Source organism: Lepeophtheirus salmonis, chromosome Z (genome assembly GCF_016086655.4).
Source record: "Lepeophtheirus salmonis chromosome Z, UVic_Lsal_1.4, whole genome shotgun sequence".
Lineage (NCBI taxonomy): Eukaryota > Metazoa > Arthropoda > Copepoda > Siphonostomatoida > Caligidae > Lepeophtheirus > Lepeophtheirus salmonis.
In genome coordinates this window covers 20,233,234-20,305,322 of record NC_092584.1, presented here as the reverse complement: position 1 = coordinate 20,305,322, position 72,089 = coordinate 20,233,234, and the positions used below count along the sequence as shown (strand labels likewise).

At 31.0% G+C, this 72,089-nt stretch overlaps 5 protein-coding genes and 1 long non-coding RNA gene across 10 annotated transcripts; 5 read left to right on the top strand and 1 right to left on the bottom strand.

Annotated features, from left to right (window-relative positions):
- Window positions 1-528: 528 nt before the first annotated feature.
- On the bottom strand, window positions 529-3,204 carry LOC121130183 (ADP-ribosylation factor-like protein 8B-A). 4 transcript variants are annotated; one of them, XM_040725942.2, is made up of 4 exons: window positions 2,666-3,204; window positions 2,490-2,604; window positions 1,972-2,433; window positions 529-1,387 (listed from the first exon to the last, which is right to left on the bottom strand). In XM_040725942.2, exons 3-4 carry the CDS (start codon window positions 2,272-2,274, stop codon window positions 1,124-1,126), a joined length of 567 nt encoding a protein of 188 aa, XP_040581876.1. In that variant the 5' UTR covers window positions 2,275-2,433; window positions 2,490-2,604; window positions 2,666-3,204; the 3' UTR covers window positions 529-1,123. The 4 variants fall into 4 exon arrangements, with proteins under 4 accessions (XP_040581876.1, XP_071749789.1, XP_040581875.1 ...); XM_071893688.1 differs by having other exon boundaries at window positions 2,811-3,105; XM_040725941.2 differs by having other exon boundaries at window positions 2,490-2,714.
- A 17-nt stretch (window positions 3,205-3,221) lies between these two features.
- LOC121130184 (uncharacterized) lies at window positions 3,222-4,709 on the top strand. The gene is made up of 3 exons (XR_005868617.2): window positions 3,222-3,660; window positions 4,185-4,278; window positions 4,344-4,709. It is a non-coding gene; the product is annotated as an uncharacterized lncRNA (long non-coding RNA).
- A 4,677-nt stretch (window positions 4,710-9,386) lies between these two features.
- LOC121130084 (protein N-lysine methyltransferase METTL21D) lies at window positions 9,387-13,441 on the top strand. Of its 2 annotated transcripts, none has more exons than XM_040725792.2 (2): window positions 9,387-9,981; window positions 11,172-13,441. In XM_040725792.2, the coding sequence occupies exons 1-2, from the start codon at window positions 9,755-9,757 to the stop codon at window positions 11,593-11,595; spliced, it is 651 nt and encodes a 216-aa protein (XP_040581726.1). In that variant the 5' UTR covers window positions 9,387-9,754; the 3' UTR covers window positions 11,596-13,441. The 2 variants fall into 2 exon arrangements, with proteins under 2 accessions (XP_040581726.1, XP_071749858.1); XM_071893757.1 differs by having other exon boundaries at window positions 9,605-9,703.
- Window positions 13,442-15,297: 1,856 nt separating this feature from the next.
- eIF2beta (eukaryotic translation initiation factor 2 subunit beta) lies at window positions 15,298-19,930 on the top strand. Its single transcript, XM_040725862.2, has 6 exons — window positions 15,298-15,357; window positions 15,484-15,786; window positions 15,845-16,216; window positions 16,281-16,365; window positions 19,233-19,431; window positions 19,496-19,930. The coding sequence occupies exons 2-6, from the start codon at window positions 15,769-15,771 to the stop codon at window positions 19,809-19,811; spliced, it is 990 nt and encodes a 329-aa protein (XP_040581796.1). The 5' UTR covers window positions 15,298-15,357; window positions 15,484-15,768; the 3' UTR covers window positions 19,812-19,930.
- Window positions 19,931-31,213: 11,283 nt separating this feature from the next.
- LOC121130294 (dynein regulatory complex subunit 2) lies at window positions 31,214-53,596 on the top strand. Its single transcript, XM_040726056.2, has 5 exons — window positions 31,214-31,535; window positions 31,594-31,890; window positions 36,841-37,038; window positions 49,635-49,832; window positions 53,157-53,596. Exons 1-5 carry the CDS (start codon window positions 31,323-31,325, stop codon window positions 53,472-53,474), a joined length of 1,224 nt encoding a protein of 407 aa, XP_040581990.1. The 5' UTR covers window positions 31,214-31,322; the 3' UTR covers window positions 53,475-53,596.
- Window positions 53,597-63,396: 9,800 nt separating this feature from the next.
- Window positions 63,397-71,747, top strand: LOC121130249 (stromelysin-3-like). Its single transcript, XM_040726010.2, is given in 3 exon segments — window positions 63,397-63,730; window positions 70,026-70,049; window positions 70,051-71,747. Coding segments are annotated over 3 exon segments (1,659 nt in total). The 5' UTR covers window positions 63,397-63,538; the 3' UTR covers window positions 71,494-71,747.
- Window positions 71,748-72,089: the final 342 nt, after the last annotated feature.

Genomic DNA, 72,089 nt, shown 5'->3' with positions numbered 1-72,089 from the left:
AGAGGTCAACAAGGTCATTAAGAAGTGTATTCTCTAAGAAAACTCATAAAGCTACGCAATTATGAAAAGATTGAGAATCACTGATCTGATCTAAGAACAGTCAATTATTACATTATCAAGTACTTTAAATTCGTCTCATTTTTCGATTGTAGCTTGACCACGAATTATTATACTCAAAACAAGAAGATTATTTCTCAAGACATATTTTTCCAATAAAAAAAAGCAACATCCAACCAAATATTTTTCTATCTTTATATATAAAAAATTAAGCAAGGCAATCATTATTAATTAATTACAGAAATGTATATAAAATTGATGATTTAACTCTTTTTTTTAAAAGATATATAGACGTATATATATATATTTAAAATCAATGTTAAAACAAGCAAAAAAAAGTAATATAATTTTAAGTAAAGTTTGAGATAAATATTGGAAAAAAAGAATGAGGACCACCAGACAAAATGAATTTTGTTGAATTAAAGCCTCGGGCATTCACAGAGACGAGGCAAATTTTTGACTGAATCACAATTGTAATGATATATCTATATTTTTTTTAAAGAGAACAGAAATCAATTATGATAATAATTCAAAAAATAAATGAACAATTAAACTAAAAAGAAATTACAATAATATAAATATATATATATTAAGAGACATCATAATCCATTCATAATTCCCAAACATTAATAAACAATTAGTCTTTTAACAATTTTATTATTTTTCTATCACGAGACTATGAATGAATCCGAAATTAGGAAGAAATAGAAAGAGAGAAGGGAGGGTAGAGACATAATTCCTTTCGATATAATCCTACTTCCTTTGAGAGATGATATTCTTCTTAGGCAGAGTTTGCAAGGCCATGCCAGCAGTGTTCAAAATCAATCTATATATGCAATCATATTTTTTTCCTTTTTTTTAGAAATGCAGAAATACAAAAAAAGAAAATCAAGAACTAAGATAGATAGAAAAAATATAAAGAGGGGCGCATACCCCCACCCACCCACGAACCCACGAAGTAAGTAAGTAAATGAGAGAGCGCAATTAGTGTTGACAAAATTTGTAAATGCTTTTTTTTTTTTTTTTCACTTTCCCTATTTAAAAACAATTACGTACTTTCTCACTACTACTGTTTGGATCTCCCAGAGCCAGAATGGGAAATAAGCCATTGGAGAGTCAGATCTATATTGTCTTTTTCCTTGCATGAAACGGAGTAGCAGCAGATTTCTCGATCTTGCACCGCATTTAGGTTCATTTTTTCGATAAGACCATTCTCATCCAGGGCGTTAGGTAAATCTCTTTTGTTGCCGAGAACGAGGATGGGTATGCCAGCAAGTTGGGGTTTATCCAGAAGGTTGTGTAGCTCATTTCTTGAGGCTTCAATTTTATCCTGTAAAGAATTAAATAAGGAACATGTTAGTTATAGGAGTACTCTTTTTAAAAGTAATCAGATAGAAAAATAAAGTTAGTCATATCAGTATGTGGGTTTATAAATATAATTACAGCCAACATCATTCGTTATTGCGACTTAAACTGCTACAAATATAGCAGCTCGTTATTGTAATCAATAAGGGATGATCACTGTGTGTTTCTTAAACTCTTTGTTGTTTTAACACATGACGCATTAATGAAATAATCAAAAGCCTGGGTAGCATAGTCTAACAAAGTTGCAGCAACTCGACTTAAATGTAAACCAGTAGCGTATCATCAATAAATTTTAGCAGATTTAAACTTAGGCTCGACTTAAATTTAAGTCAAGTTGGGGGGAAACTTGATTTAGTCTAGCCATTTTTGTATATAAAAGAAACAACGTCGAGTGGATGATATTTGCGCCATGATGCACAGCTTGAGAAACACACGGATTGAAGGGCCTTAAAATCAATTTTAGAAAATTTGAAGTTGCTTTAAATGAGAGGAAGAGGGGAGGGGAGTAAATAATGTCCTTAAAGAAATGTATTCAAATATCTACGCGACCTGATCTGCAGCATCAACCATGTACACGATGGCATTCACACCCCGACAGTATCTTTCCCACATGGATCTGAACCTGGGTTGTCCCCCAATGTCCCAAAGTTTGATGGTCACATTCCCCTTCGTGATTTTACGCATATTGAAGCCCACAGTGGGGATCATGTCCTCATTAAAGGATCCTGAAGCAATTACATTCACAAACGTCGTTTTCCCAGCGTGTTGAAGTCCAACGAGAGTTAATTCCATTTCTTCTTTCCAGAACAAGGACTTGAACCAATCCAAGAGGCGATTGATCATCGACAACATGATGGATCAGTAAGGAGTAGGAGGATGAACTCTTGAATATGACAAAAATAGACGAAACTTAATATTAACGAAGTCAACGATCTCCTCTACTTTTTGGAATCCCACGACTCTGTTTGAGTGTTTGACAGCTTCCTTCCCAAGTAACACGAATCCTGAAAGCTGCAGAATAACTCGACTACTACTAGCGCTAATATATAACGAAATAAGATACGTACATAAACACACATAGATAAAAAGACAGACAGGGAGAGAGAGCATACAGAAAGCGGGAGAGAGAAATGGAGCTAGAGAGAGATAGCTTCACTCCCTTGTGAAACTGATGGAAGCAAGCTGAAGAAGAAAGAAAGAGAGGATCAGCAGCTAGCTATAAGAGTACAAATTCCATACGTACTCTCAATTATGTCAGAGTACCACCTTATCGATCTGCAAATACCTACGCTACTACATTCATTGATAAGAGAGACATTTGACAAAAAATTATGTCATGGATCCTTCGTTTCCATGATGCAATTTGTATTATATAACTAAAGGTATACCTGTTTCTTCGAGGGCCTTGGTATTCCTAAAACATATGAGTCATATTATCTGGACCGTTCACTTATACAGATTTAATATTTTTGAAGCTTTCTCATCATAACATTATGTAGATTCGCTTGATAATATCACATGATATTTTCATAAGTAATTTTTGCTGTTAAATAATAAATATGTATTCATAGATACATTATATATTGAGTCACTTTGCTATGTAATTTGAAGTAAAGTTGAAGAGACTTTATGTTAAATGGACGACAATGAACTCCGAAGGGATGCGTGATTGATAAAAGTTCACTTCCTGTCTCTTATCATAAACTAACTAAGATGATCGTTATACACGTACACCTACTCACACAAATAATGTGTGAATTGTTTTCTTGTCAATTCTTGTGGACTATGCAGTCGAAACAGAATGTTTTTTCTAAATTAAACACAAAATCAAATGTCAGAGGAAGAATTATTAATTATTAGAATTGATAACATGATAAGTGAGTTTGGAAAACAGCAATATCCCGTTTAGTCTGAATTCAATTAGACTGATTTGTTAAAGCACGATTTTTCATTCTATGGTCCAGTTGTTCCCCACTGGGGCTCCGCCGTGCATCAACATCATCAACAAATGTTATAAGTTTAAGAAAAACAATCCTAGAACCAAATATTGCCCTCCCCTACTCCCCACAAAAAATATAGATTGGATCTCCAAAGTGATGAAAAGGTTGAGAATCCCTGCAATGGTTCTTTAAGTTTAATAAAATATATCATTTAAAATTTAAATACACGTAAATACAATTAATAATTATTAGTTAGTATAAATAGACGAACACACGATCGAACCTCAACTGTTAAAAGGTAAAGGCTTTTGTATTTTTCCATTTTTTAAATTATTAGGAAAAACAAAATCCAAAAAGCCATTGCTATTCCCAAAAAATTTCTAAAATTTAATATCGAATTTTGTAGGAAATTAAAATTTCCTGAAAAAAATGTCAAATATTACATTTTTCCGACAAAAATTTCAAAAATTTAATTAAACTTCAAATATTATATTTTCTAGATGGAATAAACAATTCCTAGTTTTTTTGGGGGTCCGCAGGGAAAGGTCTGGAGGGGCTGTAGCCCTCCCCCAAAAAAAAAAAAAAAACTAGGAATTGTTTATTCCATGTAGAAAATATAATATTTGAAGTTTAATTAAATTTTTGAAATTTTTGTCGGAAAAATGTAATATTTGACATTTTTTTCAGGAAATTTTAATTTCCAAAAAATTCGATATTAAATTTTAGAAATTTTTTGGGAATAGCAATGGCTTTTTGGATTTTGTTTTTGCTAATAATTTAAAAATTTGCAAAAAAAAATGAAAGACCTTTATCCTAATCTAGAGAAAAATGCATGTGACTTCGGATTTTATGAAGAAACGTCTAGCCCTTGGATTGAATTGGTCTCTAAGGGATGATTGACTTACGATCCCCTCGCGTGAGTTTTAAAATTTTGTAATTATTTGGAAAAACATTTCAAAGTGTTTCATTGCAACCTTGAAGACGGAATTGACGCAACCCCAAACGTATTTGAAAGGTTGCATATTCATCTAATTGAATTATATCCTAACTGGTCTAAAGAAGTCATCATATCCTTTGTGGAACAAGTACAAGAATTAGAGTAAATAAATAAATAGGAGTAAAAAGCTCAAACTGAAGAACGCAAGTACTACTCTGAGAAAACTCGGACACAGATTGGTCAATTTACAAATTAATATTTATTATTCATGACTGCATGTAAAAAAATATGTATGCTATAATTTATACTTATTTTTACAAATTTACAAAATTATTTTACTCACCCCTCTTATATTATGTAATAAAATGGCAAATTAGATAATATACATAAAGTATACTAATATAAACTTACATACCGATAGTTCATTATTATTAATAAAGAAATTAATGTTAGACTTCTTAAATAATTAGTTCTGAAATTGATTTTATTATTCTTTAAAGTATCAAGAAGGATATCGTCAAGTTTCATAGCAATCGAAAAAAGTATTGGAAAGGATTTACTTTTATAGATATTAATATCAATATAAGTATTTTTATACTTTTTGGCATAGTCCTAAGTTTACCGTTTTAACTATAAATTAATTTTAATTATATTTATTTACTTAATTGTGTTGCCTTACACCTTGAATTATGTCTGGATTTCAAAATTATTACTTTACAACTATATAGGATATGTGCCCATAGAGGAAGAAATTTATTTATCTATGTATGTGCCTCAACAGTGACGTCATGAAATGTTCCTTCTTCTCTTAATAATGGAAAAAACAGGAGAGTAGAATTTCCTTCCTGCCTCACTTTTATATATAGTCACCTTGTGCGAAACGCGACCGTTAGCCTGAAGAGATGCAATGGTGCAGCATTTTAACATTTTTTCGCAAGATGTCGCTTTTCATATGACGTCACTTTGTTATTTTTCTTAATTATGTAGGCTGGTATAAATATAACGAAGGGAATGACAATCGATGGATGAAGCACGCCTCGCACTCTACAATTGCTGAAGGGAAAACATAAATTATTTTATTCTTTGATTTTTCTTTTTTTGAATTTCCCACCAAAGGGAAGAGGCCGGAGTTTTCAAATATACATCTATGATTCATTGATTATTATTGTAATAATAAATGCATAATTTAAGATACAATGGTCAATTATTGTCGGAGGTGGGAACTTGGACTACATAGTTTAATTATAAAATATATACTTTTACAATAATGTGTTATGAAAAAAATAACGCAGAATAAAACATCTTAGAACTCGAATAAAAAAAATTAGTGGGTTAACAAAACTCCATACAATATCAATCTTCTCTAGCTAAGCTAAGTCCGTCTTCCAAACCTCGAATGAGCATCTTCTAAAGAGTAGAATATATAAGATAACCTGATAACTCCTAATTATATCTCCAAGTAATAATTAACCAATACTTATAGAGGAAAAAAAATTCTGGTCCTCGTTTTGCTACTTGGTTTAAAGCTTTAAGTAAGCTTAATAATTTGAAGAAGGTTTTCCTTTTGGAGGAGAAAAAGAATAATGCTCATGACGGTTCAATAGATCAGCTACAATCAACTGTGACAAGAGAAAAAGGAAAAAAGGATATAACCATTTGCTATGATGGCTCTGATGTCGATCCCCAATTCTACTTTGAGTACAACAAGGATGACTTAAAATTATAACTCTGCAAAAAATCTTCAGGGTTATGCTCCGTCTTTAATGAGCACACACGAACGTCCAAACAGGTTTTGAATATAATTGAATCATTTTAGGAAAGGATGTTCCCAACTCAGGAATTGAATAATAATGACAACTGCTAAAAAAAATGAAATTCATTCTTTATACTACTATCAATTACAAATTAACGGGCCAGGCGGAAAAAAAAAAACAACCAGATTTACTATATGTCTATCCCCAATATATTATTTATTAAGAAAAAGAAAAGTGTCTATGTAGAAGAAATGGCTAGATCCGTTTAAACTGATATCTCAAGGAAAAAATGGCAGCATAAAAAAATTGGAAGAGAAAAAAAAAGAAAAAGAGTCTAGGTGGAAAAATGGCTAGATTCGTTCAAACTGATATCAGAAGGGAAAAATGGCAGCGGAAAAAATATCAGGAGAAAAAAAAAGAAAAAGAGTCTAGGTGGAAAAATAGCTAGATTCGTTCAAACTGATATCAGAAGGGGAAATGGGAGCTGAAAAAATGGCAGGAGAAAAAAAAGGAAAAGTGTCTAGGTGGAAACAATGGCTAGATTCGTTTGAACTGATATCTGAAGGAAAATTGGCAGCGGAAAAAGTGGCAGGAGAAAAAAAAGAAAAAAGGACTAGGTAGAAAAAGTGGCTAGATTCGTTTGAACTGATATCTGAAGGAAAAATGGAAGCGGAAAAAGTGGCAGGAGAAAAAAAAGAAAAAATGACTAGGTAGAAAAAGTGGCTAGATTCGTTTGAACTGATATCTGAAGGAAAAAATGGCAGCGGAAAAAGTGGCAGGAGAAAAAAAAGAAAAAATGACTAGGTAGAAAAAGTGGCTCGATAGGAAAATTGGCAGCCGAAAAAGTGGGAGGAGAAAATAAAAGGAAAAGTGACTAGGTGGAAACAATGGCTGGATTCGTTTGAACTGATAAGAGAAGCAAAAACTGGCAACGGAAAAAGTGGGAGGAGAAAAAAAAGAAAAAATGACGAGGTAGAAAAAGTGGCTAGATAGGAAAATTGGCAGCGGAAAAAGTGGGAGGAGAAAAAAAAGGGAAAAGTGACTAGGTGGAAAAAACAATGGCCAAGATTCGTTTGAAATGATTTCTGAAGGAAAAAGTGGGAGGAGAAAAAAAGGGAAAAGTGACTAGGTGGAAAAAACAATGGCCAAGAATAAAAAAGTGGCAGGATAAAGAAAAGAAAAAATGACTAGGTAGAAAAAGTGGCAGGATAAAGAAAAGAAAAAATGACTAGGTAGAAAAAGTGGCTAGATTTGTTTAAACAAATATTTGAAGGAAAATTGCCAGCGGAAAAAGGGGGAGGGAAAAAAAAAAGGAAAAGAGTCTAGGAAAAAAACAATGGCTAGATTCGTTTATACTGATATCTGAAGGAAAAAATAGCAGCGGAAATAATGCCAGGAGGAAACAAAGGAAAAATGTCTATGTGGAACAAATGGCTAGATTCGTTTAAACTTATATCTCAAGGGAAAAATGGCAGCAGAAATAATGGCAGGAGAAAAAAAAGAGAAAAGGGTCGAGGTGGAAAAAATCGCTAGATTAGTTTCAACTGATATAATACCTATCACTCAGTTGGCGATCACGAATATAATATATTCTAAGATAAAAGAATAATTAGGCAACACGAAAGCAGTTCCAATGGAAGAAGAGCTAATCACTTGATTCTCCCGTTACTCATAGATCGACAAACAAGCATAATATATTGAAAAATACAAGGCATCTAATATTTTCGAGGGTTGGAATCTCCGTCCCAAGGAAGGAGTCCATTCTACTGCCTTATATCTTCCTTAGATTCTGTCATAGTTTTAACCCTTGAATATAATCATTTTTATATAGGGATGAATATATTCCTAGCCTAGGAAGGAAACCACTCTACGTATGTTCGCTTCTTAGGGTAAATTTTCATCCCATCATCGTCCCCATATATATCAGAAATAGAGTATCTCTTTTTGAGGATAAAGTATCTCAAATCTCTTCTTTGATCCTAATTTTCTGAGAACATAAAAGTATATCTGTCTTTCATGAATGAAGATCAATTTGAGCATATAAATTAAAAATCTTTGATATGTTTCAACATAAAGATAATAACTAATACTCTTGTTTTGATAATCCTATGTAAACATATTTTACTTTATTTTATTTACATATACGACATTAAGTCTTTTTTTTATTCCATTATAATTGTAGTGTTTGACAAAAGGAGTATGACTAGACATTGACCAATTCAACGTATATATTTTTATCACAAATTGATAGATGTAACTTTTATTATGATACATATCCTCTTTAGCAGTTTATTTGATTCTTTCCATGGATTTGCAGAAGTGGAATGGGGGGGATATATTTGACATAAATTAGTTGAAAATTATGCATTTTTTAAATATACATAAGCAGAAAATAACGATCGAAATCACTAGCTTGATGATATATATTGTATTCATAAAACGAAGTTTTAAGGTCCTTTGATGTGTATTTAATATCACCAGAAATGGACTAGTGCCCAACACGATCATAAGAAATGAAAAAAGATTGTATTTTTCTTTAATGGAATAGTACACCTAGATTTAAATAAACAAAACAGTTTCACAAATGCCAAACTTTTAAAATACAATAAGATGCAGTTACGAGTAATATAAGGGACTTAAAATCTTGAAGGTCTGAAACTGTACGTACGGGAATTAACCAAATGAGATAATTACATGAGACTCGTTATTAATTATGTACTTAAGTTTATTCAATAAATAAATTAATTAATTGAATTTAACATTGACAAAGGAATTTATATTAATAATTGTTTTTACAATTTAATGAAATTTGATCTGGATTCTCATTCTAAATTGAAATGAATGCATAAATAGAGTTATAATATTCAATAAATTTAATAAATATCACTGAAGACCATTATTATCTATTACAAATTCAAATGTCATTGTATCATACTAGCAAAATATACATAGAAATTCGTTGAAAGAGCCTTTAAGTCACATGTAATGGTTCTCATAACTTGGCTTGATACATTGGAAGTATGAATTCAGAGACCTCGATACACAACTTCGAGGATTCCAGTCCTTTAGGTACGTAATGTAGCCCGTTCCCTTCTCTTTGGGCAAGAAAGAAGGTTTATTAAGGTATTTGAAAGATTTGGATTTTTATATCAATTTATTTCAATCAAGGACCTTTGTTTAGTATTCGTATCATTTCATACTCAGTCATTGATACGCTTATCAACTCAATTTATAGAATAATAACTATTCTGTAAATAATAATTCAGCAAGTTGGCAACAAGATTAATACAGAAGGCTAGCTACCATATGTTTTTTTTTTTTTTTAATTCTTCCTTTCCCTTTTATCAGTCGAGATTGTGCAGAGTGGATAAAAAAGCTAGGAATGATCTAGCTTATTCTAAGCAATATTATGCAAGTTGTATAAATAGCTTGATATTATCGATCACAGAGTTCTAGCTGTGATTATTATATAGCTTTTGAACTAGCGATTATAGCTAAACCCTCTGTTCTTTTTCTTTCCTTTTTGATTCTTTCTTTCTTTTTCCCTTTTTTCTTCGTATTTTAATTCAATCCCCAATTCAATTCAAAATCTGGGAGTTGTGAAGGAGAGAAAAAGAAAGAAAGAGAAAGAAAGGAAGAGGCCGATCTAGGTTTGAGCAGCTAAGTTCTAAAAACTAAAAGGAAACAATTTCATTCATTGAATGGTTTTTGTTCGTCTCTACGAAGCAACGACAAACTCCTCCTCGAAAAAGACGACGCTTAGCATCGGCCAAGAATTTTCCGGGGAGGAAGGAGTCGTTATTTGGGACGCTGCTCTCGTATTAGCCAAGTATCTTGAAACTTTCATAGACGGTCATCCTTGGAAAAGGGCATTAGAATTAGGAGCAGGCACTGGATTTATTGGGCTCCTTGCTGGAGTTACATTGGGGTAATTGCTAATGTTCTTCCTCTCTCTTTCCACTTCCTGTCCATCCTCTCGTAGCGACATCCTTTCAGTTATATCTCAGTCCAATGCAATACTCCTGCCTGTCATTTACTTTCTTTTTGACATCTTATGGCTTTTATACTCTTTGTTTGTTGTGATCATTGTAGCATTTAAACACTAACTTTTAATCATACTTAATAAAATAAAATTAATGTGCAACTCTCTGTTACTTTTTTGGGGTTATTCAACACAAAATACTTATAGATACTCATTTTTAAAAGGATTTCTCCTTACAATTTTGTTTGATTGAACACTTAAAGCATTATATCACTTTTTTTTTTTAGATAAAAATGATTTTTTAGATTGTAATACCTAGAAAATATGATATAAAAATACTTGGGTTATATATCTTTAATAAGTAAATATTATTTGAAGTAGACTCTTGAATACTATTTCGATATAGATTTTGAATCCATGAAAAAATAGTGAATTAGAAATGTATGTAACTACAAACGTTCTTTTAGAAAACCTGGGTTTCTAAAGACTCCCAATAAAGTAACTGAGGGCTAAATTCAGCATTTAATGTTAGGATATGTACTTAAATTCCAATCAGCATCGTATTTCAAACACTTAAATTTAAAAAGGGGAATTATTTGACATTAAAGGCTGTTCAGAATTCAAGTATTTACCCTTATCAGTCAATTTTTTTTTAATGTATAATAGAGAGTTGTGCATTTTGGAAATCGGTCTCTTATTATTGTAATACTTATATGATTAATGTAATATGTTGTTTCAAATGTATAAGAACGAGCTAAAATTTCCATTTGAACACCATTGTAATTGGAACACTGCACTTCAAAACCAATTAATGCAATATTTACAATATACATAAACAAGGCACAGTTAAATTATGTATAGTGAAATACTACAAATAATCAATGTTGAAGTGAAGGGTTCTAAATATAATCCTGTTTGGAATTCAGATATTTAGCCAACAAAAATATCCCTGTAAATCGTTAATAGTGTGTTAGCTTTCTGAAAATAACTGACAACTCTCCTTTAGAGTATAAATTTATCGCTTAAAAGTTCCATAAATGAATGTTAAAAGAGAGTAAATTATTTTTAAATGCCATTTAGATCTATATTCAATATTTGTATTGTTTGTATATTGATTTTTTTCTTTTAACTCATAGGATCGATTGTTTAATAACTGATGTATCGTCTATCCGTCCATTAATTGAGAAAAATGTGAAGCGAAACGCTTCTGCTGTTAAAGACGGAGTTCAATTGATTCCATTCACTCTTGATTGGAATCAACCTCCATCTCTTGGAAGTCTTCCCTTTCAATGCTTCGATTTAATTCTCCTCTCGGATGGGATATACTATGAAGCAGGAATAGAGCCACTTGTATCTGTCCTTCACTCTTATTCAACTAAAGATACCGACATTTTAATCGCTTACGAAGTACGCCCCGATAAGGATTATATCCTGGAAAAGTTTTTAAAGCTTGTGGAGCCTATATTTAATGTAAAGAAAGTTGTAGATGGCCTAGATCCAGTATATTCTTGTGACGATATCTTTCTCTTTCATCTAAATAAAAAGAATGAGGGTATATGAAGTCTCTGCTGGCCCTCCGTCCCGGAGTCGTTTATACATACTTTCTATGGAAGCCGTAGCTACCTACACAATGAAATTCATCCGTAAATATGTTAAACGCCAAGGTGAAGAATCAATTCGAATACTTAGATCTTATCTGGGTTCCGAGCTGCCTGCATCAATATTGAGGGACGTCCTTAATCATTGTATTCTAAAGGATATGTATCAGTGCAATCATAATCCTACAGAGTGCTCTGGTCTCGAATTATGGAGAACCTTTTACCACCCCAAATTTACGGATGTGAGTGTGGTCCATCATGAATTTGCTTTTCCCAAGACCACTAATTATCCGGATATTATAAGAAATCTGGATCAATTAATTAGCCTCGTCCTTCAATCTGACCCGCTTCCTAAAATTTCGTCTTTCAAACTAGAACTGGAGCAATGTGAGAGTCGATTTTCTATACAAGATCAAGTCTTACGCGCCCTTAAGGTTCTGGCCGATGGAGTTCGGGTGCTCGAAATACCTGGACTTTGCACTAATGAGCTCTTAAATGTGATAGCACTTAATTGTACAAACCTTGAAGTTTTGAACATAAAGGGATCTCGTGAGCAGGTGAATGATCGTGGTTTCGTGGATTTTCTATGCTCAAAATCTAAGAAAAAGAATAAAAGTGGAGTCCAAGAAACCTTGAAAAGACTTGATATATCTCGCTGCACCTTATCTCATCAAGTTTTGTTTTATTTGGCTAATTTAGCTTCTTTATCAGATCTTATCATTTCAACTACTCTTTTGGATGAAATTCATTATTCATGTGAAGGTCATGCTGTTCTACAATCAGACTCTGGGGAAACCCTAGGATTAGAGAAGGTGGGACTCTCCTCAGTCACTCAAATCAGTGTAGAGCATGAGACTATCCTACAGGTTTCAATTAACAAGGTTATGGCGTATCTAAGAAACATGTTTCCCAACGCAAAGAATATACAATTAAAAAACTGTATTGCATGTGAGCTCCATGTCACTCTGATTCAGCATCCAACACAGATTGCGTTTATGAGGGAGAATATCCAATCATTAGAACTCATTTCTGCTGATTATTTTGAGTTTCCTCGACTTGTATATCCTTGTCCTAATTTAGAGACATTGTCTATTGAGAAGCCAACTAATGATATATTTAATACCGATCTGCAAAACGTCCCTCTTTTATATGGAAACCCGATCCCTTTTGTTAATTTAAAAAACTTATCACTCTCAAGAATAAGTCTGACCAATTTAACTCATTTTCTCTCTAAATCTAATAATTTAAGAAAATTTAAAGTTTTCAATATTGGACGTCGAGAAAGGCCTAGATGGACTGATGATCGTGTTAAGGAAATACTTTCTCCTACTAGCGTGCCTCATTTGGAAGAATTCCACGTTTCTTGTTTACCTAATGAAGGATTTTCTACTTCTGAAATGAATAGATATCTACACCTCACTAAGGAAACAGTTAATTATTTGACTCATAATTTTAAGAATCTAAAACGAATTACAGGAATCGAATGTTGGAACCCACGAGAAAGTAATATCCAAACAATTTCTTCAGTACTCAATTCTGAATTTGCGTCAGGGAAATTCTCAATCACGTCACTCTAAGAAGAGTTATTGAATTTGGTTTTTGTTGATATGATTTGTATATTTTAAATGTTTTTAAGTAATATTTCTTTTATTTTGTCATATGAAAAATATATTCATTTAAATTAAGAAGAAAACAGATTTTCTATTTAATCCTCTATTTTAGCAATTTGACAGTTTTTTGTGTCAAAAACTTGATGAATGTAATTAAAACTAATATGTCAATGGATCAATAAACAGGAAAACATGCAATTTTTTTACTTACGACCTTCCAGTCTTGCAAACGTATTGTTTCATTAAAAAAATAGGATGAAAAAATGATTGTTCTTTAACTCATTCCAAATCTAACTTAGGTGGTGTTTTATGGAGAAAATAATTCATTTTTTATATTAACACTTCTTACTAAAAACTAGATTAAGTTGAATTCTGGAAATATAGATCTAGGGCTGTCGGAATATATAGATCAGATAATGCTAATATCTATTATAAAGGTTCCCATTAGTATTGGAGAATCCTTTGATATGAATGTTGTATACCTTACTTGAGCTGTAAGTAATAGTTTTATAAATGGGACATTCCCCTCGCCGGTCTTCAGTGCTGCGGCTAAAAATTTGGGATGTTGATGTGAATTTATAAAATAACCTAATTTTAGACAACTTTTTTATTTTTATAATAAAATTATTAGCAACTTACATAGTATTGAAGTAATGTATGTGTGCGTGATGTACGTTCTGCTTAGAAAAAACAATGATAAAAATACATTTATTTCAAAAGCAGAGACAGATACAGACTTTAAACATAAAAAAAGGTCTACAAAATTATAAGTTACGTACGCAAGGCCATGTTTAATTCTGAATTAACGAATTATTATTGTCCTAACAGAAAAAGTATATTAAATACGAATTAAAAAAGGAAATTAGGAAGAGGATGAGCGAGTTGATCTTAGTTGATATCTTAAATTTTCATTATGGTTGAAGAAGGAACATGGCAAATTAGCAATGGCAATGACAATAAATAAATCACATAGTCAAACATTTGAAAACATAACTTTATACTTACCAAAAATTTCTAGAGTGTCAAACGGGGGATGTAGGTTTGATTATATTTACATCAAATAGACAGAAAACCACAAGAAAGGATGTATACAAGGAGGGTTTAAAATATAAATTTACCTATTATAGTAGATTGTTTTAGTTTAGAATTTTAACATAAGCAAACTAATAAAATCTTTTTAATTTTTCACTGGCTCACTTTAAGATAATGTGTTCGTGCTAGTTTGCAATTATATATATGTATATATTGGTATTTGTGATAATGATTGGCCCAAGGCTGCAAATGCACGATTATTCAATACATTACTAGTATTAAGTATATAGTATAATTATCATTAATGTTGTAAATCTTTGCAAGAGGGGAACGTGTCCTGAGTGCCAACTTCGCACATGAATAAAATTCAAATAAGGAGTTTCGTAAATTATTTATTTGCCTCTATTTGTGTTTTTGAGTTATTCGGGCAATTGTAGGATTTTGAAAATAGTTGTAAGGAGATTGTGAGTTGATCTTATATGGAATACTAAAGAGGGGGTGGGGGGGGGCACAGAGTTGATGTGTGAACTAAGGGATGACTTCGAAGGTGGAATTGATTGCTTCTAATTGGTGTGTACTCATCATTTAATGTATCCCTGATGTATATATTTATTGTATCTATCATGATTTTGAGTTGTAAATATGCAGTGTGAGTCCATCACTTTTCCCTCAAAAACAATCTTTTGGGATTTCAAATGTTATCTCAAATTGAAAGATTTATTTCAAATATCAGGAGACATTGATATAAAATTACAACTACGACAAATATTATATATAAATATTCAGAGCTCATATGAGTTTACTAAGTGTAATTTTTCATCAAAAATAATATTTTTCAAGACAAAAAGGTTGCATGATTAAAGTGTGTAAAATTATCCTCCAGAATCTATTAAAATACATTGGGTAAGCACTCTATATTTAAATATTTTAATTATATAGTACAACCCATTTTAAGAATATATGTCAGCTAATGTTATTGGAACAAAATTAGACAGCAAGAAAATTGTAAAAACAAACAGTGGATATTTATAAAGTAATTCTCTCTCTCTTTTATGATGGTGTCATAGGGCGCAGTTATTTGGGTAAATATAATATATAAAAAGTAAAAATGTAGCAATTTATATTTGTTTTTTTGCATTGACTCCTTATTTATTATCGCTAAATATAGGGTTTTTAATTATTCTCTATCGTTATATTCCTGTATTTAGAGTCCCATTAACGTCATCCGTTCCCCTAATAAATTTTCCGTGAAAACTAAAAATCGTTGCGTACTAATCTTGTACTAATAACATTGATAATAGCTAGCTTGCTAGAAAGAGCAACATTTGGTAGCATTGACTATTTACGACTACTAAAAAGTCAGCTGCTATTCGGCGAGGGGAAGTTCCATGTTTAACTTAAAAAGAAAGGGAAAAGAACTCATTAGATCTTCTGCATAGCCGTGGACTGACGCAATTTCACGTGGTAACCAAGTCCGGAATCATTCATTAATTATGACTGAGGAAGAAACTGTGAGTATAGTTAAAGATCCAGGATAATTCATGGTTTTAATGTCGATGAGGATTTCAGGTCTTTGATCCAACCGCAAAGAAAAAGAAGAAAAAAAAGAAGACTCCCTTCGATTTGGATGGCGCCGTAGAAGGAACGACGAAAGAGTCGTCGAGTGAGAAGCCTGCAGAGTCTGAGGAGAAGGAGGATGGAACCTACCCTGCAGAGGACGATTTGGATCCGGACAACCTCTTCAAGAAGAAGAAGAAAAAGAAGAAGACTGCTATAGACGGGGAGGAAGACACGAATGAGACGGATGAGAAAGGGGCGCTCTCCGATGGAGTCGATGACTTAGATCTGGAAAACTTTGGCAAAAAGAAGAAGAAAAAGAAGGTGAAGGAACCTCTTACCATGGAAGAACTTGATCAGGCTGTAGATGATATCATTAATGAAGTGCGTTGACTTATTCCCTTATTATGTTATTCACTCACTAATTATCTCTCTTTACCACTCACAGGAAGAATCTTTCGGTCTGAAGAAAAAGAAGAAGAAAGTCAATACGGAGTTCAGCGATGACGAAATAGAAGAAAACAAGGAAAATAGTAAGACCCCACATTACTTATTCATTATTCCGTCCGACTAAATGTACATTATACATTTTATTAACCAACTTATTAAAAGTGATAACTGTGTACATAATATTCCCTTTCACACTTTGGTGTATATCTGTTGTGTTCAAGCTGTGCAACTTCAATGCATTATTTGATGAACACATCATTTGAATCGATTAAAATTACATGGCGAAGGAGTAATACAATATAACTGTTTGCATTTTAAAGCTGATAATGTATGCTACATGATACTTCTATAAGAAAGTAATTATCTCCGCCCAATGAAGTTCAATGTTTTTGCCTCTGTTTTTCTGATTCTATGTTGGTCACTAGGATTACGGCAAAATATTTTGATCTAACTTGGTCGACAGTTATATTAAATTTTGAGCGCAAGGTAGTACAAAATGTTAAAAATACATAATTAACCATAAATTTTGGAACATATTAAGGTACAGTCCTCAAATTCGTGGCCTTATGTAGGTTTCCTAAAGATGCTTTATATAGCAAAAAATCCAATTTATGACAAATGACCATCGATCATTCATAGAATATTCAATTATTCTCACCCCAAGTAATGTAAATCCTTCAATTCAAATGTACATATATATGGACCTTGGACCAAGAAGGGACAAGTTCAATATTAATGGTTTTGCGAATGGTGTACCTACTAACATCTTAATACGCTCAACTATTTATTTTTTTTAAATTACTTCATTAACTGCTAAACAAGTAATTTCCTATACTCATTCTAAAGAGATATGTCGTCATAATAGGAAATCCCTGATCATTGCTAAAGAGGAGTCGAATGTATCTAATTTTCACTTAAGTTTATTTTATTCATGAACACACTTCCATTATGTTTTTAATTGATGGTATTATGAAAGTTAACGATAATTGAGTATTTACCCACGATCCCATTAAATATTTCAATATCTACTACACCTTTGCAGTCAAGATTGTATCAACGATAATAACGAAAGTTAATTATTGTAATATATAGCTTATTAATGTCAATCAAAATTCTCAATTTTGACTCATTCGTGGGCTTTGGGTCTACGATATGTAGTGTACAAGTTGTAACTTGTTCAAACAGATTTTTATAATCTACATTTTCAATTTTACCTGCTATTAATTGCTGCTATCATTTCATTATAGTACATTAGATGACTTATTTCTCATGTATTTACGAGTAATATATTTTATTATTGACATTTGAATTTTATAATGTGTAGATAATAAAATTAAAAATGAGTCATTTTTATTTGTTAAGTTACACATTTAATATTTAAAATCTCAGAAAATTTCAGTGATCGTACATCCCTATTATAAGTTCTTCATTTGAAATGTTTCATCTCATTTTTTCTTATTGCAGTTTGTACATAGTACAAAATCGCAAATTTTATAAGACATATTCAAATCCGCTCCTATCAGTCCTTAAGACTTTTGGTCCTTCGGACTGTCTGTACTAGAATTGATTAATACATAAAGATGAGTGACGTCATCAAGGATCGAACTTTATAAGTTTTAGGACTGATACGTAGGACCTGGACTACAGTCTTTAGTCCTAAATAAGGACTCACAAAACACCAGTTGTTGATACTCTTTTTATTTTATACAAAATCTAATTTTGAGCCAGAGTAGTTTAAAATGCGAATTTTTCAGACTTTTATGCCATAATAATGGCTTTTATAAAGATTTTTTAAATGATCAATTTAACAACTTATTGTACTTCCATTTTCATATATATATATAGCTTCGGAAAATATTTTACATCATTCGGATAAAAAAGAGGGTATGTGAATACATGTAGTATTCAGTTTTATTTTTGTCATCTATAGTTTATCTCTTTGGATATGACTGCATGCTCCTTATTCATTATTTATTTTAAGCTTTGCATGATCTTATAGTTTAATTTTCTACACTTTCAAAAGGTGTGATTTAATTAATTATTAGTCTATATACCTACAGGGTACAGCAGCAAAGCGCGGACTCGAGAGGTTACTTTAGAAATACCCTAATATATTTTTTTAATTTTTAATAATTTTAACAAAACTCGTAAATAAGGCCTTTTCAAAGTTGATCATTCAATATATCCACCTTCAGTATTAATCACAGACTTAACACGTCGCTGGAAGACCTTGTAGAAATGGATGAAAAACTCATCAGCATGTTGTCCCACGCAGCCACTATGGTGCCTTCAGTGAGTCCACATTTGTGTTTGGAGATTTGTTTGTATCCATACAACAAAAGGGCCCTCATCTCTATGCTTTAGCTCTCGAGCCTCCTGGGCTTCATCACCTCTGTCAGAAGATGGGGGTTGAGTCATTATTTATGAGATCAATCCCATGTCGCTTTTACGGCCCTCTTGATGGTCCTAGAGGCCACAGAGAAATCGTTCATCGATTAGGGGGATCTTCCTTCATCTCTAAGCTGGACAGGAACTCTGGATACATATTTAAATTTTGCCCTCCACTGCCTGCTTTTCTGGAGAGGTATTCTTCATCTTGGATACCTTGAAAACCTGGCTTCTGGAACACGTCACTATGTCCATAATCCTCGTCACCTTAACTTTAGCATCTAGGAGATCTAAGATCTTCCAGAATGTCAATAAATAATCACTTTCTAAATTAAAGAGAAAATTTAAATTAACTGAGAGTCCACGTTTTGCTGCCCCACCCTGTACATAATTTATTCCTATTTATTTTAATTATTGTATCTTTTTGAGCTATCAATTTGATAAAATAATTTTCACTTGGTTTAAATAATATTTTTCCCCTTCTTCTTCTATTTAAATTTAACTTTATTTATTTCCTACTCTAGATTGTTCAAAAGCTTAATTTATCTACCTATGATTTTAGTTACCGACAGTCCTTGGATGACCTCCGATCGTGATTATACCTATGATGAGCTCCTACAACGTGTGTTTAATATCATGAAAGATAAAAACCCAGAAGTTGTCGCTGGAGAAAAGAAAAAGTTTATTATGAGGCCACCACAAGTTGTTCGCGTTGGAACCAAGAAAACTGCATTCGTCAACTTTACTGAAATTGCTAGAATGTATGTCCTTTTTTTTTTATATTGGGGAGATCTCATTTTAACTCCTTGTACATTTTCATTTCAGGCTCCATCGTCAAGCAAAGCATTTATTAGATTTTTTGTCTGCTGAGTTGGGTACTGTAGGTGCTATTGACGGAAACAACCAGTTGATAATGAAAGGACGCTTTCAGCAAAAACACATCGAGAGTGTTCTTCGACGTTACATTAAGGAATATGTCACATGTCATACATGCCGTTCTCCTGACACAATCTTAAACAAAGAAGCTCGGTTATTTTTCCTTCAGTGTATGGTCTGCCATTCCAGATGTTCTGTACAAACCATTAAAACCGGTTTCCAAGCTGTTACTGGAAAGCGTTCAGCAATCAGGGCTAAACAATAGTTTTGGATCGTTTATTGGTTACTTAAGTTATATACATAGTGGAAATAAAAGTATTATTTATGTAAACATCATTTTTCACTTACCTAATTTTGACATTCTAATAAATAAATCAAAAAGGATATTTTCTTTCATTCATTTAAGAGCAACACTTTCGATTAACCTGAATAGGAGAAAATCCCGGCGGAAATGGCATGTAACTGCTTTGACTAGATCCTGAAGACGATCCTCCCAGGCTAGATAAAAATATATAATAGAAGCATTTTGATTTAAACTTAACTCAAACCTGGAATTAACTTTTTACTTAGAAAATATTTAGTAGTATTGCTGTACACATTGGGATCAGTCATGATTAATCATATGGGAATGAGTCAATGGAACGAGTATTGAACACGTTATAATCTGTTACGTACTTGCACCATGATTCATACCCAACTCGCATATCCATCTTCAGTTGTAACATTCTTCATTGGAAGAACAAACGCATCCGAGGAGAAGATCAACAATTTGTGACTCTGGGTCAAGGCCAAAAGCTTTCTTGGGCTTTGGAAAATAAATACTGAGAATGGAACATCGACCATGTTCAGCAGACTGACATAATTTGTGGAATTTAAGGAAAAAATCTGGAGATGGAGACTATCACAATGAATACATTAGTAATAATTGACCGCCGGAAAAGTTATAAAATGAACTGCAAGGTTACTTTGGATGATGACGAACTTGTATATCTCACAAATTCTTATGCTCCAAATCCAAAGTTATTACCACCAGGATCGGGCAAGCAAAAGACTCTGATATAACTTTAATATGATGAAACTGCTCCGTATGTTTCTTCTTGAGAAAAATTAAATACACTTTGGGTTAAAAGATGGTCTTTTTTTAGTTTTAAAAATTTAGGGAAACGTAGTTATATATAAAAATGGTAAAGGGCTTCACGATGAGAGAAACTTTGGGAACCCCTGGTCTAGAGCTTGTATATTCTTCAGTAGACGCGTATTTTTTATTCCAACTAATTCTGGACCACCCTAAATATCAAATAGAATAGTTATGAATAATTATTATGTATGATTCAACCCAAATATGCAAATAAGATTTTTAAACTGGCGCCAGAGCTAGTTTAAGCATGTTTGAAGCCGGAATTATATTAATTATATTATAATTATATTTTTTTTTTTTTAGGAAAGATATTTCGAATCTTATTTTGTTTAGAAGTAACAAATTTTATCTCATTTAAAAAAATAATTTTCCACGAGGCCCTTATTTATTTTACATTCAAATGCTGGGCCTAGGGCAAGAACTCTATTATTGTTTCAGTTCTTATTCAATACCAAAGACTGTAGTTCCGTCCAGTTCAGTTCTAAAACTTATACAGTGACGTCATCGATGACGTCACTCAACTTTCTTCTTTTTATTTAATCAGTTCTAGTACTGACAGTTCCTAAGACCAACGGTTTTAAGGGCCGGTCCTAAGACTATACTGGACTCGACTGATATTGTAAAGACTGACAAAACACTAAAGAACTCCCAATATCCTCATGTAAAACCTGGTACTGGATCCAACCCCTGTAACAACTTTAAACACTTATTAGCAGAGGTGGGAGTAAGTTCTTGGATTGCAAGTCCTTGAATATTTTCATCGAGTCCTCAAATTTCATTCGAATTCAAGTCTATAAATTTAACGCAAATTGAATTTTTCCTTCTAATGGATACTTTAGTATATACTTTTTATCCAGAGAAAAAAAAATGCAAATATTGTGAGAAAGTTTGCCTGTATTCTAAGCAGTGGCCTTGCTATCTACTTAAAATAAAACTATTTATATAAATAATTATATAGAGGGTTGATAGTTTTTGGGAATAAGGCATCCCTTCCTAATTATGAAAGTTAGTAACGTTCCTGATTCTAAATATGGCATGGTTGAAGATTTTACCCAGTTTCACTGCCAAAAGTGTTATAGACATATTTAGGCTGGAAAATAAGCTTTAAGAATTGTTTAATCAGTCTTTTCTAGAGTAAAAATGTATATAGTGTATGATTTTTTAAGTTTGAATTCTGTATTATGTTTCTTTTAACCAAGAAATTTGAATTTGTAACCAATTTTGAGCAAAAATGACTGTTTTTAAATGACAAAAATTTTGAAATATCAACTTTGTAGGCCTATATAATCTACAATGTACATTTAAAAGACCATTATTTATGTTAAAATGATAAATAATGGCCAGGACTTTAAAATAAAATTATCTGTTTAGTTTTTTCTTCAACAAGTTTTGTGCAATGCCTGTTTAAAAAATATGTCTTAAGTGACAAGCAGGAATCAAAAATTCACTGTTTTCGATAAATGCCTGGTTTTAGGTAGCCATATCTAATAATAGAACATGCCTACAGGCTTGATATACCTTTAGTTGGTGATTTCATAACCTTTAAATTGATACCTAATTTATACTATTTCTTGGACAGGAATGTATATAAAAAATAAAAATCTTATGCCTACTCCCTAATTTTATTTACGCGTGAAAAAAATTATCGTCCCTCATTAAAATGGATGGTACATAAAAACGTTAGGAGCTATAATATACTTGAAAATTGAATCGTTTTTACCTGAAATAGTATCCTTTAGGTTGCTGTCTTTAATTTTTTTTTAGCAAGTGTAATATTTCCGATTTTTTTTTACGATTTTATGCAAAATTTCGCATTAGAAGAGTTCGTGACCAAAATACAGAGTGAACAATATTCGTCAAAAGTGAAGCAATTATAACCAGGATATACTGCTTAATGAAACTGATACCCAATTTGAGTCAAAGTGATTAATATTTCTGATTTTTTTTTTTTTAACATAGGAACAGAAACTTGACTTTTGAGCAAACTATCTATGTTTCGGAACGCGTGATACTGCACAATCACTTGACCACCAGCTACTTGATTTTGACTAAATCAAGATCGAATTTATCACAGAACAACTACAGTTTCCCAAATCTACATATATTTGACTAATTGATTCATTTGTAAAACCCTGAAAATGCTGAAGATATATTTTTATTTCCTTCAAATTTGACATACCTTTACGAAAATGAATATATCTAAAAAATTATTGCATATTTTGTATTTCAGACTTCAAAATTTGTTAACAAATGCTCAAAATCTGATTGATCTCGAGTCCAAGTGTGGACTTGAGTATTAGCTTTCGAATCCTAGTTAAGTCTTTGATTGTGAGATCAAATCGAGTCTCAAGTCCAAGATCATACCTCTGGTTACTATTGTACATACAGTTTCTACCTCTTTTTTGTAGCTTCGTCGTCCGTTGTAGCTTTTCTCTTTATTCCAATGTACCTGAGCTTCCTAAGTGCTTTGCGTCTACCTACATATTTAATCAATATATTCATCAGTTTTAAGGATAATTATAAATAGATTAGCGTTAAACAAATACAGAAATTAGGCAAATATTGAGCCTTAATCATGGGTAGAAAGAAGGGAAGTTCAACCAGTGACTCCAAGAAATCTGTCAAAACATCAAAGTTGGCTAAAATGAGTGAACAAGAAAGGGTGAAATATATGGAGCGTAAATTGGCTGAAGAGGAGGAATCACGTCGACGAAAGGAGGAAATGATTCAAGCATTTCTTAAAGTAATATTTGAATTTAAATTATAGGAGTAAATATCCATAATTAAGTCCTACCATTCCAGGCTTGATTGATTCACAGCCGGGTAGGGGTGTGATTAGGACTATTCTTTGGAGTTGAGTACTTTTTGACCAAACTTTTAAAATTTGACAATTTTCAATAAAATTTTGTTAATTGGATGATTTTAATTTTTTTTAATACATGGTTTTTATTTCCTTGACAACATTAATTTCATTTATGAAATACATTATTATTTTTTTTTCTTTTTGTTATTAAATTTTTAAACTGTACACGATATAATACACTAAGACCTTGACGTACGAGTTGAATTGGTTCCTGAAACAAGCACGTAAATCAAAGCAGTTTATCGCATAAGAAATATCTATAAAAAATAATCCATTCCCCTCTTAAAATTAACTTAATTAAACTTGGACTAATATTTTTTTGCAATTTTCATCTGTTTATTGTGGTATTAATTACAATCAGATCATTCCTTACCGCGGCGTTACTTCACTTAACACAAAAATATAATGTGTATTTTGTTGTCGTCAGCTCTCAATGTTTCTGCTTCTTTTCTCCTAATTCGTATTCTAAAAGTTGATTGGTAAAATTAGCACCTTTTTAAGCTGTGAACAATTCGCAACAATTATTGAATAATAATTCCACAGTTGGGAAGGCTTGGCTAACTACTAGCTACAAATTGATTTTGATCCTTTTTTTCTATTTCCTTTTGGAAGAAAGTTTGCGTAAGTCATTGAAAGTAACGACGTGCCCGGCCATAGAGATAAAATACATAGTGTGATATTACTGAGCAGTAGCAAGGAAACTCTCTAACGTCGCGACAGCAGACGAGAGAAATAAGTTAGTTGACCAAAACATAGTATTTCCCGCATTAAGCTCATGCAACTTTATACTATTAGTATAGCCATTGATTAAAAAAAATATGGGTTTTAAGAAAAATAATTAGGTCTTTCAATTTATCAATGATCGTGTATTTGATTCATTTTTTGGTGGAGCAATGAGGAAGAGTATAACTCTGCCTCATTGCCCTATGGACTCTCCCCAATTGTCTGTATCGCCTGTTGTTGAGCCTTTAGGTCAATTTTTAATGTAGTATTGAGGAAAGTGGCAATGTAGAACAGTTAAATCATAATCCACAAAAAAACGTTCGATGCAATAAGGAAAGGTCCATAAGACAATAAGCATAGTTCAACTTTGTCTGTTTCTCTACCAAAAATCTACCTAAAAGAATCTGTTTAAAAGTACTTTATTAATGCTTCTAATCTACTTAACTATTACAATTCTATTTTTTTATTTTTTGACGGTTTTCTTGAATTACTTATTCACATCATCAATCTATGTTTTTTTATCTCTAGCAATGGGCATGCCGTATCTCAATAAATAGCAGTGTGGCAATACACAAGTGTTATACATTTCAAAACATAATCTTAGCAGCATATATATCCATAGGGTTAGGTTTCACTATACTCTGGTTTTTTCATTTCAATAGTATTTTATTTATAAAATCCACTTTTTACATACATTTGACAGAAATAGAATAAAACTTTGTAGCAATGACACCCCTTGTTTTTCGAATAGTGTAGAGTGGGGGCAAATAGATTTATTTTAGTCATCGTCTCATACTTTTCAGGTTCAAATACTAAATGTATAATCTTTTAAATACTTAAATGTAGACCTATTTACATTTATATGATCGACTGTATGTTTTTGGTGGCAATTTAAGCTTCAAAAAATATTAATAGAAAAAATTACTCAAATTAAACTCCTACAACTCAAAGAAAGCATTTAGGTAGAATATTCAATTACATACTAAGTTTCAGGAGCTACATGGATATTTTCCCAATCTAAATTAGGTAATTCAACAATTCATTCTGTCTAACGTGGGGAAAGTTATGAACAAAAATGTCTGATGCAGCCATTTGACCCCAGGCATGAGGTCAGAAAGTGTACCTGACTTTTTTTTCTTTAATTGAAGTTTTCTAGATTATTTTTTAAGGGCATATTAATGCGGCTTAGGTGAAATTGGACTCTAAGACATAAAATATTTACATAGAAACATGAAACATTCTCTTTCTATTTGATTTCCTAATTTTTTGGTTGTTAAATTACACTAATGCAATTCAATAATTAATAGTAACTCCATAACTGTATAACTTAAAAATCAATTAATCGATAATAATTAATGACTAATGAGTGACAGGGACTGGGGGTTCTTATATAACTCTGCTGGAAATCCTGCTACATATGAATTATTTTTATACAATCCAAAATGTCAATAATATGTCTATGTAAATGGAAACCTTTAAAATGCATGTAGGTATTAAGACAGTTGAATAAAAAGGGGAAATTGATTACTCATAATTCAATTTCATTCTCTATATAGTCCGCAGGATTAAAATTTTATGGGGGGACGGCTTGGTTTTTCAATTTGGAAAATAATTTCAAATATCCATAGCCATTCTCAAGAAATTTAATTTTTTTTTAAGTTTCAAAAATCCACAGGTGCCCAAAAAATTATAAAAATTTTAAAACAAGGGGTGTCAATAGAACATTTAGGCACAGTAAATTATATTAGATACAAATAAGGCTGCAGTTTCCTTATACGCAGAGTGCGTAGTGCCAGAAAACTAAGGTTGCTTAAGACAATGGGCACAGGAAGATGGATAATTGAGGATTGCTTTCAGTCTATACATAAATAGTACACATGCTTCGTATAAAGGGTGCCTTAGCTAAAAATCTATTAGCCTTCGCATAGTAAAGTTTGGGAAACCACGGCTTAAAAAATATTATAGTTATCATATTAAAAGCCCCCAGCAAGCTGAGTAGCGGAGCCTGATCCATCATCTACAAATGATCAATCAGGTTCTTAATATAATTTAATATAGTTGAGAAGGAAGTCTACTCTTTCAGAAATTAAATCATAATGACAACCTCTCGGGATAATTAAATTAACTCTTTCGTTTGCCAACTTCAAAACAAAACAGGAGGCTAAAAAATATAACGGATTTTCATCAATGCTCATGAAAGACAGAGATTAACAGTGAGGATTTGTTCGGTGGAAGTGAGGATGTACATCAACCAAACTTTATGTCCTTGCCATATTCTTTAAATTGTCAGGATTAACACATTCATTTTTGTTTTCCATTATTTTGACATAGAGGCAGGATATACTTAATGCATCACTCGGTATACTTCATCTATATGTCTAAGCAAACTGTCTAAGTTGTTAATAAAACATTGGATGAATACATTTAAAATATAGTTAAGAGTATGCGCTTGTGATGAAGAGAAGGCAATATTGGAACATTCCTTAGGCTTTATGATTATATTAAGGATTTACTTTTTGACTTTTTTATCATTGAAAATTACTTTTTATTTATTTTCAACTGGCGACGATCATTTGAAATGTTCTGTGGCACATTATTAAGTTCAAATCCCTGTAGTTAGCTTATACCCAAGTACATAATAACCTAGTCATTTTATTAGATCAAAATGAAATGCATCAATAGCCTCAAGTAGTAGTTAATAATTCAAATGCCTTTTGTTCTAAAGAAATATGGCATTTTCAGACTAAGGAATCACAGCTTGTACTAATTGTTTATACAAGCTGCAACTTGTATACATCATATATATTAAAGCCTTACAAGTATATTTGGGTATCCTGTATAAGTTTGCACGTACGTCAGTCATACTTTCTCTGTCTATCTTAAAATTGGAGACAGCGACAGAAGAATGTTGAAATTCAATTCTCGCAACCTTTTAATCATAACTTTGGTACGCCATTGGAAGTGAAGAGAAGGATATATTGACGGATGGAGAGGAGAAGGATCTCGACTTTTTCGAGTTATTCGGATAATTAGGACAATGATACCCATTACTTTCATTCAAGATGAAGAAGGATATCTGAAATATTATTCACAAATTGGACTTGTTCGATAGCTTTGTAACTAAAAAAAATTCTTTTGGAAGGATTGTGAATTAAAATTAAACGAATTGGAAATTTGGACTGCTTTAATTTAATGTTTTTAATTTGTTTTAGAATGCTTCTTTTCGTTATTTAAGGATGTCCTTCCACCCAATGAGATCTTCCATCTAATTTTCTGACCCTTTCAAGTACGTATTATCCGAATAACTCGAAATAGTCGAGATCCTTCTTTTTCTTTTTACTTCGTGTTCCTTTACTTGACGTACCAAAGAAAGATATTTCCTTACTATTGAAAGGTTGCGAGGATTGAATTTCAACTATTCTCTTCCGCTGTCTCCGATATCGAGATAGAAACAGTAAGGATGACGTGAGGGCAAACTTATACCCGTGTATTTAGATATCTATGTAGCTGAATACAACAATAAATGTATAATTGATTAATAACTTTCAACCTCTAAATAGTCATGTCCTAATTTGAAAAGCACGATGACTACTAATAGGTGTCAAATATTACCCACAATCGGTTTTGCATATATTACTAATTGATAAGCATTTTCCCTTCCAATAAAATCGATAACTTTCCTCCTCAGGTTTTTAATTTTTATCCAGGCCCAAGACTATTCTTTGGGGGAGGGAGGGGGGGGGGGGGGAGGTATTTTCGATGTGAAAAATTTAAATTCTGAATGAAGGAATATGTTAAATTTGAAAATTGTGAGCTTAATAAAGAATAAATTGGCAGAATAATATTTATTTTCAACAAATTTGACAGCAGGCTTTCTCTCCCTCCCGTAGTTATGGATATATGTGTATCTAAAAGGAAGTAAACAGAGTCGTTCCCCATAAGTATTACTCACACGTATATTGTGATTTGACAATTTAGTAGGGGTAACTGGGGGGATATGAGACTGTTTTTAAAAATCACATATATTTTTTATTCTGTTAATTTGAGTCATGTTTCTAGAACTTTCTAAGTAGAGTTATATTAATGTTGAGGATTAAAAGTTCTTAGCTGTTATTTCTAATGTACAAAAATATTTGAAGTTGAAGGCCTTTTTTGAATTCAAATTCGAAATGTTCTAATTTTAATGGGCCACTCGGTCTTCAACTTCGACTTCCCTTTACAGAATTATCCTTATCAATTCAGCTAATATATGGTGAATTCATGAAGGCTGTAAAGTTAATTATACTTATAAAGTAATATTTAAGTAAACTGGACCCCCCTCCCTAGTGGACAAATATTGCTTCTAAGCCCAATACCTCGTACAAATACTGATGACACGTTATTGTTTCGACACTTGGTATATTCGAATATTTGATTCATATGAAGGACTATTAGAACACTGGTTACCCCCAATGACTTGCAAAAAAACTCATCTCGAATTGTAAAGAATACTTAAATAAATGTAATAGTTTACAATGCGTGTGCTTTTCAGTAGATTCTCTGCCATAACATGGCCTGGCTATTATCAGAGATCTTCAACAAAAATTAAGTGAAGCTTACCGCCTTTACAAAATTCAATAAGTTTTCTGTCAAATTTCGGTGTCCTATATTGAGGCTCCGCACCGTTTTTGAATGTAGAGGGACCAATAAATTTAATTTAAAAAAAAAGGAAGATCTTTTTTTTTTTTTTTTTTTTTTTTTTTTTTTTTTTTTTTTTTACTGTGGTATGTAGAGTGATCGACTGTTCTCATTTCCCGGAAGAATTCCTCATATTACTGCCTGTTCAGAGAGTTCAGTGGACTTTTTTTATTAATTTATGAAATGTCCTATTTTTTATGAGTTCAAGGTTAATAAAAATACAAGGTTAGACCATCATGCAATCGGACTTGCTAGAATTTTTAATTTGATGTATCGTACCGACTACTGGCCAAGATAGACAGATTTTGACAAAAAACGCAACCATTTATAGTGTATGACGTCACTATTGCTAGAATTTTCAATTTAATGTATCGTATCGCCTGCTGGACAAGAAAAACAGATTTTGAGAAAACATGCAACCACTCATACACTAAGACGACTATTTTTAAAAGCGTGGTGGATGTCAAACATCAGTCGTACACGCGTTATGATATAACCTTGTAATGTGTTAAGTTGATTTTCAGGATGAAAAAAAAAGGATATGTTAGAGACAAATGAAAACGGTTGGTGTCCCTGATTTAAGGTATAATAGGGGTTTCCTGTATTAAAAATTCAATATAAAATAAAAGTCAATTTAAAATAAAACCAAATGAAAATCAAATTTATTTTATTAAAAAAATCTAAGGTTATAAGCAAGAATAAAAGTTTAACAATAAATTATACAAATATCAAAATATTCTCCCTAAAAGTTGCACTAATTCGACCACATGTCCTTTTTTTTGGAAATCAAAATATAGACGTCTTAGCTATATGATAACTTTAAATTTCCAAAACGTGGGGTGGTTAGTGTTAGTACAGAGTCGGTCCTTGTTTATCAGTCAATTTCAGTCTTACGATTGGTCCTGAGGACTATCAGTCCTTGAGACCGGTCTTTCACTATCGGTCCTTGTAATTTTTCATAAAAATGTCCATGGTTTATTAAGACAAATAAGATATATGAAATATGTATTAAGATTATTGCAAAAAAAGTGCTATATTTTTCATTATAATACAATCTAATACGAACACATTAAAGTTATTTAGTTATATAATTTATTTTTATTATATAACGGAATAATTAGAAAGATGAAAAACAATCCCAATGACGCCACACGAGATCGATTTACTTTCTTTAAGGAACGGTGAATGGGACTGAATGAGATCGTACTGAACTGAACAGTGGTCCTTGGTCCTAAATAGTAACCGACACAACACTTGCGCAGTTCTTTATGGTGAATATTATCACCATAAAAAGATACATTTTGATCACGCTCAAAAACTATGCTAGTTTGTTGATCAGAAATTGCACATCTATATGTCTACTCCCAGGGATTTCACATCAATTTATTATTCCTTTTGATCGACAGTATTTTTTGACAATGTTGAAAAAGTTGGAAACCATTTACTACAAACTAATTCTTCTGTAGTGACTAATCTTTCAATATAGAGTAAAGAAATTTAGTTATAATAAATTAAATTTAATTAAGTATTTTTATGACAAACCGATCCGGACGTTAAAGAGACTTTGAGGTGAAGAAGAGAGATAGTGACTGAAGGGGTGGGTGCCTGGTTGGGCTTGTAAATCACAGATGGTTGGTGCCTTCTCTCCCATCCTCAGATATCGGGTATATTTTTAGGTAGCCATTGGGTAAGGAATGCATAAAACTTTTTGAGTAAAATAAGTTTCTTACTCCTTTGGACGTCGAGCTCGTAATTTTGCAAGCCCTGTTAAGTATCCTCTTTTTTTTCTCACTATTTCAAATATGTTTAACAAACCTCGAAAAATGATAATGTTGATTTAAATGTATTTTTCCTCGAAGGGATACGTCATCTTAATTCAATGATAAGGATCTCTATTTTTCTAATGAAAAAAATAAATTTATAATTAGAAAAAGAAATACAGTTGTTGCATGCACTCTTTTTTTTCTTTATTATTTAATAAGTTGTCATGGTGATACATTCTCCCTCTGAAGTAAGCATTCTTGACTATTTTTGATATAAATGGTTGTAAAAATGCATAATAAAATAAATATAGTCATAACCTGAAATATAACTTTATAATATTGTCCCTGGACAAATACTATTTTAAATGTAGAATATTCTCTTCATTATAGAAGATTCATTTTATCCCCTAAAATCATAAAAGAGGCAGCTGATATTAACCAGGAACTTAATTAAGTAATACCAAAAGTATCAAACTCTCTTTTTCTTTACAAAATCACATCCTTACTGATAGCCCATGGGCAACCCAAACCCAATCTAGATGGCTCTATTTGGAAACTTAGTAGGATTTAATATTGTCCCAAATTATACGAATAACATAATAATGACAATATATGTATGCACACAACTCAATTACTGTCTTCCAGATCAAATTAGTAAATGAAGAAAATGCCGTGAAGGTCAATTCCGACAAAATTGTTCTTCATTGGCGAGTAATCCTACGGGAAACAAAGTCAGAGTCGTTGAAAAAGGACATCACGGTTTTGAAAGAGGGATTTGAGCGCGCCTTACAAAAAAAGAATAGTCATCTCGATATTTTAATGAAGGTAAGCTTTAAGTGAGGCTAGGTTAATAGATTTGATCCAGTATCAAATTGTCTTTTAGGATCTATATGAATCTGAAGAACAACACAATGCAGCATTTAGATGTCAAATCCAAGTCATCAATGAATTGATGAATATTCACAATTCCCGTCTTACAAAACTAGTCGAGTTTCATGACTCTGAACGACGAAATCTATTACATCGAAGTCATCAATACATTGATCAAATTAATAAAAACCAGGTTATATCTGAAGAATACTTGGAGAATGTTCAAATTGCCATTGATCATAAACATAGTTCTATTGAGCAAAATTTGTTACGGGACTATCAAAAACTACGTGATGACGTCAGAAATAGGGTAAGTTCTAAAATATAATAATCAGTTTTTAAGTTGAGCAATTAATGAAATAAATTGTGAACTGAAAATGTTTTTTTGGAGTAATTTAAAAAAATAAATGGCTTAAAAATCGTACATATTATACGATACAATTCAAACTTTTTTAATATATGGGATTTGGATACTTTTTTTTTCGATAATTCCATTAACTAACAAGAATTTTTATATAATTTTTTTTGCTCCATAATCACAGTTTAATAAACATCTCAAGTTTAAAAAAAAACAACTTTTTGTCGTTGCATATCTAATTTTAGTAGTACATTATATTGCTGATAACGAATGTGTAATTAAATTACCCATATCAAATCCTGTTCTCAAGAATTTTTGAGTATTTTTACGCTAACATTTGAGTAAGAAAAAAAGAGAAGTCTACAAAAAACAAACCAATTCTTTTGTAATATATCATGAGATTTATCCATTTAAGAAAAAAAAAAATACAATTTACCGATTAAAAAATCAACTTATTTTAAGGGCTGGTTTGGAAATGGAATAAAAATTTAGTTTTCCAATTATTTGTCCGCAATAGGATATCATTTGGTGCGTAAATAGTATGTTTTCTTTTATAATATAAGAATGTTGATTTGTTTTTAATTTTATTCAGCCATTAATCACTAGAGGGCGTTCATTTCCATTTCAGAAAACTTAACGTCTAGTTATTTTTGTATCAAAATTATTTACCAATGATGTAAATATACTTTTTAAGAGGTTTTGTGGCAACCAATCTGATTGTTTCGTATTTTTACTGTTAAAATAAACGAAAATCCTTCCTGTGAGAGCGTAACAACTTCCACACGTGAGACCATGTCCAATCAGGAAACAAAGAGGATCGAAATTGCAGCCCTCCTCCGAGCGGGAGTGCCTCATAACAACATTAAGAAACAGGTTGGGGCCTCGTTGAAGACAATTTACAACGTTTCCAAGCGCTTGGAGGCTGGGGGTGATCTCAAGCATTCCCCTGGGGCTGGCAGGAAGCCCACTGTCTCAACAAGTCAAGTAAAGGCAGTGTTCAAGAGGACTCCCAACAGGTCCATTGCTGATATGGCCAGAAAGATGGGAACGTCGAGAACAACTTTTTTAAGGGCATTGAAAAGGGCTGGTGGAAAGTCCCTGAGGCATACTGAACGCCCTCTGCTAACTGAACGTCAGCGAGAAGTCAGACTTGAGCGTGCCAAGAAAATCTTGAATGATATCAACAGCTCATCTGGACACATCATCATTTTTTCAGATGAGAAAACTTTTACGGTCGATCCTGTTTTCAACAGGCAAAATGACCGTGTTGTGAGCTTTGAAGATTTGCAAGATAAGCACCGCTATGTGGCAACAACAAATAACCCTGCTTCGGTGATGATGTTGGGTATCGTGGCCTCCAACGGGAAGCCCATGAAGCCGGTATGGCTCCCCAATCAAATCCATAGTCGGCAACTCTCCTTGGGTTTTCCAACAAGATGGAGCACCCGCCCACGCTTCCAAGAAAGCTCAGGAGTGGCTCAAGGATAACATGAACTTTTGGCCCAAGGACTACTGGCCCCCTCAGAGCACAGATCTGAACCCACTAGACTTCTCTATCTAGGCGCACGTGGAGACCAAGCCATGCAAAAAACGACACAAGAACATAAATGCCTTAAAGGCTGCTGTCAACAAGGCCTGGGCCTCCATGGACGCCGATTACATCCAGCAAGTCTGTGGAAGCTTCAGACGTCGCCTGACCAGTGTCATTGAGTCAAATGGTGGCTACATTGATTAAATTTGAACACCAACTATTTTATTATTCTAAAAATGTATGAATAAATTGTTTCTCAAGTCATTCGAAATGTCATTATTGTCCGCGATATATTCTGGACAAAAATTGGTAAATAATTATACACGGCCTGGTAATAACGGTAGACCGTACACCACTATATCAAACCTAATATGCATTATGACTCTTTGAAATATAGGATGTCCTTAATATGATGATTATTATAGAAGCAGACTTTAAATAATCATTACTCATTAAGTATATAAGTACGTATACATTTTTCTTATCAACAACAAAACAATTTAAAGGAAAGTTAAGAATATCATATTTTTCTTATGTATTTTGGAGTTCATTGTTGCTGTTACCAAATACTAGGTATGGGACTTTAGTAAAAATAAAATACAGTTTTATGATTCGAAAAAGAAAAACGGTTAGTACTTTTGTTCTCTTTTAAAATTATGTTTATTCGTTGTTAGATCATGCGGGTGAAAACTGAGAAAATCACTTCCCAAAAGATGAGTGGAAGAATTGCATCCTATTTCTGTTATGCTGTGAGGTACTTTCGCCTTTGGACATTTTGCCTTACAGACATTTTTCCTCAAGGGTATTTAGCTTTAATTTAAAAATAAATGATATTTATACGTCGTTATTTTTTCCATTGAAATCGATGTTTTCTTTGAATTTATAAATCAAAATGAATCTAAATTACATTAAAAATCAGTAAATGATTGTTTTGGCTGGAACTATGATGTCCTAAAATTTTGAACAATACTATCAAAATCTCTAAATTAATGAGTTCGAACAGGAGACAAAAAAGTGTAATATAATAATAAAAATAAACAAACATAACAGCAATGGCAATGAAAGAAATGCTAATCACTTCTACAGTCTCTGTTATTAACTACAATTCATCGATGGATTATACACTATACACGAAAATCCCTAAAAAGACTTTTCTTTAAATCAAGTTTTATAGGGTATCCCAACGGTTCAGTGCCATATTTCGATATGAAAGAGCTATGAAGATGAAAATCAAAGTCAATAACAAACTGATACAAACATTTGAGCATTGGAAAAATGAATTTGTTATTATTTTATTACAATGAATCAAAATTGTAAATAAACACCAAAAAATCGGTTAACATGAAGGACTTTACTTTGGAGCTAATACGTTTTTACTTTTTATTCAAGTGCTATATATCGTGGCTGAAGTTATAGAATACACCTTCTATTTCAATGAAAAAAATATTTATTTTAGGTCAATTTAGTTTTTAACATTTATTTAGAAATTTAAATATAATAAGCTGGTTAGTTTGCGTGAATAAAGATTACAATAATATTCCGGGGGGAAAAAATAATTGCTTATTAGTTTAAACTATCAATTACTCAATTATTTTGAATTTGACGCATCTATAAACTTGTTTTAGTTCCCTTACATATAAATGATTAATTTCTGTAGTATAAATTATAATAAGCGATTCAATTTTTTCCCGGAAATATAATGCATAATAGGAGAAAAGATCATTTAATTACACTTTGTTATTATCCAAGAGGTGTCTAAAGAGAAAACGTCTGGCTGTTAATTATAGAACAAACCTTTGAGTACCTCACCGAGCCTTCTTTGTGTTTTGCCTCACTACAAACGATCCCCTCTTCTTCTTACTCATTCTGGATCATATCGAAGTGGACATCACAGCTCTTTCCTTATCACAACCATTCAATGTTTTTTAAACTAATAAAGATTACATATTTTGATTTAAAAATTCAAATGAAACATCAATCTCAACCGAAAATAAAGAATAACAACGTAAAAATATAATTTATTTATAGATTAAGGCGAAATATCCTTGAGGAAAAATTGCCTCAAGGAGAAATGGTTTAAAGCAAAATGTTCTCAGGCAAAAATGCTTCTGACGAAAGTTCCTAGCGCCCTTTGCTATACTTTTTTTGTTTTGAATTCATAGTAAATTCATACACATTATATATATATTATATAAAAGCGGGAGTACCCAGTATTTTACGGAGTTATTAGGCAGAGAGACAGACAAACATTGCTTTGTTAATATAAATATGTACTCTCCTTTCCTTTTCTTTCAGAACATGAGGTGATGAGGCTACAAGGACTCTTTACTAAATCTCATATTCATTATTTAATAGAATGTACTTCCTTTTTTTTAAATTTTTAAATATGAGCTTTAGCAACGCAGAGTCGGTACTAAAAATATGACCCCTTAACTCATATTTGATAGTATAGGTCTATAAAATATGAGTTGACCTCAACGCCTCAATATTACTAGCAGTAATATTGGCTGGATTGATTAAGCGTCGACGAACAGACAAACCTTCATTTAAAAATCTAAATCTGCTTTATTCATATAGAAAATATCTCTCCATATTACTCTACGTTTTTTATGAGACCATTCACACGTAATTACTCGATACTTAGATGTTCTGTCATCAAGAATGAAATAGTAATAATAATATCTTGATGAAATAAAAACATTATTCAGTTTGCCAAGAACAAAAACTCCTACCCTAAAATGGTTATGATTTACAGCCCTTTTTTTTAATATAAGGAGAGATGCGGACATATATTCGTTGATGGACCTCATTTAGAGTCGCATTAATTATTTTTTATTTAATCGAATGTACATCCTTTTTGTTCTTTTTTTCGTATGAGTTTTAGCCACACACGCTCATCGTTAAAAATGAGTCCTGCATACAAAATCGATACAGTTTAGAGTTGTGTAAAATATACTTTGACTGACCTAAACGCTTTTATTAGCTTGAACGATATTTTCCCCCTTCAAGAACCAGTGTAAAATCAAAACACGAAATCGTTTTAGATCCATTGTTTTGGATATAACAAAAGATGCGTTACACTTAGCACAATAACTCAAAAACTAAACGACAGATTGTCATGAAATTTTGAGAGCTGTCTTTTGAAGGTGAGTACTTCATGAAAATTAGGTGAATTTAAAAAAATAGAACCACCTTTTTGTGAAGCCCATGACTTTTGTGACCAGCAGGGCATTTTATGCATAAAATAATTTAATCATTTCTTCACTTAATCAGATTTCCTTTTTTTTTTTCTTCATCACTTTTCCTGATACAAATTATAACATCATTTCATTTCTAACTATATTTTTACTGATTTAACTAAATAATTCTAGAATATGGAGGAAAAACAGTCTTTGCAACTTCAAAAAGAAGAGGGGATCGAGAATTTGATGCGAAAAATTCGTCAGCAGGTGAACTCACATCAAAAAGCTACAGAGGACAAGAGACGACTCTACGACTATCTATTAGCAAAGGATAAAAAGGACATCGAGGAAGTAGCAGAAAACCATATGAAAATCCAGAAACTGACGGTAATCCATTTATTATTTGGTTTGTCCAGATAAAAGTATAATTATTACAATTCAATCATATATGCAACACCTTCGCCCTAAATTCAATTGAGTTATGTATTCAGTTATTTCCAAATTTATGGTCAATTATGCATTTTTAACCAACGTTTTGTCTTAGTTCGACCTTGAGCTCTCAAAATTTAATGGTCTCCTACTGACAAACAAACAAATAGTGTCAAAAATATAGCTTCCCTTTAACCTTTTTTGTGGGAGGTAATAAAGGATGTTTGTGGGTCTTAAACTTCTTTTAGAGGTTGAGTTGAGTGACAAGTAAAAATTTAGTTAGATTTAAGTGCAACTCAATAGAGTTACCAGCACAGTAATCAACATCTTTTGTTATAAATATACTAGCATGTAGCTTTTATAAGACTAAGTTACCACGTAATCAACCAAGTGTTATGCTATTTAATGGAATATTCTCTGCAGATTTTTTATAGCTGAGAGTCCCAATAAGGAGTCTGGAATAAGAAGTGTTAAAATAGCATTTACACTCCATTGAATATATATTGAACTAGAATGCCCACTCTGTAGAGCGCAAACCTCCGCATATGGTCAGCTATCCTAAATGAAATATAATTTATTCTCTATGTTAAAGTCAAAATGTGCAATGTTTAACATGTTGTGTTTAATGAAATTAAGGATCTATTGCTTTCATATAACACATATTCAAATATTGATTTTAGCTCCTTTTCTCAATTTGTTCATAAGGGATGGTCGATCATGCGTTTTTTTACCTTTTTTTCAATTTTGACCCTTTATCTTAACCTTGGATTTTTTGATTTATAAAGTATCTTTATTAAACCTATATAATGACGCAAATTGAAGCTCTGTACCTCCAAATTTGTCAAAGTTATTGTCTATTGTGCATTTGTTACGTTTTATCCAACCTTAACCTCTCAAAGTTTAATGGCCTCTTACTGTGACCATTTATAATGTTCGTTCCAAGATAGATAGATCAAAATCGATGTGTAACTTTTTACCATAATCCTGGTGACCAACATACAAAGAAACAGGAACAAATAAATAACCTCCTTTCAACTATGTTGGGGGAAGGTAAATATGTCCTTCATTGGTATGGACCTCAACTTTCAGCCACTAAAAAAATACTATTGCAGTTAAATCGCAGAGTTGATTGTGAAATATCATCTCATGTAGACTCTGAAGCTATCATAGGGGTTTCCTTGCTAAATCTTGGACAAAATGACCTTTTCTCCACCATACCCTTACGGCAAAGTCCTGGAGGCTGCAACCTGGAAAAGAAGAACGTCAAAAAGGTTGAAAATTGGACACACACCACACCAAAACAATTTGTGCTATGTGTGCCAGTACACCATCTTTTTAAAAGTAGATTGGGATTTATGAAGAAAAAACAAAAAAAAAAACTCCTCTTGGATCAAAATAGAGTCCATATAGAGAGATCCTTTTTGATCTGATCCCCATTAGAAATCGAAAAATAGTGTACTGTTTTCCATTTGAGGCCACTGAATCCCATACGATGATTGAGGGCAGTTTGTAAAGTGTGTTTATAATTACTTGGGGGACACTTTTGTAGAGCGCGATGAGGAGGGGATAGCGATACTTATTGTATCATTGATTTGAAGACTTTGTGTACGTCTTCACCAAAAACCTCGAAAATATATAGAACTTGAGTGAAAGGCGGACAAATTAACAGGATGTGGAGTAATTTATTGCAACCCTTTATACATCACTATAGTAAAGTAAAGTGGATAATTACTCATTTTTAATAGGAAGGGGGTGAAACTAAAGCTCAGGGCGGCATATTGAAAAATAAAAAAGGGGAGTACAATTATTTATGGTTGTAAAGTTTTTTAGCGGCGAATTTTGTTGTTGTGTGCAACCCGAACAATGATTTGTCTTCCCCATATATGATCCCTATTCTTTCATTCTTGAAGAGAGAACATCTGAGTAATGAGTAGTCATGATAAACGGAGCGTAACACTGTTGATTTGTAGTTCAGTTATCTTCTCTATTACTAAAGGAAAGTTTAGATCTATTTTTGTCTGTTCGTCGACACTGAATAACTCAGGGTTCATCTGCTAGTCATGTATGTATTTGCGTGCTCACTATCATTTCCGCTTATAATTAACTTTGAAAATTAGCATAGAAATATTTGCAAATAAATTAGAAAGTTCTACATTTTTCCACATAAATGCTAATGACATTTCCTTCACATTGCGTGAAGGATTTTCATCGCCGTCGGGAAATCATATATTATTTATTATCTACTTTTGTTGTATTAGCTCACCACAAAGAGTTCCTTAGAATTTGAAGGATGACTATTTTTCTGACAAAATCATTATGTATGGTCACGTATTTTTCTACGTTAAATCCAACGTTATTATATAATTTTATGGATCTAAACACCCACGTCTTTCTTTCGATCTCATTATAAAGGATTTTTCGTCATGACTCTATGAGCCAAATGTAAATAATTTTTTCAAACAAAACATTTATGACCTACTGTGTGTAAATCAATTATGACGGAGATGACAAACTAGGGGGGACCAGAAATAGTTACGACACGGGAAAGAGTTCCAAAAAAACCTTTTATTCAAACATGAAAAAGCTATATTCATATAATTTATATCAGAATTTTATAATACCCTGTAAATGTGAAAAAAACAATCATGCATTTTGTCAACTTTTCTTTGTTTTTGATGGATAAGAGTGTTTTTTTGGGGGGGTGGGGGGTTATAATGGAGTCAGTTTTTCATGAGGACACTCAAACGTAGTTACTCAATACTTATATCAGTTCATATGTTTTCTCTCCTCAAGAATGAATGAATAATTATAAGAGTTTGATAAAGGAATGTAATATGATTGGATGACTGATGAGTATTTGAGTCTCTCGAGCCATCGCTAAGAAACACCAACACATCAGTGCTCATTAAGGTGTCCCCTTAATGTATTTTTTGAGGTATGCAAACACAAGAGGCAGTTTCCCTTGTATACTTGCACACACTTACAATATTTCATCAAACCAACTACATTGTTATTTCTTAGATCAAAATATGTTTATTATATACATCAGGGAGCACTATATACATACATACAAATACACTTTGCTTTCTGTATAAGAAAAGATAGTTACACTTCACATTAAGCATAATTTTTTCCCTGAAAAGAGGTTTGTGTGAGTGAGTTTATCCCATCTACAATACTAATTATAGTGATCCATAATATTAATTTTATTCGTATCAAATATAGAAATTAAATCATTCAACATAATGAAAAGTTTAGTTTAAAAAAATATTTTTTGCTATTTTTTTTCTAATTTCTAACTCAAATTCCATTTTTTTTTTTGGTTGTAGGGATCTTACCCACCGACCAACTACCCCCACCCCCGATCAATTACCTCCTGTTACCCCCAAGCCTTCCCCCTCTCCCAGGCCATCTACCCCAAGAACCATCTACCCCCAGCATTTCAAACCCCTATTACAAAAATAGCAACTATACGGCCAAACATTCAATCATTTTACAACCATGCAAACGTAATTATTAATTCAACCAAGGAGTCCATGATTTAACCTAATGACGTAAATATTAGTGATATATTCTATTATTAATTAATAATTAATGTATCTAAGTCAGTATTTAAGTATTTTATCGTATCATGCCTAATGTTAAACAATCAGGCTAAGTATCTATTTTAATTCCTTTTAGTATTAAAATTTTCATAGTTTATAGAACTCATAATTACTTTCAGATTCGAACTTGAATGTTTTATAGCTCAACGACCACTCCAGACAACCATAACACTCATTTATTAATTTGAACCTCCATCATTTACTAACTGTACTTCTCAATAATAAAAATAGAAAAGGATGGGAGGGTAAAGGGTTCAACGGGTATTTGGTCGGGGGTTAAATGCCGGGTGGTAGTTTGTTAGGGGCTGTTCCCATTTTTTTATTGGCTTATAAGACAATTACAACGTTTGAGGAGTTGTATTTAATTGCAATTTGAGGAAAAACTATTCACTCAAATAAACTCTAAATATATTTAAACAAAAGCGGGCATATGTAGGTATGTAGTGTTAACATATGTAATTGCCCCAATAACAAAAAGTCTGGGAACTGTCCCGGATATATTTATATAAATGGGTTTTGAGTATATTCACATCTACGCATATTAGTTTATTAAACATCTATGTCTGCAAAATGATTTGCTTTGGGGAGTGGTTTGTACAGTAAGGAATATTAATGATGCGTATTTAGGTTTTATGGTAATGATATTTTACATAAAAATGATGAGTATGTGTAAAAATATGTACTAGTATGTACCTCCATATATTAGAGTGGTTATATGTGGTTAAAAAAAACTCGTTTTTGCAAAGTTAATGTCTTGTCTCCGATTTGGGACCATTAAAACTACATTTTATTCTCTAGATCTCGGCTAAAGAACTCCCGACCTAGGCTGTAAAACAAAGTAAAAAATACAACAGTTAGCTTTTTGTAGATTCCTGGTCGTAGGGATTTTTTTTTCTCACGTCAAATGTAGTTTTTTTGTCATCTCATCTCTTGGTGTATGCAACTTTTTGTTCCAATCGAAGAATTTACCTTGTTTATTCAGTTAAAAGGGTGAATTCATGGAGGCTGCGTAGTTAGTTATGAAGTGATATTCAAGTACAGGTTCTGCTTGATGTAAAAGAATAGGCACTAGAGCGCCCCCGATTAAGTCAAAACCTGACAAAATCTCAAACTTTAAAGACTACGAGCAAGCCGCGAAAAGTTCAAATTATCCTATCATTTATTTTTTTGTGTGTAATAAACATTACATTGAGCTTTGTATTTTTCACATTTCATAATGCTTTTAGTCATAATTATTGGCAAAAGCGGCCAAAACTAAATTTAAGAATACTATATTGCACATTTTCAAAAAAAAAGCCAAAACAATTTTTAATTTCAGTTTTATATGACTTATTTATCAAAAAGCTTTGACTGATTTCATATGATTTTTAAGCATTTATTTTGATATTTATTAATATAATTGAAATGTAATTCTTTTGTTGATAAAAGGCAAATAAATGGAAACATAAACTTAATTTATTTTATATAAAAGTGTATCAAATATTTAATCTGATTCGTAGGGTGTTGATACTTGATGATTTTCTTGATTAATTAATTTTATGATGTAAAGAAAGTCTACCAAGTAATGAAAAGAATGAATCACTTGGCTGACATAACTTACAACGTGACAGAAATATGCTTACACACAGGTGTTGCTTGATTGTTTTTGAAGATGAGAACATGCTCAATTTTGCTGTATACTCTGAAGCAAAATCCTTATTTTGGAAAAGTACGCAAATATGTCCAGCTTTTTTAAAAATTGTATACTCTTCATTCATGATGTATCTAACTAACCTCAGGGAGTTTTTTTGTACACTTTATTCTTGTATACTAAAACATTAGCTATATAAATAATTTTATGTTTTTAAATCATAAAAATAGTAACATTTTTAAAACACACACATATTTTTCTATAAAATATAAAATTTACAAAAAAATACTGTAAAATTGTTACCTTTAACTAATGGATTGAAATATTTGTATTCAAAATTGTGTAGAAAGTTCTGAATAGTCTTTAAAGTTTAAATCGATTACAATATATAATAAGTAGACTCTTACACCTTTTTAATGCCTAAACAACAAAATATAGACACATTTTTATTAGGTCTATGCAAAAAAAAAAATTAAGTAAACATTATTAATATTTAGGGGTTTATACGTTTTTTCTCGCTACGATCACTATTGATCACGTGGTCTTCGTTTTGCCACTCGGTTTATCCCTTTGTTCTGGCTCAACACTACATAAGAGCAGTGGTTCTCAAAATGTAGTGGGCCAACTTACCTCCCTTTATTATTACAATCGTTTATATCATGAAGGAGGAAGGGTTTTTATAAAAAAGGGCAATTCAAAAAATATGGTTTTAATAAAGCAATATGTTTTTTATAAAGTATTTTATAAAAAAACATCAAATTTTATTTTCATTACCTTCTGTCAAAAAAAAAAAATCAATTTTTTAAATTATGGTGCTACTTTGATATTATTTCATGTGTTACGCAATGTAAAAATTTAAAGTATCTTAAAGTTAAGCTTTTCTTGATTGCGTTATGGCTTTTCTGTTGGAAGGCATAACAAACATTATTTTACAAAATTTGAGGACCATTCTTCATTTTTTGCCATAGTAAGGACACTTTAAATATGAAAAATGTCATTTGAGGGGTCAAAATGCGTTTTTTCAGACCTCTTACACCATTCGAATTTTAAAGACATTGGTCAAATATCGTTATCCCATTGTTGCATAAGTATGAGTCTATAAAGAAAAAAAACTGGAGTACATCCGGACTTCATAACTCTAGTGTGTTTTAGAAATATTCAAAATAGGTATATATGTTGCTTCAAATCACTGTTGATTTCGTTTTGAATATTTCAATTTACCTTGTCTGTGTCAGATTTCACCTTGTCTCTATAGTATTTCGTCAATAAGATGTATCATTTTATTGATTTAATTAATTAACACTAGAAAGAGGTGTATAAAATATGTCTTAGAAGGCCAAATTCTAAATGCCAATCTAAACAGTTTTATCTTTTTCAAAGTAGCTATTATTATTATTTAATTATTAATGAGTTCAAATCTAAGTATGAAGAAGTAGCTAGTGCTTATTATATTTAAATTTCTAAATAAATATTAAAAACTTAATTGACCAATTATCAATCAAAATCTATATTTTTTAAGGGTAATTTGATTCAAAATTGAAATATAATGGCTATTTAATCATTTCAGCTAGGATATAAAGGACTTGGAGAAAAAATTATAAGAAACATTAGCTCCTTTATAAATCCTATAAATAACTACTAGTGCGTGAGCTCATGAAAGAGGGAGAATGGCAATAAGTGTTAGCTTGGGAGCTATAAGTATAAGTCCTTGCTGGGCTAAAAGTATAAAAAAACGATTTAAATCCGGTATATATATCCTTTATATATAAGGAGATGGACTTTTTTATTTTCCATTTCCCTCACCGGCTGCTTTCAGCTGTTCTAATGAAACCTCATGACAGTATTAGGAAAACTGCCCTGGAGAAAATTGCCAGTGGAAGATTGCCATGGAGGAAAATTGCCCGTATTTGGTTCAAACTCCATGATGAATGATAATTAAAATTTGTTTAATATTATTTGACAAATATATAAACATATTTGCCTGTTCCATCCCTCAAGAGGGAGTACCTTCAAGTGTGAGTAATATTATTGCATTACAATTTCCGTGCAGTTTTTTAAATTCAATCCAATCTTCTAAGAAATGGATTAAGAGGATTGGTTAAGAGAAGGGGCGGAGATAAATAGCTTAGGGCCTTTTAAAATATGGTTGAATACCCTCCGCCCTCGCATTGTCCTGTGGGTAGTGTGGGATTGCTAAAAACAACTGACAATACATCCAAGGGATCCCACAAAAAAAAAAAAGTTCCAAGCCTTTGGGTTAAGTGAGGTACTTGGGATTCTTCAAAACCACTGACAATTTATCCAGGACATCCAAGAAATCCCTTCAATACTAAAAACAGTTTAAGTTATCGGTTTGCAAATTGAATACCCCATTTTTTCTGTGTTTCTACGCTTTATAACTGTTTTTTCTTATGGGTACTACTTTACATGCAAATGACAGTATTTGTATTTGAGTAGTCATATCAATCAATAATTAATACTCTTTGATTTTGTAACTTATAATGTGTTTTATTCATCATGAAGTTGAAAGATAATACGGGAATTTTCTTAAAGGGTAATTTTCTCCAGAGCAATCTTCAACGGACAATTTTCGCTAGGGTAGTTTTCCACGCACACTCATGACAGCTACGCTGCTTTCCTCTCAAACACTTTGTAAATTGTAAATATTATCACGATCATTTTTGATTTATTTTATTGTAACATATCGACATGATATGTTTTATGCATCGCTCGTTATAGCACCTCTTTTTGTAACCTGCTGGTATCAAAAATGATTCTACTTATTTTTGAGCAATACAAAGTTTCAAATTTACCTACTAAATTATTTCAAAATATATAAAAAGGATTAAAGGGCATTCTAAATTTATTTGCAACAAATAATAGTCAATACACACTAGAACGACAGTCTTATTGCACTTTCCATTGCAGAGTACGGGCTCAAAAATGATCCCAATAATATTCCTATCTACTAGCACGCTATCCTTAAGATTTTATTTATATTTAGGTTGATTATGTTAAAATTCTAAACTAAAATTATTTATTATAAACTATAATTATATAATAGGTAAATTTCTATTGATAAACCTCCTTGTATACTTTTTTCTTTGGTTGTTTTCTGTCCATTTGATGTAAATAAAATCAAACCTGCACCCCCTTTTGACACTCTTGAAAAGGCATGATGTAATTGACTATGTGACAATTCTGATTTTGGTAAATATAAAGTAATTTTGTCACATTTTTGACCATGTAATTTAGTTATTGTCATTGCCATTGCTAAATCGTCATGTTCCTTCTTCAACTATAATGAAGATTGACAATACATACTAAGACTAACTCGCTCATTCTCTTCCTAATTTCCTTTTTTAATTTGTATTTAATATACTTTCTCCCTTTTTCTGTTAGGGTAATAATTCGTTATTTGGATTGTTATTTCTTTAGGTGCATTTTTGAATCCCCAACCCATACCTTAAAAAAACTTTAAGCCACGGGAATGGATCTTGTCTTATGAAAAATTCAACTTATTTGTAAAAATCAAACTTGCCCTCCAGAGCCTCGGAATCTGGTTTGGTCAGAATTGAACATTACCTACGTATGTAACTCAAAACTTTGAACAACTTTTATTCATGTTTAAAGTTTGTATTTGTCTCTGTTTTTTAAATCAATGTGTTTTTATTATTGTTTTTTTCTAAATAGGACGTACATCCCACACAAATTATTTTAATACTATGATGGATCAAGCTAAATAATGTTGTTTGAGTCTGTTCTGATTAATATAGCTACAACACAAGTATTAGCTTGCAGAAAAACATAGAAAATAATTAATAGATCTTTGAACAAGTAAAAATTTGGTGGATAAAAAACTGATTAAAATTTTGTATCGTCTTGAGAATTTCGTTAAAATATACATTCATTAACATAAAATGATTAATTTTTTTATAAGATTTTATTCTACTGAAAACAAAGGAGTTAAAAATTTCTTTACATTGTTAACCGTGGACCTTCTTCATTCAGGGCAGAATTTCTTGGAAAAAAAAATTATTTTTATTTAGGAATGTATCAGCGTGTGGGATACCTATAGAAATAAAATCGAAATAATTAGAAAATGGTCAATCCCTGTGGGACAACGTAAGCCTCATCATGAAGGAAATTCCATTTATTTCAAATATGATATTTTTAAAAGTAATGAATAATAAGTAGTGATGGGAAGATTAAATAAAAAAATAATAGTCAAAAATACAATTTTGCAAAATTATATTTTAGGAGGAAGGGCTTGGTTTTTGGAATTTAAAAAAAATCAAATTTTTTTTTTTTGAAAATTACAACCTGATTGATCATGGCGACTGTTATTTTTTTTTTTGGATTAGCAAGGAATAATATTAATTGGCTATTTGGTCAAGGGTAAAACTATTACAAGTACATATTGTTCCTCTTTATTGGACCGTTTAAAACCCGAGTTGCAAAAAAACAGCCACGATTGCCTCATAAAAAAGTCATTGTCCATCACGACTATGCACCAGCTCACACCTCAGAAGTTGTGGTGGCAAAATTAATAGAAAAAGGGTTCTAACTCAATATGCCTATAGCAATAGCAATCTTACGCACCTTCACTCTTCTGTTATTCTTCACCATATTATGGATTTCTGGAGTAGTAACCTCAACAGGGTGTCCAGAACGTTTAGTGTCAATTGTGTACAAAAATTTTAAAACCACATATAAACTATTCTAATCGAAGGTGCAGAGAGTCTGTTCCCATAATGTTTATCAAGCTTCTCTTTTTAGTCTCCCTAGGAGTTTTGCCTTTCATAAAGTAATGTTTAATCTACAGACGAAATTCATTTTTGGTTATTTTTTAGAAATGACTCCACTTCCTCGATTCAAACGAATGGCAAACATAAATAAATTGACAAATCTGGCTCAAAGATTATGTGTATTCTTCCAAAAGATGTTACTAACCAAAAATGCCCTCGATACGCGCAATTAGTGCTATATTTCGGACTTTACACGCAATTTTCAAACGACCATCGTATATAGAACTATTCTTTGAATACCATAAATATAAGTTTGAATATTTTCATTTTGAATTTAACTGTTCTCATTTTGAATTAGAGTATATTCCGTTTTGAATTTGGCAATTCTCATTTTAAATTGAAAATTTTTTATTGAGTAGAGTATTTTGTAATGAAAAAACTACTTTTAGAAATTAGAAAAGGAAAAAGAGTTGTTGCGTGTGCTCGCTCTTTTTTTTGTCCATTGGTTAATGGGTTGTTCTCTTGTTAACGTATCCCTCTGAAGTGTGCATCATTGTATATATTTGGTGTAATTTGTTTTAAATATGCATAATAAAATAAACACATATGAATTTACATATAATTGCAATATTTTCCCTGCATTAATTCTATTTTCATTTTTTTATAGGAGTTATTTATTTTTTCTCCCAAAATCATGTAATAGGGATCTGATATTAACAAGGGCCTTGTCTTGTATCTTTTTTTTTTATTACAAACTATTCAACTCTAAGTTATTACTTCGTTTATTTATCAAAAAAATAAAAATAATTATGATTTATCGATTCCCTCGTCTCGCTTGATAGACGAGGGAATCGAAAGCTGACTACCAAACAAGTTCGTTTTGACATATTTCACAATTCTACAATCGTATTTCAAGGTTTGAAGTGACATATTAGTGTGTGTTATTTTGAAGAAATATATATATTGCATAAAATTTGCAAAGAATCCAAAACGGATATCAGTTTTTCTCTCAGTCGTCTGAATTCTGACACATCTGGGATTATAGTAATTTGTCAATATTATCGTTCAGAGTCATTTTTTACCCTTAAACTCAATCCCCAAATTAAAAGTAAGATTAATAAAGCTTATTTAAAGGTTTCATTATGATTAAAAAGTATTTTCATTGATTTTGTATCTTGTTCTGAACTCGTTATATTTCCATTTTAAGGCTGAAAAATGATGAAAAGCCACACTCTTCTTTAGACCCTTTTAACTTATTCATAATATTTACATAGTGATGGGGACTATCATAGCTTATATTATAGAAAATATTCGATGATTAAGATCTATTAAAAAAATATACATCTCTAAGGATCCTTGTTCCATTTTGTAGTGATCCAATTTTTTATGGGGTGTACTAGAGCAGGGATTCTCAACTTTTTTTTTTAGTGATGTAGCACTTGTAAAAGATGTATTTAACCCAAGTAGTCCCGTTACAGGCACAAAACATTTTTAGCTGCGTAACAGGGGCTTCTGCAGGATTATATTTGGAACGGGGTCTTGGTTTTTGAATTTTTTTTAAAAGAAGGCCAAAAGTTAATATTTTTAGAAAAAGAAAATCAAAATTCCCAATCTATTTACAAAAAAAATTATTTTTTGTGGGGATAAATTCAAAATCCACAGCTGTTGTCAAAGAATTCAAAATTCACAGTTGTTGACAAAAAAAAAATTTTTTTAGAAAATAATTTCATTTATAAAATTTAGTGAAAAAAAATTTCAAAGCTATTATTCAAATATCAAATTAAATAGTAGAAAGAAAAAAATCATTATTTTTTTTTTTTTTTGGGAGGCCCTCCAAACCATCCCTTGCAGACTCTCTGAGTTATGTAACACTTGTAAAATTGTCTTTCAAAATTTCAAGTAGCCCTTAGAGTGCCTCAAAGTACTCCAAGGTGTACGCGGACTCCAATTTGAGAACCATTGTACTAGCAAATAGTCAACATTATCATCATATTTTTTCCGATTTCAATGCCTATTTTATGAGGTCATGACTCATAAAAAGAAAGATACTTCTAACTTGATCATCCATTACAAGAGATGTTCAAATTCCACGGTAGGAGAATTCATCCGAGGAAAACTACCAGACCTCATGAGAGATTAGGGAGGATTCCTTCCTTGGGAATGTGATACGAGCCTCGAAACAATAAAGTGATCCATTTACGCTAAGTAGAGAAGAACTCTGCCCGATAATAGTCCCGAATTTTTATAACCCCAGAAATTTCAGAATTCAGATGACTCAGAGAAAAACTGAGATCAGTGGAAGACTTGGTTTTTTTATTTTAAAAAAATCGAAAAATTAAATTGTATGGAAAAAAGAGTTCAAAAACCAGAGTTGTTCACGAAAAAATTTCTAAAATTAAATTTTAAATTTTAAAATTTCTAGTATTCCTCATATATTTATTTGTTATTTTTTTGGGTTGGGGGGGGGGGGCTAAAGCCTCTTCACCCCTCCATCGGCGATGCCCCTGGTAACTACACTAATGATAATGTACATCGATGTTTTAATTATTTTTCTTATTTTTTTCTTCAAAGAATGAAGTCAATCGGCTAAAACAGAAATTCCAAGGCTTGGGTGAGTTCGAGAATAAGAAGTTGCTAAATTTGAGACAAGAAAAAGAGGAACTCATGAGTTCATTATTCAAATCACGAAAGGAAATCGGAATCATTAATCGAAACGTAGAGGAAAACAAACTAAAGAAATTTGTGGTCATGCTGAATACTTTGAAAGAGGTAAATCATTTCATGCGTCCATTCAAGAACAAAGGAGGCCCTTTTTTGGTTTACAAATATACACACATAGAAATTGAAGTCATACGTAAATTTAAGCCATTGCAATTATTTTTCCAAAGTAGTATACTTTTTCTGCTCTCTTGATCATGAATGAGTAAAAAGTTGATTTGTTCAGTCAGGTATAAACATTGAATAAGTTGTTCTACGACATTACGACGGTTGTTAAGAGTGTGTCATGTTCAGAGACTCAAGTTTGAGGCTGTTTATTTTAAGCATTTCAAACAGTCTCTTCATTTATCAAATTAGAAAAAACGATTTTGATAAATGCTTCGATATATTAACGATATTAAGTCATACTATAATGTCATTTTGAAGGAGAATAAGTGGTTCTCAAGAAATAAAGAGAATAAAATAAAATAAAATTGGAAAATGACCTTATCAACTTTTTATCGAATTACAATAACTATAGTGACGTAGTTACTAATTACGTCATTTCAGCTGCTCAAGTTTTATCTTTACCTCTTTCAATGAGACGAAATATCTTAAGTTTAGAGAAGGAGGCGTTTGACTAGAACCTATATTATTAAACTATCATTTTCTTCAATCGTAGCTAAGAATGAAGGAAAATAAAGGATAGCTAGAACTGAAGGACATAATAGTCGGTCTTAATTACTGTTGAATTGTAAAAAAAATCAGGTTGATAATTTAATTAGACTGAAGGGGGGAGAACACTCACTAGGAAATCAAATCAATGAAATAAAAACATCTTAAATTATGTTTTGATCTCGAGTTAGGTGATCTAGAACACAACACTATTAAAAATCGTAAAATGTGTTAGCTAATTAACATGAAATCTTTTTACGATTACTCATTACAGATATGTAATTGAAAGCGTTTTCCCTTGACGTCATAATTGTTGATGTCCATTTTTTCATTAATATTAAGAAAAATAGTGAACTACTGGATGTCAAAATTAGACCAACAAATGAAAGACTTAAATCTTACTGTCCATCAAAAATATATCCCTTCAATGACTGGTTTTATTACAAATAAAATGTATTAAGAATATTTAATAACATATTATTTCCATATTGTAGACCAGGGATTCTCCACCTTTTTTCAGTGATACACCACTTGTAAAATACTTATTTAATCCCAAGTACCTCCTTACCAGCACAAAACATTTTTAGCTTCAGTGACAGGGGTGGGCGTCCACAGGATTCTTTTTTTTTTTTTAATTTCAAAAATCCAGAGCTATACATAAAAAATTTTCAATATTATTTATCATTTATAAATTTCAAAAATTACACTTTTTGGAAAAAAAATATCCACTTCTATGAAAAAAAATTTCAAAATCCATAGCTATTCTCAAAAAATTAATTTTTATTTAAAAAAAATTTAAAATCCATAGCTGTTTATAAAAAAACTACATTTTTCTCCAAAAAATTTCAATTATAAATTTAACAAAAAAAAAAAAATTAAATATTCCATTTCTTGGAGAAAATTAAATATCCATCGCTATTCACAGAAAATTAAATTTTAAATATAAAATTCCTTGAAAAAAAAATTCCAATATTAAATTTTTGAAACAAAAATTCTAGTATTAAATTTTTTGGTGAAAAATTCAAAATCCAAAGCTATTCTCAAAAAATTTAACTTTTGGAAAAATTTTCAAACTTCCATATCTAAGCTAAAAAAAATAATTCAAAATCCACGGCTGCTTAGAAAATTTTTTTAAATATAAAATTTTCTAAAAATTTTCAAATATTAAATTTAAAAAAAAAAATTCCAAAATTAAAATTTTTAATAAAAATTTAAACCTCTTAATTTCACAGAAAGCTAAATTAAATTGAAAATATTACATTTTTTGAAAACAAAAATTCAAATATTAAATTGCGTATTAAAAAAACAAATTCCTTAATTTAGTTGAGGGGCTACATCCTCCAGCTCACACCTGCGGACGCCTTTGAAGTATTCACCACTTGTAAAATATTATTTCAAAATCGCAAGTACTCCGTGAAGTGCATCCATGTACCCAAGAGTACGCCTATCCCATAGGCGTACTCCTATCTATTACAATGGGAATAAGAAGATACTTTTCTTAAACTATCCCAATTTTCTTTGCCTTAATCGATCAAAAAATTATAATTGTGCAAATCTAAATATTTTAAGGATTTTCAGTACTTTGATGTTATGCAAACATCAAGTTTTATCATTGGCCTAAAGTTGTACTCATTGCAGATGTGAAGTCCTTTTTATTCATGAATTCATTTGATGAAGTTTCACGTATATATATTGGAATTTTGTACATTTTATGTAATAAAAAATATCAGACGTCTCAATCAATTACAGTGTATTTTATGACGTCAGTGAAAACACTCTACAGTCTGTATAAGATCCTTATTTGTCCATAACACATTATGTCTTCCAAACATTGCATCTTGACCAAGTAAAATCCCAACTTTTACACAACATATCATATAAATTTTCAAATATTAAATTTAAAAAAAAATTCCAAAATTAAAATTTTTAATGAAAATTTAAACCTCTTAATTTCACAGAAAACTAAATTAAATTGAAAATATTACATTTTTGAAAACAAAAATTCAAATATTAAATTGCGTATTAAAAAACAAATTCCTTAATTTAGTTGAGGGGCTACATCCCCTCCAGCTCACACCCTGCGGACGCCTTTGAAGTATTCACCACTTGTAAAATATTATTTCAAAATCGCAAGTACTCCGTGAAGTGCATCCATGTACCCAAGGAGTACGCCTATCCCATAGGCGTACTCCTATCTATTACAATGGGAATAAGAAGATACTTTTCTTAAACTATCCCAATTTTCTTTGCCTTAATCGATCAAAAAATTATAATTGTGCAAATCTAAATATTTTTAAGGATTTTCAGTACTTTGATGTTATGCAAACATCAAGTTTTATCATTGGCCTAAAGTTGTACTCATTGCAGATGTGAAGTCCTTTTTTATTCATGAATTCATTTGATGAAGTTTCATGTACATATATTGGAATTTTGTACATTTTATGTAATAAAAAAATATCAGCCTCAATCAATTACAGTGTATTTTATGACGTCAGTGAAAACACTCTACAGTCTGTATAAGATCCTTATTTGTCCATAACACATTATGTCTTCCAAACATTGCATCTTGACCAAGTAAAATCCCAACTTTTACACAACATATCATATAACTTGCATTCTTTACATTACAGCAATTTCTTCTGAAAAATATCTTAACAAAAAATTATATGTATTATAATAAAACCTGTTCCTTTATTATTTTTTTGCATTTTAACATACAAGAGTGTAGAAAATCTAATGGACCGATACGAATCTATAGTAAAAATAGCAGAGCAATGTCAAAGATACGAAGACGTGAATGACCATTTAAGGCCACAATCTCTAGTACAACATTCTAAAAAACCAGACTACTTGGAATTTCTTCACTACAAAATGAATAACGCAGCCATAGAAACACAGTCTCTTAAAAATGAAAACGCATGTCTAGAGAAAGAGCGGAGCGAATTGAAATTAATTCTTAGTACGTATGTCAAAAGGGCCGTGTCTCGTGTGGGAGGAGATACCTTTGGAGTCACGGATTTAAAAGGAAATGGTTGTTAAAAAGGATTTTATTAGTAAATATCAATTCATGACGTGAATAATATTAATATACCTTTGTATATTTAGTTAGTAACATGTGGACAATTGACTCATTTCTTATTAAATCAATATGGATGCTACTTATGAACATAATTTAAATAACAACTTTTGTACTTCTATAAGAATTTGTACTTAATTTAATTATATATGTATAATGTTATCAATAATAAAATGTTTAACTTTAAACAGGTTCGTTTTTTGTTTCTATTAAGAAAAAAAATAGAATTATTTTTGTCAAAGTTGAGTGTGTTTTACATTTGTGGTTCTCACCGATTATTGTCAATTTATAACAACAAATTATTATTATTTATCCATTGGAGGACACGCAAATCGAACTTAAATTAGACAAAATTGATCGTCAATTTTAGTTGAAAATGGACATATTTGGGCCAATATACGACTCTTCAATCTAAATAGTTTGTATACTACAAATAAAATTCTTCGATATCCTAAATCCAGGATGTCCAATCTTTTAATATAATGGGGTGCTTTTCCACTTGAAATTTTTCAATGGGTTACACAGCCTATTAAATTAAATTTCATGAAAAATGGTCCATTAAAACAAAACTATTAAATATATATTTATTTCAAATTTAGGCAAAATATAGGAAAAGGCTAAACCTATTTTTTTAATGGCAAATTACTTCAAAAAATAACAACATGGCATCACTAATCAAGGGCGTCCACAGGATTATATGTATATATATATATATATATATTTTTTGGGGAGGTGTTTGAATTTTTTGTAAAAATATTTTTTTTTTTTGCTTCATTTCTTAATTTAAAAAGAAATCATTCAAAATCTGTTCTTTATTTCGGAAACATTTTTTCAATGTTTGTACAAATTATACGCGTTCTGATGATACCGCGACAACTTTGCTAAAATAATACTACTGGAAATGAGAATGAGTAGTGGGCCGCAATTAAACATTCAGCTGCCCAGGAAATTGGACATCCTTGTCCTAAATCATGCCAAACATTGGAATACCCTAATTGACTCAAATATGTCTATGGAATATTGAGCTGTATGTATGTACTAAGTAACAAAATACTTATATGTTTATCATAGAATGTTTTTATGTTGACATAGCTCATATACAACTATATTTGATTGTGCTTGATTTATAATGATGCTCCACGACTCAAATAATGAGTCAAATTTCAAATTAAAACAAACACAAATTGACTTCATATTTATTTAGAGTCGGCTTACGGATTTTTAACAATTTTAATACTGGTTTTATCACCTATTTTGTCTCTGGTTCAAACTCATTAAGAATTTTGATAGATAATTCCATTATTTCGACAAAAAAACAATACTATATTACGTCTTATATTAATGAAAATTCCGTATTTTTGATTAAACATTTCAAAAGAAACATATACTTTAACCCAAAATATAAAATATCGATGTATAAAACACATTTATTTTAATACTTGTGACAAAATCCAACATTGCCCGAGGTCATTAGTCGTCAGCTAAAATATTTTTTTTTCTTTAATAAGATAGAAGATAACTCCCTAAGAAATCCTTTGTGTTACTCCCTGTCTTTTATGAGGAGGCTCACTATTATCTACTCAATACTTATATCAATTTATTTGACGTGTTTTGTCTTCATGAATGAAGGAATAACAAAAAAAAATCGTGGAAAATAAATAATATGATGAGTAGTTTAGTCTCTAGAGGCAAAATTACTTTAACACAAAATAATTGAAGGCAAAAGCACCTAGTACCAGTCTGCAGGATTATTATTTTGGGGGCTTGATTTTTTGATAAAATTGCAAGAATTTAAAAGAAGTTTTGCTTCGCACAAAATTTTTATCAAAAAACCTTTTTTTTTTGATAGAAAATAGATCCCTAAGAAATTTTATACCTTGGTGAAGACAACAATTCTATCATTTGGGGAAGGGTACAGCGGACACCCCTAAATCTTTAAATCAATGTTAATAATAGAAGACATATGAGGCATTTTGAGTTAAAATTTATCCAGTTAAATCAAACTAATTATGAGTTATGAAACAAAAAAGTACTACAACTCTCTCTTGTCTCCCCCAGTTATACAACATGACAAAAAATTGTTAAAAAATGATCCCAAGTCAATTTAAATGTCAGGAGTTCTGGCTCTGTGTCCCAAGTTGAATCTCATATCTAAATTATACCCTTTAGGGATTACTGAAAGTATTTATCACATTCCATCATAAGTTTTTTTCTCTGTGGTTCTATAAACTTAACCATTCTATCGTATGACTGATTGAAGGAATGGTATCTTATGTTTGAAAACCCTGATTTATATTTTCCAGATACAGAATATATATATATATGTGGAGAGGTAGCATAAAAAAATCCTGGAATTTTATAGAAAATAAAAAAAGAAAAAACTTAATTTTTTCTTTTCTACCGAATTTTACTTAATATGAAATTACTGCGATAATTTTCTTAGATAAAAAATACATTTAAGCCTGAAATTTATATTTATTCCGGTAAAATAAATAAATTGTAAAAAATCTAAAGTTTTTGTTAACATATCTTTTCTATGAATTTATTAAAATAATGTTGCGTAATTTGACGTTTAAGTCATCATCATATTAAATATTTGATAAAGAATTGAATTCGGTAGCTCAGTTTAAGCGAGTAAATCCTCAGAAGGTCTTTTTTTCTTACTTTATTTTGCGATAAGTCGTTGAGAGTAGACCGTGCCCCCATGGTCTACTCCTACTTTGAATATGATTTATTTTTCTTTTTTCTTTCTATTTCAACTTCTTGCATAGAAAATCAAGAGTGACTGAAGGAAAATGGCTTAATAGTTCATTATTAGAGTACAAATATATTCCTAAATAGCGGGAGTTCCAATTAATTATTCGAAAATATCACTAATATAATTTAAATAAAAGTATCTTGTGAAAAAAGGTAATTTTACAAAATAAGTTTGTACAAAAAGTGTGTTTCCAGGATCTTTTTATGCTGCTTCTACACAATTAAGGTTTAGTGAGATCAAATCCATTTTTTTCCATGATTTAATTTTTTTTTACATAAATATTTATCCCCTTGGCAATCAAAACACGTCACGCCCAGACTCGAAAATTTCATTATTTTATCAACATTTTCGACATTTCTCCTTCCAGAGCTTGGCGCATCTTTAAAATCAAAATTACTGCAAAAGAATCCAGGAAATCAACATTGCGCAGGATTGTCTTTTACAGTATCAGGTCCAAAGAGAATGTTACTTTTTTAGTTATTTAGTTTGTGCTTTCACCTTGTTCGAAGAAAAACTTTAAAATATAGCGTATTTCCTCATTGGAGGTGATCATCTTTGATGACCGCTCAAACAATCCCACAACTGTCTAAATGACAATGTCTTCCACTAATGTCCTCCTCTTTGAACGGTTCTGTACTTTACTCACGAATCACAAAAGGACTGAAATTTTTTAAGATAGAAGGAAATCTTATCTTTTTATCGCCATCTAGCGTTAACCAATCATACTTGTACCACGCGAGATACAAATTACTATAGCCACCTATTTAAATTTTATTTTTATTTTTACTGCACTTGTTTGTCCTTTGACAAATTCTTAATATACCCCTTTTGATGGTGCTTGAAGTGATCACTGTCGAACGTTACCGTGGAAAGGAAATGAAACATTAATTTTATGTCTATCGTTCTAAGGAACTCCAAATAAATAAAAAATCCCTAAATTGTAAAATTGTATGTAATTGCGACATGATATTTGATATTTAACAACGGAATACACTTAATGTGTTTACGAAAGCGAATGTTAAATATGTAGGGATTTTTTAGCTTTAATTAACCTGCTGGATTCCCCCCGCCCCAAAAAAAAAATTGAACAATTAATTGCTCTTCAAATTTGCATTTAATTTATTTTCTTTGAAAAATGAGTTCTTCATATTGTATTATTTTTTACAGTAGTACCTTGAATTAAGAGTCAAGATTACATGAGAGAACAAATGTAAAAAAGATTCATTAAAATATTTTTAGTACCATTCTATGGTAGAGTTTAATCACTAGAAGGTGATCGTTTATAACACCCATCCCTTAGTAGTTCTTTCATTTTTTTCTGGGGTATTTGGATACCCCAGTTTTCGACAATCATGGGTGAATATTCACCTCTTTTTTTTGCTCCTTTTTTAACCATTGTTAACTATTTAAAAAAATGTTTGATAGCTCAAAGTGGATATTAAATGAACAAATTTTTAATTAATCTAGATGAAACTTCATCAAATGGCTTTAGAAATAAAAAAAGGGACACTACCTGCATAGAATACTACTTGATACAAATGATAAACACTGATATTTGAATTAAATAAAAGTAATGTGCAATATTTATTTACAATAGGGAAATTTTTTGAGTTCTTTGACGAATTATTGTCAATGTCTATTAACAAAATGTTTAATAAACCGCAAATTGTATTAAAAGTAGACAAAATTGATCGTCAATGATATTTGAAAGGCCCTATCAGGACATATATACGACTCTTAAATCAAAATAAGGTTTTAAACTTTAGATAAAACTCTTGGGTATCCTCACAGATACGTCCAAAGAGGGTTAGGTGAAGGCTTCTAAGACCTCCCAATGAAGGAATTTTTACTTTTTACTAGAATTTTTTTAAATCAAGAAGAAATATTTTATTGCAAAACAAGGGTAAACTTTTTTTACCAGATGTATTTTATGAAAAAGGTAATTTGTACAAAATTATGCAGAAGAGCAAATAAGTTAATATTAGATGTGTTTAAAAAAAAATATCATATTTGAAATTTTTTGTGAATAGCTTTAAATTTTTGAATTTTCTTTCCAAAAATTAAATAGCTGTAGATTTTTTTTTTACCGATTTTTTTTTCTGTGAATAGCTATGGATTTCTAAATTATTTTTTATAAAAATATAATATTAGAATAAAAAAAATTTCCTAAAATTTAATTTTCTGACAATAGCTATGGCTTTTTGAAATTAAATTTTTGATAGTTTTTTCTAAAAAATTTTATTTTTTATGAATAACTATGGATTTTTGAATTTTTTTTCTAAGAATTTAATATTTGAAATTTTTTTCCAAAAAATTTAATTTTCTGTCAATAGCTATGGGGTTTTGAAATTAAATTTTTGAAACTTTTTTCTAATTTAAAAATTAAAATTTATTTCCAAAAATAAAATTTTTTATTAATAGCTATGAATTAATGACTTTTTTTTCCAATAAAAATATTATTTGAAACTTTTTTTGAAATTTTTTATTTATTTGGAAATAGCTATGGAGTTTTGATTTAAAAAAACTAACTTTAATTGACTCATATATTTATATGAAATATGGGTGTATGTTTGTAGTAAAAAATATATACTTTGATATCGAATATTTAAGATTATTTTATGTTGAGAAAAAGGAGTCTGTTTTTAATATATTTATTGTAAAATGTTGTAATTACATATTTTAAATATACCATAGATTTAGAATTATAATCAATCAAAGTATTAGAGTGTTATATTTTTGATAGACTGTAAGGTTTCAGTCCTTTTATTTATTGGTACCATTTTGAGATCCAATAGTTCACCTTTTCCCTTAATATCAACGAAAAAGTGGTTTTTATTGCTATAATAATTGGTTGTTTAGGGGCCCAAAAGGGACAATATCAACAAAGCTGACGTCACCTATAGGATGCGAATGCATTTAAATCATATCAACGGAACAATAGAACATTTACATCTGTCTTTATGTAGGAAAATCGTTTGCTCTGTTACAATGAAAGGAAAAAAATATGATAGCATGGTATTCATTTTTTTTAATGGAAATGAATTATTAATTTTTAAATTATTTGTCAGAATACGTTGTCAATGTTACTTATTGACAACATGTTATTATATAAAATATTGTCATTATACAATATCTAATGGTATTGTTAAACAAGTGTATAAGGATCTTTTTTAACTAAATATACTCGTCATATATAATTGGCACGTGTGTTGGATTCGAATATTACTCAAACTTCGAAAAAAATCGACTTTACTAAAGCCCACAATTTTATAAAAATCTCTGGATCTCGTAAAAAAACATGTAGTTATTTTTTATATAAATTAATACGAAAAAGGGTTTCTCATATAAATAAGTAGAGCAAAAAGGTATAAGTAAATCTAAAGCGGCTTTAGTCAGTAATGGGTACCCATCCATCAGAGAAATCGTGTTTTAGAATCAAAATCTTTTTTTAATGTTTGGTCACATGTAAGTTTGATAAGCACATCTTCCATATTAGAGGACGATGATTAGCTGCCCAGTTATGTTTTTGTACTTTTGTTTTTGTATGAGCCTGCCCGTTCCACGGACGCATGTGGGATGATAATGGAAGTGTGATATGATGTCAATAAATTAACCTATATCAGAAAAATTATTGAACAGATTCCATACTCATAAGTGTTCATGCAATCAATCTAAGACGAATTAACTGACTAATGCAATCTCCCCTTCCCTTCTAATTTTTAATAATAAATAGAGAAGAGATCCAAAACTTTTGCAAGTCAGAAAAGTAACAAAAGAAACCAGACCTTCTTTTGTGACACAAAGTGTAATATTTATATAATATAATTGAAAAGCTGTGTGATTATTTATGAAGTGACCATTAAATAATAATATATGTTATAATTATTTTTTAATTTTGTAAAGATAAGATCCAAGTATAAGAGCTTACTCCTGAATGACAAAGAGTAGCACTCATAATTTATTGGGGAGTTCTGGAGTTATTAGAATACATGAAAACAATACTTATTTATAATTTAAGGCTTACAGTGAGTGTTTGTATAGTTTTTTTTCTGAATGGTTATAAATATTAAGTACTAATAATTTAGTAAGCTTATTAAGTTAACTAATTTAGAAATTTATTTCACAAATTTTAAACGTGCTTTACGGTCTATACAATCACAATTACGGAAGATCTAGTCTAAATTAGTATGTAGCGTAGAGCATAGACACTTGCCATGCTAATTCATTACTTCGTCTTGTGAATAGTCAATGTCATCAGTTACAAGTCTCGCGTTGCATCGAGAGGTTGTGTGCATTGTTGTTTCTCGGTTACAAGGTTACATTTTATGTACGACTTCGACAGCGCTGGCTATAAGTGTAAATCCTCGTTGAACTCAGAGTAGAAAAGATGGTCGATATGGAATATTGGTATTTTGCCTAACCGGAAATCGACTCCATGCAGAACTCAAAAAATCAAACTCGAGTGAACTTGAGAACTTTTACTCGAATCCAAAGCTTGTTGTGATTCATTAGAGGAACATGCATTACCTATATTAAATAATTAATTCCAAGCAGTCGATATTAATGGCGAATATGCATATAAGTATTAAGTAAGTATGTATACATATATTTTATTCTATAGTAGTATAAGCTTAGATAATTTTGATACAATACACCATGGTAACGTTTGTTTTTGCTTTTTTTGCTTTTCATGGTTTGAAACCTTGAGGTTGCTAAAAATACGAAGCATTCGTTTGCTATTTAATTATTTTAATTTTTTTTTGTCAAAAAAAAAAATTCTATTTATAATTTCCTTAAAAGGTTATTCATTCAAATTTTGAGTGTTTTATAAAGTTATAATTCTAAGAGTTTTTTTTTAAAGAAACACATTGCCAAAAAGTGTTTGGTTTTGATCTTAACGTCCTCGCCTGTCCTGTGAACCTGATGATATTTATTGTATAACTAATTCAAACCTTTAAAATTGTTTGATCAGGAGCGGTTTCAAACAAAAAATCCATCTAGATTGATGTTACATATAAAAGGTCTGGATTGGTTTCATTTGAAACTTGGTCTAGACTGATTCCATAGATGAACAGTACTTCCTATGGATTTTTGGACTTTTTATTTATTTTGCTAAAGGGCAATTTATTGAATGACATTTCGCCAAAGGACAATTTGACGAACGGATATTTCGCAGAAGAGATATTTGGAACATGGGGAGGAAAAATGATATTTAATTTATTGATATATACGATTGTATATTTTAACTGAATTTCAAATTATATTATGATAAATAGGGATATGACATATATGTAAATTAATGCGTGTTCTTTTGTAGAAAAATATTGCTTTATTAATTATATGCATAAATGTTTATTATATAAAAACAACACAGTAGTGTGTGGTTCGAATATAGTTAAAATATAACTTTAAACTTTAAATAACAATGAAATACGACAGTAATTATAATGGAGAAAGTGCTAATCCCTTCTCTGTTAACAATTAATGATCATTGGACAACTATTCATATTGGAAATTACTTGTGCATTGGCAAACAAGTATTATATCTTGCAAGAGCTCTTACCTTCCCGTAGAGTTGCCTTCCACCATACTTAGGACAATTAAACAAATTAGGTGGATACATGAAGTGATTAATAATTTATTTGGAGCCGTTTCTTTAGTCATTAAGTTGACCTTAAGCGACATGTCCGTTTGGCAAATTGTACGTCACATGGAGTTAAATGTGTTGCAGTAATCAGGAAGGGGGAAAAAATGTTTAACCGACTTGAAAAACAATTAAGTTTCGGTGTAAGGGCAAAGATCCCAGTCTGGACTTGAAATATAGGTACAAATTGGTTTTGAAAAGATCACTTAAACCATGATGTGTGTAAAAATATCATTTCAATAGAAGGATGTTTTCAAATGTGTAAATAATTCTTGAGTCCCTGTCCGAATGGGTTAAGACCGAAACAGATAAAAAATTATGTCTTGGACCAAATTTTAACAATAGTATTTCATAAGGGTGCATACCCATTATATATATTCTTTTCTTGGAAGGGAGAGGGGGAATATAACATATTTTTGGATTTTTTTATTTTAAAAATCCATAGCTATTTACAATAAAATAAATTTTTTTTTGAAAAAAATTTCAAAAATCCACAGTTGTTCAGAAAAAATTAATTTTTTCCGAACAAAAAATTTAAAAAATTAGATTTCAAATATATTTTTTTTTTCAAAATGTTTTAAATATTACATTGTTGGGAAAAAAAATTTCAAAAATCCACTACTCTTCACAAAAAATTGAGTCCATCTCCCAATGGCTAAAGACCAAACCGGTTGAAAAATTCCGTCTTCAACCAAGTTTTAAAACTAATATTTCAGGTTTGTCCTCAGGATTATATATATATATATTTTTTTTTTTGGGGAGGGGCTTGGTTTTGGAATTTAAAAAATACCCAAAAATAATAATTTTTGGAAATTCTTTACAAAAGTCTACAATTATTCGTAAGAAAATAAGTTTTGGGAAAAAAAATTTTAAAATTAATTTCAAAATATAAAATTTTTTGCAAAAAAATTCATAACTATTTACAAAAAGTTATACTTTTTGCAAAAAAGCTTCAAAAATTATAGCTGTTTGTTTTGTTCCAAAAAAATTTCAAATCTAGAATTAAAAAAAAAAAAAAAATCATATTATTCTTTTAGGATAAAAATTTCAAAAATCATGATGCATTAACAAAAAATGTAATTTCTTGGAAAAAGGTATGAAAAATTAAATTAAATTTCAACGATTGAATTTTTGAAAAAAATTTCAAATATTAAATTTTCTATTTAAAAGCAAAGTTTCCTTAATTTGGGGGTATGGAGGAGGGAGGCTACAGCCCCTCCATTCATTCCCAACGGACGTTTCTGTTTTTGCATATGTTTGCATGATAAAAAGTTCATGGGAAATTCATTTCTATCAGGAAATTAGTAATCCTTCCATGAAATAAACAAAACGAGAACTTTTTGGGCGCGCGAGGTCTATAGCTATTAAAAGAGTATTATATTGAAAACAATATAATGAATGAGATTACGAATAATACGAAATCATTTGCTGTATACATTTCGTTGTTATGGTTTTTTTTTTTTTTTTGCGGTTTTTCTCTCTTATAGCGAACATTTCAGATTATATAGGCGTGTATAAAGTTTATAAATAATAAATCACACTTTAGTTTTTCATTTAGTTGTACAAAGACTTGGTTTCTTATAAGTTGTAAGCTCTATGCCAAAGAGGTCAACAGGGAGTGAGGCATGTCTCGATTTCTCTTATTTGTGATGCCTTTTCTACTTAACTACGAAGGACATTCGAGTCTTCCCGTTCAAAAAGATTCTCCGTCAAGTGCTCTATATTATTTTTTACAATATGGATACATTCAGGGGAACCCGGAGACAGGAGCTCTTATGAGTGAAGATGCCTTAAAAGATTCAATTCGGAAGTTTCAGGTAAATTTGCGTTTCAATTTTTTGTAAATTGATTATATTTTCGTATTTAACTATTTTTAACTATATAAAAAGTTATACGGTTAAAAAAATCAAATACCCAAAAAAATTTAAGATGAAAATATTTTTTTCATAACAAAAGTGAAAAAAATAATAATAAGATAGGCCTTGCTAAGCTAGCTCATACCTGATGATGTACTTTGCCTATAATTGCTTTGTTTTATATGATATTTCTGATCAAAAGTTCATTGAAATGCAACTTTCTGTATTTTTAAGACCACAATTCAGAATTGAATTGAGTTACGGATCAAAATTTCATTTCTGAGCTGGTCTACTGTCAAATATACTAAATTGTACATTTTAGTCACATCTCTTTTCTCGTGAAAAATATTTAATGATTTTTTGTAATTTTTTTTTCAAAAATTATTTTTTTTGTGAATGACTGGAGATTTTTAATTTTTTTTTATTTAACGTGAGAAATTTTGATTCAAAAAATTTAATTTTTGTTAATTTAATTTTTGGAATAAAATTTGTTTTTGTGAATTTTTAAAAAAAAATTCCAGAAAATTTAACATTGGAAAACACATTCTTATTTTATTTTTCCAAAATTTATAATTTTCTGTCAATATCTAAAGATTTTTAATTTTTTTTCCTCAAAAATTATAATCTTCTGTCAATAGCACAGAGAATTTTAATTTGTTTTACTCAAAAATTTAATATTTTAAATTTAAAAAATAATAAATAATTCATTAGTCCTGGAAATTGCTATCTAATTGGTTTCCACTTATATATGAATTGACCTCTTTTTCGGAAAGACATTTTACAAACCACTACATAAAAAATCTAATTTTTCAGACTGAAATCCAATTTTACCGCCTCAAATAATCAATGAGGGTGACCCCCTTTTGATTAGGTCCTTTATATAATACAAGTTAATCAACCAATATCTACGAGATATCGGTATTTCTGTGCTTTTTGATACTTTTTCGACAAAAATGTATCAAGAGGAATTAAAATACACTGACAGAGATGTTTGCAATATTTTTGCTGAGAGTTGTTTAGTAATTTGATGACTTTTTTATGAAATAAAATTTTTAACCTTGCTTAATGAAGAATAATTTTTTGGGGAACGTGTGGGAGAGTGATGGGATTTGAGGGACTATCTTATTGTTAGACCATTTTTTTTAAATCCTCATTTAGGACTGACAAGTGTAGTACTGTCCAGTTTAGGCATTAATATTAGTTTTAAAAAGGATGACTTGGTGACATTATTCAACTTAATTTTTTTAATCAGTACTAGTACGAACAGTCCGAAGGACTAGTCTTAAAGACTAGACTGGGCTGGATCGATACTGGTAAATTGATTCTCTGTCCTTTGATTCCCAGTAAATTCATTCCGTGTAAAACATGAATTTTAGATGGAATGACTTTACTAGGAGTGAAATCCCCTAGCACCGTGGCGAATAAGTAAGGACTGATACAAAACTACCGGTACGACTATAAAACCGGAATACCGAACAGCACTATTCAAAATAAGGGAAAATTTAATTATAAAAAATTATCATTAATTAATCTCTATCAATCAAAAGAGAATTTTTCTTTAAAAAAAATTTATCAATAAAATTAAACACTTGAAGGCTTACTCAAAATTACTTTTTGGCAAGTATTCATGGAAATATATTATCCAAATACAAAACTAAAGGAATACTTATGTACTTATGAACGAAAACAATAAATAATTATGAGTACAAAAGGTTCTTATTTTGGGTAACATACATGACTCATTATGCAGCACCGATATCAAATATTTATAACAACAATGAAGATAAGTGTTGGTAATTATATAGTACATGGACCAAAGTAAACAAATGAAAAAAAATGGGGGGAGACAATGACGACGTGATGCATGTTTTTCCAAATTTAGATTATGAGTTTGTCCACTAGGACCACCTAGAGTGCCATAAATATTACTTCATAACTAACTACTTAACTTGAACAAATTAAATGGTGTACGATGACTTTGTATAAAACATATTCGTATTAGGGCATTTCGTATAAACACAATTTTGTGTAAATTTATTTTGGGACCCTGCGGTACTCGAAAACAACCCCAATATTCGGGTTATAAAGTGACAATCCATAAAGTCCCTGTTTCCTCATAAATAAATTTATACGAAAATGTTTTTATACGAATTGCCCTTATACGAATATGTTTTACACGAAGTTACCTATTAACAAACAATTAAATGTAACGTCGTTTTTATGTCGAACCAATGCTAACGGAATGTGTTTTCAAGTACAAGGGGGGGCAAATTATATAATTTTATATAGGGCATTGCCAACCTTTTTTTTTTTTGGGGGAAGTTTGCAATACCTCTGATAGTCACGTAATTAAGAGCGCCTGCAAAACTCTTTTTCAGGGTCTGGCCGATAGGGCTTTTTTGATAAATTTGACAGAATATTTTGTTTTATAAATTCTATATTAGACAAAGGATTTTTTTAGAAGAGAGATACATCTAATTTTTAAATTTAATATTTTTCCGAAGAAACTAAATTTGAAAAAATAAGAATTTAATTTAAGGGAAGGAAATATATTTTTATTTTTTTGTCTTAAAATGATTACATTTAAAATTTGTTAGACAATAGGAAATTTCTATATTGAGAGAACTATAAAAATTCTGCACGAGGGGGAAACAATCACCCCCTATGATTCCAGGGCCAATGTCAATACCTCAATATGTGTAGGATCGATTAATTATACATAAAGAAGGGATCAGTTTAAAGAAAAAACAAAGTATATGGATTAAAAAAGGAAAAACAGTTCATGCGTGTGCTCCTTTTTTTGTCCATTATTTAATAACTCGTGGGAGGGTTCACATCTCCTTCTGAAAGAAGAATTATCTCCAAATTTTGGTGTAAATTGTTTAAAAATGAATAATAAAATAAACACATATATGTGGATTTAAATATAATTATGATAATTTCCCTACACTAATGTTATTTTAAATGTAGAATATTCTCCTCCTTAGTGCAGTGATTCCTTTTCTCCCACCTAAATCAATTAACAGACAGCTGATATTAACAAAAATCGTAATTCAGTATTACCATATGTCTCTCTACCGCATTCTCTTTGTACTCTTATACAAATATCATCCCTATCCATACTTACTTAAGTGCAACTGCATCTCCCATAACAAAATATACAAAAAAAAAACGACAATGAGTTAACACCTTTTAATTGAATTCACAACCTGAATTCTGAATAAAGTAAGAAACAATTACATACATAACGTATAAAAATAATCATATAACGTCATTTTAAATATATGATCAATCTTGCAGAGGCCTCAAAGTTTTTTTCTTGCCCAAATAAACACATATACTCAAGTCTAGCTAACAGGTGTGTTTCGTAACTTTGACCCGAACCAATTCAAAGATTAAAGAGGTCCTATATTCATGAAAATATAATCGTACAACTTTTCATTCATACCGTCTCTCAAATAGGTGAAGGAGCCATGGCTCCATTGGCTGAAAAATCCTGGCATTAACAGAGAAAACACATTTTTTTTTCTTTCAAAGTCGGCTTTTGTTATAATTATTATTATTTTTTTTTAAATTCGCTATATGAAACAGAGTCCTCATAAAAATTTTCATGCCATTCCTTAGCTTGAACCGTATGTTTCCCCTTCAAGAAGCAGTCTAAAATTAAAACAGGAATCATTTTTGATCCATAGTTTTGAAAATAACAAAAGATACGTCAGACTTTGCAGAATAATTTACAGATTTTTATTTACAATTTTTGAGGAGTGAAACCCTGTAATTTTTTAAACAGTGGATTATTATAATTTATTCAAATTAATCCTTCCAAAAATTAAGTGAACTATTAACAAATAAATCATTGAGTAACATTTTAGCCACTACATAATTTTTTTTACCCATTTACCATAGCGAAAAAAGCTAATTTGCCACAATTTTAGAACAAATTCCTCTTCTAATCATTCTTTCATTCTTTATTTGTTGTTGCAATCTTATTGATTACAAATATTTTAATTGTCAGAATCCAAAAACTTTTAAAAAGGAGGACCTAATTTTTATATTTCGTAAAAAAGTTATAGATTAATAATTTATAAATATTCGCCTAATCTTTAGTCAATGTAAAAAACTAATTCTGGTATTGTTCATTTCTTAACACACTATTACTTAATTATAATTAAGTATTTCATATAATACAATATGTTCAAATATTTAATTGTGTGAGTGTTGTATATGATTAATATTCATCAGTGAGTACTTTTTAGCTACGACACATTTTAGTAATTCTTAAAAACTGTTGAATGTAATTTTCACAGCAATGACTCCATTGTTTTACGCAGTTATTTACACACATACAATATTTTTCCCACTCATTGTTGTAGCGTATAACACATGACGTAATCAATAAATACAACAAATCATTCTGTTGATGTCTATAAAATTATGAAATATGATACGAAAATACGTTTCAATGAATCCATACTTACAATTGTAAGTAATATAAATACTTTTGGATGTTTGGGAACGTATATATAAGTAAAGATAGAACGAATCCACATTTTATCGGATCTGGGTCGTTTCAGATCTTAAGAAATAAATGTTCGAGTACATAAACTCTCTGATCCAGATCCGAAACCAAAATTGACGGACTTTTATTTTTACATTTTAACAAGCTTATATTTTTACTGTTATTGATGTCAAAAGAATAAATACTCCAATTTTACTACTATTAGTATATATGAGAATTTTTGTTACAATAACATTGAACACGTAGTTACTTTTATTGTAGACCCTAACCTCTCATCCGAAAAGAAGTTACAAAAATGCCCCAAAATCAATTGGGGATGTTTTTGTGTTTGAGAGCAGGGCATCATTTTGCAAACACACAAATATAATTGTTAACTGTTTAAAGGGGAAAAAATAGAGCAGTTCTCCGTTGGAATTTTTATAGAAAGAATTATTTTTTAATATAAAATATGGTTTTATTTTATTTTTAAAATAACATTTTTTCAAAAAAGTTCTATAATTTTTCTATTCTTATGGTCTTTGAATAAAAACAAATTTCATAGTGTATATATTTAAAGAGCAGGCCCTAAGCATGTCCCCCACTGCTGGCCCTCAAACTAGTCATGGAAACTTATTAAATTGATATCAATGGCATTCACTAATCCCGAGTGCGTAATTGACAACTAGACACTTTATTTCGGAAAATAGGGACAATGTGTTGACATTTCAAATAGAGATTCACTGCCCTTGTCCAATAGACCGTGGCCTCGACATGCGGCCAGAAGAAAAGTTGAGGGGGTTGTTATTTGGTGAGTATGATGGGTATATTGTTTCCGGACAGAATGGAGTATTGACCTCCGAAAAGGACTTTCTCACCTTTGCTGTGTATACCACTGCACCATCGTTGAAGCTCGTTTCCATGTCAATATCGTCGTGAATTACTTTCTCAACCTTGTATCTGTCTGATTTTTTAAGTCCAGTTTTGGATCTCTGTTTTTGTGTGTTTCGTACAAAGTAGAGGAGAAAACTGGATTCTTTTGTCTCTTTGTGAGGCCATTTTTCGATTAATTGTGTTATTTTTTTTTTGAGGGGGATCTAAATGCACACAGAATGTCAGCTGAACAAAGGAATTATCAATTTCTCTTATGTGTTTTTCTTATTACTCTCTTTGATAATTGTCTCAATACACACCTGGTAATATTGATATTGTTTAGCACACATTTCAAATCTGTCAAAGACATTGAGTATGTTAGTAAATTAGGTCGATTTCTATAAGTGCTTTGTAACTATTAATTACCCAAAATATTACATATATATAGTAAATTTAGTAACTCATTAGAATTTCTTATTATTGACATACTTTATATGAAAAAATGACTATTGCGTATAATTTATATTAGACAGGGACAATATGTATTTTGCAACCATGATTTGAATGATGTCCTATGTGTCACATATGTAATGAGTAATATTTAGACGTTAGTACTTCCTGTCGCAGATACACACTTCATATCCGTAAAACTCAAACCTTTTTACTAAAACAAAAAAAAAAAACCAACAAATTATTGTATAAAAACAAGACTTTTCATTGGCTAAAAATATGTCTTTTGTACAAAAAAGTTACATTGCGCAAGGGAAATCCTTTATTTTATTTTCTAAAAAACGAATTTATGGGATCAAAATGTATTTATTTCCTAAAAAAATATTAGAACCAATTACATTTCGGAAATGAAGAAATAATTTTTGTTTTATTTTTCAGGGCTTTGTAGGAGTCAATATTACAGGGGGAGCTCAACGATGAAACCGTGGAATGGATGAACACTCCTAGATGTGGAGTAAAGGATTTTGTAGGTTATGGCACTGATGCCAAACGCAGAAGAAGAAGAAAGCGATACTCATTGCAAGGAAGTAGATGGAGATCAAAGGATTTGACTTATAGAATCACAAAATACCCATCCACATCAAGACTCTCAAAAAAGGAAGTAGATGAGGATATACAAGATGCCTTCAAGATTTGGGAAGAGGTGACGAATCTTAATTTCAGAAAGAAGGACTATGGGAGTGTTCATATAGAAATTCGATTTGAAAGGAAAGAGCATGGGGATGGAGATCCATTTGATGGACCTGGTGGCACATTGGCTCATGCATACTTCCCTGAATTCGGTGGTGACGCTCACTTTGATAATGATGAATACTGGACCGTCAGAGAAATCAAGGGAACAAATCTTCTTCAGGCTGCGGCCCATGAATTTGGGCATTCTCTTGGTTTGTCTCATTCCGATGTCAAATCAGCTTTAATGGCTCCGTTTTATCGAGGTTGGAATCCAAATTTGAAATTACACAAAGACGATATCAAAGCTATTCAAGCACTCTATGGAGCAGAAACCAAAGGACCAGACCCACCGACTACAACCCCCACGACTACCACTTCGACAACAACTACAACCATTTCGACAACAACCGTCAAACGAAGATTCCTCCCGGATGTGTACGATCCTGATGCACCCAATTTATGCAAAGGCTCTAGGATTGATGCCATTTTTTCGACTGAAGACAATTCTGACTATGCATTTAAGGGGAAATGGTATTGGAAGTTGACTGACACGTCCATTGAGGAAGGCTATCCTAGAAAAATTGCTGAGGATTGGCCTGGTTTACCTGAAGAGGGTATAGATGCTGGATTCACCTGGACAAATGACATGACTTATATATTTAAGGGATCACAATACTGGAAGTTTAAAAATCTTGAACCGCAGAAAGATTATCCAAGGAAAATCGAAGATGGATTCCCGGGTATTCCAGTAGATCTTGATGCAGTATTTGTCTGGGGAGGAAACGGGAAAATATATTTCTTTAAAAATGGTCTCTATTACCGATTTGATCCGGAGAGAACCCCCGAAGTGAGTTGGAAATACCCAAAGGAAGTACAAAATTGGGGATTTAGTCGAGCATCAGCCGCCACTCAGTGGAAGAATGGATTTACGTATTTCTTCATGGATGATGGAACATACTACAGGTTCAACGACCGAAAGTTTCAAATTGACAATGGGGAACCACCATTCCCAAGAGATGCTGGGAAATGGTGGTTTGGATGTAAGGACAACACTTTAGAGTCTGATACGAACTTTTATAACTTTCTCGGACTCAGAAATGATTTCCAGGACATAAAACGGACTTTTGATGAGGAAGGAGATGAGACACTGGATGCCATGGCCGGTGATGAGTGATTCATACCTTGTCTTGTTCTCATGGCAAGCTCATTAAAGACTTTTAATTTCTGTAAAAAAAGACTATTTTTTACATCCGTGATTATAACTAATACATAAAGAATATCAATTTTACTATTTATCTATTGTATACTTTAATCTTAATTGTCTGTTTGGTTCCTGCAATGATTTTACTCATAATACTTAACATGTTTGCATATACAGGCATGCAATGCAAATATATATTATTAAAATAAAGACCATTTTACATTTTATCTCAAAATCTTCATTTTTGTCATTGAATTGTAGTGTTGGTCATAAAGTGTACTTGAACAGGTACATTGTATACGTTTACCCGCACTTCTCATTAAGTAAATCCCAACGCATTTTTCTTCTGTCTTCCTCGAACCAATACAGTATAATTATCATTATCTCATAGAGGAGACACCAACCCCCGAGCAATCTATACTTATATTAAACCAGGCTACAGAAAGTCACACCATCTTACGGAAATTAATATATTTTTTATTTTACTCAGCTCTATTACAAGATCACCTATAAACGGTATCATGGAGATTGAATCAAATCAATTAACTTTTGAAAGGGAAACTTCCTAT

What these genes read in the sequence shown, in the direction of transcription:
- LOC121130183 (XM_040725942.2), bottom strand. Translation starts at nt 2,274, where the DNA reads ATGTTGTCGATGATCAATCGCCTCTTGGATTGGTTCAAGTCCTTGTTC. An exon ending in TGGTTGATGCTGCAGATCAG is followed by an intron (nt 1,388 to 1,971) that starts GTCGCGTAGATA and finishes AATTCTTTACAG; the next exon opens with GATAAAATTGAAGCCTCAAG.
- LOC121130294 (XM_040726056.2), top strand. Translation starts at nt 31,323, where the DNA reads ATGTATGCACACAACTCAATTACTGTCTTCCAGATCAAATTAGTAAAT. An exon ending in TGAAAATCCAGAAACTGACG is followed by an intron (nt 37,039 to 49,634) that starts GTAATCCATTTA and finishes TTTTCTTCAAAG; the next exon opens with AATGAAGTCAATCGGCTAAA. An exon ending in TGCTGAATACTTTGAAAGAG is followed by an intron (nt 49,833 to 53,156) that starts GTAAATCATTTC and finishes TTAACATACAAG; the next exon opens with AGTGTAGAAAATCTAATGGA.
- eIF2beta (XM_040725862.2), top strand. An exon ending in AGAAGAAAACAAGGAAAATA is followed by an intron (nt 16,366 to 19,232) that starts GTAAGACCCCAC and finishes CTATGATTTTAG; the next exon opens with TTACCGACAGTCCTTGGATG. An exon ending in TTTACTGAAATTGCTAGAAT is followed by an intron (nt 19,432 to 19,495) that starts GTATGTCCTTTT and finishes TTTTCATTTCAG; the next exon opens with GCTCCATCGTCAAGCAAAGC.
- LOC121130084 (XM_071893757.1), top strand. Translation starts at nt 11,582, where the DNA reads ATGAGGGTATATGAAGTCTCTGCTGGCCCTCCGTCCCGGAGTCGTTTA.